The sequence below is a fragment of the Tiliqua scincoides genome, chromosome 3 (genome assembly GCF_035046505.1).
Source record: "Tiliqua scincoides isolate rTilSci1 chromosome 3, rTilSci1.hap2, whole genome shotgun sequence".
Classification (NCBI taxonomy): Eukaryota; Metazoa; Chordata; class Lepidosauria; order Squamata; family Scincidae; genus Tiliqua; species Tiliqua scincoides.
The window spans coordinates 139253908-139305869 of record NC_089823.1 but is presented as its reverse complement, the minus strand read 5'-3'; the positions used below and the strand labels follow the sequence as shown (position 1 = coordinate 139305869).

General features: G+C 45.5%; 1 long non-coding RNA gene across 2 annotated transcripts; it reads right to left on the bottom strand.

The window, feature by feature from the left end:
- Positions 1-26245: 26245 nt before the first annotated feature.
- Positions 26246-34177, bottom strand: LOC136644635 (uncharacterized). 2 transcript variants are annotated; one of them, XR_010794105.1, is made up of 3 exons: positions 34100-34177; positions 32956-33124; positions 26246-31845 (listed from the first exon to the last, which is right to left on the bottom strand). It is a non-coding gene; the product is annotated as an uncharacterized lncRNA (long non-coding RNA). The 2 variants fall into 2 exon arrangements; XR_010794104.1 differs by having other exon boundaries at positions 32956-33176; positions 34100-34173.
- Positions 34178-51962: the final 17785 nt, after the last annotated feature.

Sequence of the window (51962 nt, the reverse complement as noted above, 5' to 3'; positions counted from 1 at the left end):
TCTGCCACCTGAGCTCTCCCCAGGAACCACCGGAGAGGATGGAGAACAGATACTACAGCTGGCATTTCCAGCATCTTTCAAAATGAGCCCTTCCCCATGGACCACCACAGAGGGTGGATATCAGAGTGCCCACAGCGGCAGCAGACCACCAAAATCCTCTCTGTAAATAACAAATCTAATAAATCCCTAACAATCATCTCTACTACAAATTTAATTGTGTTTTTTTTTTGGGGGGGGGGCACTTTCCTGTGGTCCCTCATAAGCCCAATTTTTGCCTTACAGCCCAATCCTATCCAACTTTCCAGCACCTGTGCAGCCCCGGGTAAGGGAACAAATGTTCCCATACCTTAAGGAGGCCTCTGTAACTGCTGCCCCACCACAAGATGCAGTGCATGCCCCATTGGCACAGCTGCACCAGCACTGGAAAATTGGATAGGACTAGGCCCTTAGTGGTCCACAGGCTCCTAATGATTGGGAACCACTGGCCTATAGCTTTAACCATGGCACAGAATTTTGGTATAGAGGGAATTTGGACAGGTGCAGCTCAACACAGAAGGTGTTAACAAGCTGCACCTGCCAAATTTTCCTTTTCTATACCATGGTTAAAGGCATAGGCACTGTGTCCCTTTTTGGATCTCAGAACCCTACTTATAATAGCTTTGTAAAGTAATTATTATCCTCATATTACAGATGGGGACTGAGGGTCAGAGAATGACCTGCTTCATAGTGTAATCCTATGGATTCCAAAGTAAGCTCTATTGAGTACAAAATAACTTACTCTCAAATAAGTGTGTGTCAGATTGCAGCCTAAGGCCACTGGTAGTGAGTTTGTGTTGAAAGTGACATTCTACACAGAGACTTTCTAATTCATATAGATCAGTGATTCCCAAACTTTTAGCAGTGGGACCCACTTTTTAAAATTACACACTGAACCAGGAACATAGTCCTGAGCTCCTTGGGAAAAGGATGATAAATATCACTACAGTAGATGTGATTAGGCCATACAGTTGTGCTCTGATGTAGTGCAGTGATCAAGAGTTCTACTTCTCACTTCTGCCTGAACTCACTTGATGGCCTTGGGCAAACTGCTCCTTCTTAGCCTCAATTATGCTATGGAGATAGTACCTACTTTTAAAGGTCCTTATAAGAACAGCATCACATGTACTATCCTAGTCCTTTGCACACTCAGAAAGCATTCTACAAATGCTAAGCAGGGTACAACTTAAAGAGATCTTCCAAAATATTTACCCTACGTGATCAATTACTCTCTTAAAGTACTTGCTATTCTTACATGGCAGAAGTGTTTCAAGGGGCCTTTTTCCCTGGGAGCACTTAAGGGTCCACAAGCTTCCTCCACAGAAATGTATTTGTTTTATTTTTCACATTTTTATTCCACCCTTCTTCCAAGGAGCTCAGGGTGGCATACAGTTCCTTCCCTCTTTTTGCCTCAACAACTCTATGAGGTATGTTATGCTGAGAGATAGTGACAGGCTCACTAGGAAGATAGTGACAGGCTCACCCAGGAAGCTTCATAGCTGAGCAGGGAATTGAACCTGGATTTCCAGGTCTAAGTTCAACTCCCAAACCACTGCACCATCCAGACTCTCAAATGTAGATATCTACTTATGCACGGAGAACCAGATGGTTCTCCTTCCCCAGCCCATAAACAGACAGCTATAACAAGGAACAGCAACTTGTTCCCCGTCTTTCAGGACTAGAAAATTCTGTTGCTCCTTTCTCACCCTCATAGGATGGAGGAACAAAAAATGCTGTGCTCATTTGGTAGCTGCTAAGCAACCAAGCTTTATTCAGGCATCCCAGTGTTGCACCTCATGTCCTATTGCTGTACATAGTGGGTTAAGCAAGTATATTGACTCTGTGGAAATCACTGAGCTCCACTGTGTATATTTGAAACCCCATCTAGGAATGCAGCTGGCTATGGCTCCACCACTCCCCTTCATCTTTTTTCATATGCATGCATTTAGATTTTAACCAGGACCCTATCAATTTTATATTTTGAAATATGCCTTTTTAGACTAATAGGCTGTCTCCCCATTCTGTTTTATAGAGCAGATCAGACAATGGGGTTGATTTGGATCAGGAGTAAAGAAGTGGGGAAAGTTTTTTTAGCCTTTTGACACTACACCATTTTTCAGACTCAGCTTATACACAGCAGGTACTATTTTCCCTGCAGGGTCATGTCATCAGTACCTTTCATTCTGTAGGAAAATACTAGGAGAGAAAACATGAACAAAAGTGTTATACCCCTCCCCACTGTGTTCTGATGACTTAAATGTTCTGTGTAAGGGCTATGGGGGCAGGGGAGCAGGGACAAAGAGGGCTGAACACAGCCTCTTTGATGTGTTTCATAATAAATTTTCCATCTCCTTTTGGAAAAACATGCACATGCCCCTCCTTGCTCATTTCCACCTTCCCAGCCACTTCTTCAGAACAGGTGGGCCCAATAAAATGCTCAGGCATGGAAGAGATGCTTCAGTTACTAGGTTCCTCTCACACAGCCTGGTTTAAAGTACCAATGCTATGCCTTGACCATTTTGTCAGTGCACCATGAGATGTAAAAAGGTTGGGAAAAAATCACTGATCTACAACCTCTGAAAACAGGTTTAAAAGGTTGGGGAAAAAATCACTGATCTACAACCTCTGAAAACAGGTTAATAAGGTTGGGAAAAAGTCACTGATCTACAACCTCTGAAAACCAATGTAAAAAGGTTGGGGGAAAAATCACTGATCTACAACCTCTGAAAACAGGTTAATAAGGTTGGGGAAAAAATCACTGATCTACAACCTCTGAAAACAGGTTAAAAAGGTTGGGAAAAAAATCACTGATCTACAACCTCTGAACACCAATGTAAAAAGGTTGGGGGGAAAAGTCACTGATCTACAACCTCTGAACACCAATGTAAAAAGGTTGGGGGGAAAAGTCACTGATCTACAACCTCTGAACACCAATGTAAAAAGGTTGGAAAAAAATAACTGATCTACAACCTCTGAAAACACCCTTCTAGTCAAAACCATATTTGCTCAGTTGCCCCAAACTGTGTGTAACATCACAGTTGCCAGCAACATGGACTGGAGCTTCCTTAAGTTACAGTTCAGCAAGATTAATGGAGATGTAGAGTTGACAGCTAAAACTAGCCCAATTCTAAGCTGTACTAGCATAGGCAGGGCAGCTGGCCTGCACCATACCCAGCACAGGTTAGGAGGCCAGTGGTTAGGAGGACACAGAGGCCACAGGTTAGGAGGACACAAGACTCACACTTGTGTCCCCTTACCCTGAGTAATACTCAAGCTACCTCAATGGAGCCACACAGGTCTGCATCATTGAAATTGCTGGCACAGATCCAAGCAGCCCAGTGCAACACCAGGTTGCTTGGGATGGGGGTGGGGTTAGGATCTAGCCTAAGTGCCAGTCCCACTCCCCTCCTTGGCCCAGTTCACTCACTGGTCTACCCATCATCCATCCTCCCCCCACCCTGAAAAGCTCCACTTCTGCCCTCCCCAAATTGACACAAACTTGCCTTTCTAATTGACTAAGTATCTCTTGTGGGGCTCTCAGACCCAGGACAGGGGTTAGGATGCAGGAAAGACCACCTTTGCTGTCTCCAGCCATCCTCCACTGACCCCAAACACCCCCTTCCCACTCTCATGTCCCATTCACAGCATTGACCTTACCAGAATTAGCAGGCACTGCTCCAATGCCAATGGAGGACTGCTGGTGCAGACCTCTCCACAAGTAGCACTGACTTCTGTGTGCTCAAAATGCGCTTATAGTGCATGTTCGTCCACACACATGCCCATCCCACTGGGGGGAGCTGGCTTATGATTGAGCTTTATGGCTCAGAGGTTTTTCTACATAGACTACCTTTAGTGAGGGTTTCTGCTAAAGTCAGTAGTTCAACCTCCCCACAAAATGTTCTGTTCCCTCCTTGGCAATTTTTTATGTCCCTTTAAAGGTCATTCCCTTTATCAGGACAGTCCATGAAAAGTAGAAAAATGATTTTATTTACAGCATTTATATCCCACCTTTCTCCCCATTGGACTCAAGGCAACTTATAAGAGGGCAGGTATAAAAAAAAAAGTAAGAACACAGTAAAAAAAAGTAAATAGATAAAAAAAACACAGTTTACAACAACAGAGCACTTAACTCATAAAAAGAACAATAAAAGCCAGTTTTTCAAAGAGCCAAAACTGAGAAGCCAAGTCCCAGCTCATGGCCTATGACCATAAGGAGTCTGTGGTGACACAGGGTAGTGGTGTGGGGTGGTGAGGTGAAAGGGTAAGTTCTGCCTGCAGGCAGGCTCTCCCTGCTGCAGGTTTCCACAAGTCCATGAGGTTGACTGTTCTGGGGCCACAGAGTTCATTTCAGGTTGAGCAGCCCTTAAAAATAAGGGTGGCTGGCTTGCTTGCTGCCCCATGGGAAGATTCCCAGCACCTTCTCAACCTGGTGGCATGCCTGCAGGGACAGCATCCCAGCCAAAGTCTGTCTGTGGAACATGTACTGGTCCTGTGCTGTTCAAATACTGGCAACCCTCTTGATATTGCCTTGAGTCCTGCCTTGAATTGTCCAAGACATTGCAGCTCAATGGAGTTTGAGACTGAGACACTGGAATGCTCTGCATCTCCCTTGGCTGAAGATTGGGTGTGTTCACTCTCCTACAGGCATCTGCTGAGTCCCTGGGTGTTTTTGTTTCCCTGGCCCTTCTGTTTTGAAACCAAACCTGACCAGAACAAAGAGAAAAACACAAGTCAGTTCTTGAGCCTTGTATTGTTTAACTTGCCAGATTTCAATGAAGAACACTCAAGAGTGGCACCTCATGTAGATACAGCCACAGTTAATGCAGTCCTATCTACACATGTTTTGCCTTGAAGGCAATGTGGAGGATAGTCACTCCCAGGGAAGAAAAGCAGCTGCAGAGAGCTCCAAAATGGAGGAGGATGGTGGTAGAGGCCAGCGGTTAAAGCCCCTTCCTTCCACTGCCTTCAGGCCAAAGACTCCCATTTTGTCTTTTTACATAACAAACAGACATGCAGAGCCTAATAACTTGCTGGTGTTGAATCTCAGCCAGTGGTAATGTTTAGGGCTGTCCTGCAAAAGCTTTACCTGCCTGCTAATTCTTCCAGGTCCTCTGCTTGCTTTCACTCCTCAGAATGGCCCCCAGGAGGAAGGGCGGCTTACAGGGTGAGTTTGGGAGCCCTGTGGCCAGGGTGACCAGGGTGACTAGACATCCTCTTGCTTAGGACATGTCCTCTTTTTTAGCCTCCTGTCGTGGAAAGAAACCTAAATGTACTCCTTTTCCTTGTGAGCTGGTCCCTGCAGGCAGTGCGTAGCCTTTACACTTTAATAATTAATGTAATAAATTATATCTAATATAGTTCTAAATTTAATAATAAGTAATCAGTGTTTAATGAAGTCTGTATATGCATTGACATGAACGTATATGCGTTCATGCGTATACATGAAGTCCGTATATGCATTTTAAGCTTTTATTTTGTCAGGTCCTGTATTTTTCTTGATGTCCTACAGTTTGGGGTGCCTCATCCTCTTTTGCTCTTATGACATCTGTGTTAAGGTTTAAGGGGGGCTTGTAAAAAATTATAAGAGGATTGGTGTAGGTTCCCAGTCTTGTCCCAATATGAGCAGGTTGCAAGAAAACACTTCAACTACAGCAGAGTACTTTCAGCAGTTGTATTGGTCAAGGGATATCACATATAGAGTAATCATTTAACAGTCCAAGAGTCAGCACGGAGAACAGTCAGTTCCAGTATAACAAATCCTAATCAGTTCTAATAATACACAGTCAAAGGTTCAGTCCATAAGTCAGTAATATCACATACATACAGTATCCAGCCTCTTAAGTCACTAGCAGCAATCTCACAGTTACTCCATCAACTCCCCTACTGCTGCACTTGAGGCGCCTTCTGACTAACCTCATATAGTCAACTCAGCCAATCAGTATTTGGCTTGGTCACACCCAGGGTGTGCCTGTCCCAGGTGCTTGCTGATTCTGCTGAATCATCTCCCTGCACCTGCTCCCTGAACCACCATGTAAGCTGTGGTTCTGCAATACTCAGAACTCAAGCTGACAATCTGGTCACCCTGCATGTGGCACTTACAGCTCCGAGCCCCCTCTGGCTCCGCTACTGGTGTGCCTTGTCAATTGCCCAAAAAACTGATGGTTTGCCTAAACAATATTAGCACCTTGTGGCATGGGATGAAAAAGGTTGAAGATCACTCTGTTAGAAAATGTGGGGGTTTTTTTGCAGGTTTCAGATTTTTTTTTTTAAGAAATGAGAAGGGCAGAAAGCATGTTTTGTGTTTTTACTTCATAATCTGCAAAAAACTGAGCTCTATTGATAAGAATTAAAAGCTATCTCTTAGGTTGGCCTTGGGAAAGACAATGGCCCAATTCTCCAGTCTAGACATTAATGGACGCCCCAGGCAAATTTCTCAGGTTGTATCCTGGGGAGAAGGTAGGTGGAATTTAGACCACTCCTGCACTTTGGGGGAAGGCACAACTACCACAAATTTTAAGTACAATTGACCCTGTTCCTAATTCCTTATATGGAGATGGTCATATCACAAAATTACAAACCAGTTCTCCTCTCCACCCCTGCCATCTTAAGTGAGGCAGCACATCCACTGGTCCCATCATGGCTGCAGCCCTCTGCAACAGGCTTATCAGGTTTGAAAAACAAATAAGGACAGGAGGGGTTAGAAGTGTTTGTCTGCAAGACTGTCTCTTTAATTCAGGGGTGCTCAAACTTTCAACTTTAGGGCTGCTGGACCTTTAACAAGTGTATAGAAGAGAGCATTTCAGCAGGTGTAGCTTGTCATCTGTAGGATGACAAGTTGCACCTGCTGCAATGCTCTCTTCTATACACTTGTTAAAGGTCCAGCAGCCCTAAAGTTGAAAGTTTGAGCACCCCTGCTTTAATTGAACATTCAAAACAGGTTTTCTTTAGATTTTGAAGGCAAAGTTTTACTGATTGTCTCTCCCACTATCAGTTCAAGTCTACTTGAACTGTCTGCTTCAAGTCTATGTGTACTTAGAAGTAAGTTCCATTGGAGGTTAATGCATTTTAGGGCCCAGTTCCATCCAACTTTCCAGCCCTGATGCAGCCATGCTAAAGATGTGCCTGCTGCATCCTGTGACGGGAAGGAGAGGACAGTCACAAAGGCCTCCTCATGGTCAAGGAATGTTTGTTGCTTTGCCTCAGGCCTGCACTGCAGCTGCATCAGTGCAGGAAAGTTGGACAGGATTGGGCTCTTAGTCCAGGGATGCTGGACCTTTAACAAGTGTATAGAAGAGAGAATTGCAGCAGGTGTAGCTTGTCATCTGTGGGATGACAAGTTGCACCTGCTGCAATTCTCTCTTCTATGCACTTGTTAAAGGTCCAGCATCCCTAAAGTTGAAAGTTTGAGCACCCCTGCATTTAAGAATGCATAAGATTGCAGTATGGCTGGAATCTGGATCCATGCCTAAATTGGAAGGATCTAAAAGTAAACCATGGGCCCAAATTATAGTTCAAGTGTTGCTAGTTTAGTAACAAAGTGACTTCAAGGATTGTTGGGGGGGGGAAGTGTTTGTTTTATTTTATATATTTATCTAGCCCATCTCCTAGGAAATGACACTTTCCTCTAGTCTTCCAGTGGGAGCAGTGGGTCAGAGGGTAGCATAGATCTCAGTCCAGTAGTGTGCTGCCCAGTCCATCAGAGCCATGCTCTAGTCAGGCCAACGCAGTAGTGGCAAGTACAGACCAAGGCAGCCTCATGGGTGGGTGGGGACCAGTACATGGCTTTGCCCAAGCAACACTTGTGCTGCACTGCAGGGAGTGTTCAAGGACAGACAAGGTAATGATCAGAAGGTATTTTATACACTTGAGGCTGCAAGCATACTTGGCAGGAAATCCAGGTTGAGTGCAGAAAATATACCACCTACATAACCTGCCTAGTAAACTTTTAAGTGACTATAATTGATAATTATGATTTCTAAAAAGGCACCCTTGGAATCAAAACACATAAGACCACTTTCTGCATTTTTCCTCCTTGGGGGGAAAAAAGCAAAATCTGCAAAAATAAAAACGTTTATAAATACCTCTATTAACAGGATGTAGATAATTGTTTCCAGTTGTCCCTAATTGTCTTTTTGTATGCAGGCTTTTTTCAATGTATTTTAAACTTTGAAATACAGCTTTTCAAAAAAGGTGCTACAACAAATTTTGGGGACTAGGGTCCACTTCATCAGGTGCAAGAAATGTGTTTAAGAAGGGAAATGGCGCTGACTGAAAAACACACACATACACAGTTCCACCAAGTAGCCAAACTAGAGTTGCTGTGGTGAAAAAGGCAGAAGGGAGGTCCACTAAATTCCTACTAAGTGAGCTTAGGATAGCAGCTTTGAAAAGTGCTATGGGGTGGGGGGGGTCAGGGTCTTATGCTGCTGTCTGGTTTGTGGTTCAGAGGAGGGGAGCATGCCCGCAATACTTCATTGCTCCTTGAGCCTGGTAATTTAACCCAGAGTGATTCACACCTACCTCCAATCTCTACTTTGTTGGATTCTACCCCTTCTTTAACATCGATGGCCACCCACCTCCAATACAACCCTCTCTGTCCCTCCTATAGAGTTTTTAGGCTGGGATTGTGGCATCCCACCAATTCTCTGCATTCCACCAGGTTTCCATTATGCACACTAGATCAATGTTTTCCCTAGCCACCAAACATTTCCGTTCTCTAGTCTCAACACCTTTAAGCTTTCCAGTTTACATGAGATTTGGTGCAACAAGTTAACAGACCCCGTTTTGTTTACTGCAGATTAAGAGCCAAATGCTATCCAATTTGCCAGTACCAGTGCAGCTGTGCCAATGGCATGCACTGCATCTTCAAGTCATGAGTTGAAGTCATGAGTCATGAGCTTGACTCATGAGTTGAAAAACGAATTCAGTAGCCCCCCTTTTTTAAAAAAAAAGCATTTAAAAAAAGCAAAAAAATCTTTAAAAAAAAAGATTTCCCACACTGCTCAGAAATCAACTAGAAGAAATGCAAGGAAAAATTAGACATGTTGTGCATATCTTACAAACCAAATGCACAGATTCAAGGTGTGAGTTGAAAAATGAATTCAGTAGCCCCCCTTTTTTTAAAAAAAAAAGCCATGTCAATTAGGGCCACACATCAATGAAGAAGACTACCAGTCACTGAGCTGGAGTCACTTGGAGCAGCCAAGATAGCTTGATATTCAAGCCATGAATGGCCTTTGGCTTAGAACAAATCTGGCACTTGCTTAATTTAATGTGGAGTTTCTCCTTTTCTCAGTTTACCCTGGAGATGGATTTTTCCACACCTAAAGTACACTATTAAAGTGAAGTTTGCTACTAATGCAATTTTACATCAATGATACAAAAAAAAAAAAAAAACCAACCTCAACTCTCTCATGTGCTTGTATTTTGGATCAATTAAATCCTCCTTTGCAATACTGCATAAACCAATACAAATCTCAATCTCTTTTGGGCCAGACCATCATTCTTCATGGTGATATTTAAACTTCTTTCATACAATTTAACAGTCAAGGCAGTAGCTATAGACATTGGATAGTGTCCAGAGCAAACACTTCCATGAACAGACATACACCCATGCATATAAGGGCTCACCCCCTCCCAAGAACACTTTCATTCTCAGAGGGATCCAATATTTATAGAAGTGCTATTCTGCATGTTACCCAAAAATTTATAAAAGTTCCTAAATACATACATTATTAGATACAGAGGTAAAAAGTTGAGATTTCAATTGGCTTGCATTGGCATACCTTTGAATTTTCCTTAATGGTTATGTTACTCAATCATTATCAGGAAGTTGATGGTACACAAGAGTACATTTTGGCTACTCACAATCTTAAGCCATTTCTATCCAACACTACGTACATACAACTTACCTGCTGAGTAAAGAAAATATTTCTTTAAAGAAGTCTTTACTCAGTGTTTAGTTAGTCTTTGAAACTCCTTGCCACAGGATGTGCTGATGGCATCTGGCCTAGATGCCTTTCAAAGGGTATTGGGCAAATTTCTGGAGGAAAAGTTCATCACAGGTTACAAGCCATGATGGGTATGTGAAATCTCCTAATTTTTAGAAGTGGGTTACCTCAGAGTGCCAGATGCAAGGGTGCTCCCTGAGGCAGTTGGTGGGCCACTATGAGATACAGGAAGCTGGACTAGATGGATCTATGGCCTGATCCAGCAGGGCTGTTCTTATGTTCTTAACAGAGATCAAATGTGTACACCTGGGGTCTGGGCAAAATTAAACTAGCTTAGGTGATAGTATTGATCTTCTGAGGGTTTGGGTTTAAAATGAATTCTGAACTTTAAGCTTCCACCTGAAGTAGGCCTAGTAACCCTAACTTCAGAACATCAGGTAGATGTACATTCAGAGGTGCCAAGAACAACACGGGAACAGGAGATAAGGGATCATTCAACCAATATTTAACTGTTTTGTGACTAGCTGGTCGGATGACCGTTAATAAAGTATCTATCTATCTATCTATCTATCTATCTAACTGCCACTGCTTCACACCTAGGATTGCCAACTTTCCAGGATTGATGCCAATTCTTGGAAACTCCAGGCCTACCACTGAACCAATGGGAGAGCTTTTTAAAACAAAATTGCCTTATTTTTTTGTTCCCCTTTTAATGGTTACTGTAAGCCTCCTTGAGTTTGAGTGAGACTGAGTGTAGATTAAAAAAATAAAGTTAGCAACATCACCTCATGGGGCAAAACTTTTGAGGGACAGCTTCAGTCAATGAGTTGGCAACCCCAATCACATCCAACACTTGCCATCCAAAATGGCAAGCTTCACTGAGGTATTTCTTTGAGGCCATTCAAGCTTTGCATATTACTAGACAGCCAGTATCATCTTTAAGTGAAGGTCACCCAAGCCTTTTGAGACCAAGAACTGAAATTCATACAGAAGAGCAGAGCAGGGCTGTTTTCAAGTCTAATTTCACTTTGAAAACACTACCAACATTTTCTCTTGAAAGAAGTTTGAGTAAACACATGCTTAGTTTGCCACATTTGTCACTGAGGAACATAGGCCAGTTCAGCTCAGCAAATAAGATACCCCAGGCAAATCTGCTTTTAAGATCAAACATTTTTTAAGTCAGCTTGGTCACAGTCCTCAAGCTTTATTTATACAATACAATGAATATACATATATATTTATCCTTCCACCAAAAAACTACTGGCTTCCTTGCTGCCCCATGGGAGGATTCCCAGCACCTTCCCAACCTGATGGCAAGCCTGCAGGGACAGCATCCCAGCCAAAGTCTGTCTGTGGGACAGGTACTGGCCCTGTGCTCTTGCAATACTGGTAGCCCTCTTGCTATTGCAGTCCCAATACTGCCTTGAATTGTCCAAGACCTTGCAGCTCAATGGATCATTTAACAGAGTCTGAGATGGAGACACTGGAGTGCTCTGCATCTCCCTTGGCTGAAGAACAAGTGTGTTCACTCTCCTACACACATCCCTAGGTGTGGGTGACACCTGAAGTCCCAGAGGAGTGGGTTCCTGGGTGCTTTTGGTTCCCTGGCCCTTCTGTTTTGAAACCAAACCTAACCAGAACAAAAGAGAAATGGGCCTGAACACAGCCTCTTTAATGTGTTCCTTAATATATTTTCCATCTCCTTTTGGAAAAACAGGCACATGCCCCTCCTTGCTCATTTCCACCTTCCCAGTGATCCTCTAATTGTCTGATTGGACTTGGAACATTGATTTATATTTTTTGGACATAAAAATTGGAAATTAGCCCTATAAGAAGTGGCTGGATTTGATATGGACAAAAATGGCACTTGAAAGTACAAGCCAGTCCTTATTAATGGATTTCATGATGGATTTTAGAAGTGAAATGGAACAACAGGTCAGAAAATTATCTGAAGAAATGAGCCTCCCTGTTAAGCAAGCAGGACCGGATTACAAATAACAGGCAAGAAATAAAAAATGGATTCAATGCTGGGTGAAGCTGAAGAAGTGAGACAGGAGATGGAAAAAGTAACCGTCACTCAAAAAAATCAAGAATTTGAAGGAAGAAAATAGAGGAAAGGACCAGAGAATATGCTGTCCCAGGAAGAGGAAGAACTTTGGGATTAAATTCAAAAACAGAAGGAAGAAAAAGAAGGAAAGAGACAGAGGCCAAGAAATTTAAGAGATATAAGAAAAAGAAGAAATGGAAGGAGTAGTGGGAGGAGCAAGAAGGAAAGTGCCAAGAAGACAGAGAACAAAGCAAGTATCCAGACAGAAGTTAAAATGGCTGAATAGCAAGTAAAAAAAAAAATTTTTTTTAATGTAAATTTGTTAGAAATGATGAGTTTTATTAATTATATTAAATTAAAGTAGATGAAAATGGAATTTGGAACACAAGCATTGTGAAAACTAAAGTGGTATTAAGATAAATAAAAGGGTTATTTTTTAAGAGAGAAGGTATATAAAATAAATTATAGATGCCAATTTATTTTAGAGAAAATATTAAACGTGTACCTTGGGTTAACAAATAAATGTGGGATGAGTAAAGAATTGAGGGAACTTTTTATTATATGAGGTGGCTAGGTGAAGTGTAATACTATTGTAACTGGAGATATTTTTTTAGATGTGATATTAGAAACTACTAAGAATCAGATAAAAGATTCTATTTTAGATGTTAGTTTAGTGGCAAGAAGAGAGTACAAGTAAAAATTTGAAGCCTTTTTATGATTGGATAGATACGGAAAATGATATATAACATGTTATAAGAGACATTGAAGTGTGTAATACCATTGTAACTGGAGACATTTCTTTTAGATGTGATATTAGAAATTAAGAATTAGATAAGAAAGATTTTATTTTAGAGATCAGTTTAGTGGTATGAAGAGTGTATAAGTAAAAATCTGAAGCCTTTTTATGATGGCATAGATAAGGTTAGAGAAAAAGTATTGATTGTTTAGTTAAACTATTAATCAGTAGATTAATGAATATGATAATTTTTGTATTGATGAATGATTTAGTTTGAATTAATGTATGTTGTAATCGATGGCCACCACCCTTGTGTGTAACCTATGTAGTCCCAACCCTAAGTCTATCCAATTTTCCTTACCTGTATCTGTAATAAATAAAGCATTGTTTAAAAAAAAGTGTGTAACATCACAGTTGCCAGCAACAAGGACTGGAGCTTCCTTAAGTTACAGTTCAGCAAGATTAATGGAGATTTAGAGCTGACAGCTAAAACTGTACTAGCATAGGCAGGGCAGCTGGCCTGCACCATACCCAGCACAGGTTAGGAGGCCAGTGTGGTGCTACTCACACTTGTGTCCCCTTACCCTGAGTAATGCTCAAGCTACCTCAATGGAGCCACACAGGTCTGCATCATTGAAATTGCTGGCACAGATCCAAGCAGCCCTGTGCAACACAAGGTTGCTTGGGATGGGGGTGGGGTTAGGATCTAGCCTAAGTGCCAGTCCCACTCCCCTCCTGGGCCCAGTCCACTCACTGGTCTACCCATCATCCCCTCACCCTGAAAAGCTTTACTTCTGCCCTCCCCAAATTGACACAAACCTGCCTTTCTATTTGATTGAGTACCTCTTGTCCCCCTGAGCCTGAGCTCTCAGGCTCAGAACAGGGGTTAGGATGCAGGAAAGACCACCTTTGCTGTCTCCAGCCATCCTTCACTGACCCCAAACACCTCCTTCCCACTCTCATGCCCCATTCCACACTATTGGCCTTACCCAGATAAGCAGGCACTGCTCCAATGCCAGTGGAGGACTGCTGGTGCAGGCCTCTCCACTAGTAGCACTGGCCTCTGTGCGCTCAAAAAGTGCTTTAAAGCACACGTTTGTCAGCACACATGCCCATCCCGCATGTGATGGAACACAAGATCATTCCCTTTATCAAGACAGTCCATGAAAAGTAGAAAATTGATTTTATTTCCAGCATTTACATCCCACCTTTCTCCCCACTGGACTCAAGGCAACTTATAAAAAGGCAGGTATAAAATAAGTAAGAACAAAGTAAAAAAAAGTAAATTAAAAAAACACACTTTACAACAACAGAGCACTTAACAACTCATAAGAAGAACAATAAAAGCCGGTTTTTGAAAGGGCCACAGCTCATGGCCTATGACCATAAGGAGTCTGTGGTGAGGAAGGGTAGTGGTGTGGGGTGGTAAGGTGAAAGTTCTGCCTGCAGGCAGGCTCTCCGTGCTGCAGGTTTCCAGGAGTCCATGCGTGTTCTGGGGCCACAAAGTTCATCTGGGGTTGAGCAGCGCTTAAAAACGAGGGTGACTGGTTTGCTTGCTGCGCCACAGGAAGCTGCCCAGCACCTTCCCAGCCTGCAGAGACAGCACCCCAGTGAGAGTCCCAATACTGCAGATTCTGAGGTGGAAAGGCAGGAGTGCCCTGCATCTCCCCTGGCTGTTGAAGCTGATGAGTGTGTGGGTTCACTCTATCTGCGTGGTCTGAGTCCTTGCATGGTTTCGGCTCTCTTGCCCTGGCCCGTCTGTTTTGAAACCATACCTAACCAGAACAAAGGAGAGAAACACAAGTCAGTTATTGAGCCCTTTATTGTTTAACTTGCCAGATTTCAATGAAGAGCACTCCAGAGTGGCACCTCATGTAGACATAATGCAGTCCTATCTACACATGTTCTGCCAATGAGGTGTAAAGAATGAGTTGGGAGAGGATGAAGAAAGGATTCCTCTGGCCTTCAAGCTCCTCAAGCTGTCACTGGGATATTAAATGCCCTTGTTCTATAACAGAAAGACCTCAGCTTTTCTGTACATTAGGCACTGGACAACATATGCATGCGGAACAAGTTATTCCTAGTGGTTCACCCCACTCTCTACACGCAGTGCCTGTCAACCAGTGTGCCATGGCAGATGGGTGTGCTGGGAATGGTCTGCAGGTATGCCTCAGGAGTTTGTGGGAGGGTCATTTTTACCCTTCCGTTTACTCAGAAGTTGCACCTAAGCTCTGTGTAACTCCACAGTTGTCCCCTGTGTCCATGGGACTGGAGCTCACTTAGAAGTTACAGCCCAGTGAGATGAATGGAGATTGAGTTAACAGTTCCAACTCACCCAATCCTAAGGAAGAAAACAAGGCGTATTGCTTAAGTCCAGTAAGAGCCAAGCAAAGGGGGACAAAATATGTCCCTTCTAAAGTAACAGTTGAGGCTACTTAGTTCTCTCTCCAATAGGTGCAGAGTTGGCGTTTGAGAGCAGTGGGGAGGGCCAGGGAGGGGTTTCCCTAACCCAGGAGGTTGGCCTCTCCTTTTCTGGAGTGGGCAAGAGGGGCATTTTTCTCCCAGGTGTGAGCCACTTGCAGCCCCCCCCCCCGCCCAATACTACCTGTAGTTCTTCCAACCCCGCACTTACTTGTATGCGGTGCTCAGGGATGTTTGTGAGCTGGGCCAGCCTCTCCCTCATCCGGAAACCGGGGTAGGGGTGGTGCTGGAAGGTCCTTTTCAGGATGTCCAGCTGCTCCTCGGAGTAGACAGTCCTCTTCCTCCTCTCTCCTCCGCCTCGCTTGGGACGGGTCCCCTCTGCAGGAGAGACACGGAGCGCTTAGGGGACCTTGTTGGGCGCCCTGGAGAGCCTCGGGGCGGGGTGGGTGGGGAGCAGCCCCAAGGAGGGAGCCCTCCGGACCTGCCTTCGGAAAGCTCCAACCGGCTTCAAACCCCCAGGGTTGGGGTCGCCCAGGGGGCTGCTTCCCACTCGGGAGAGGGGCCCCAAGGGGGCTTAGAGCCCCACACTACGCCCGTCTACTCAGAAGGAAGCCCCGCTCTAGTCGGTAGGGCTTACTCCCGGGTAAATGTGGAGAGGGTCGCGCGGTGAAGCTCACAGCAGCTCCAAAGGTGAGCGACAGAACCGGGAATCTCCGACGCGGCCGCAAACGGGAGCTGCAGACCTTTCCCGTGGACTCCAGAACGAGGCTCTCCAGGTCGGGCTGGGCTGCAACCCTAGACACGCTTTCCTGGGAGTAAGCCCCACTGACCAGAATGGGACTTACTTCCGAGTAGACACGCACAGGAGTGGGCTCCAGGGCTGCAGTCCTGTCCTCCAAAAGAGATCAAGGAGGCTCTCTGATGCAGAGCCCAGTCCTGGGCATTTCTGCCCAGAAGTAAGCCCCATCAGAATCCATGGGCTTACTCGCAGGAAAGTGTGCCTTAGCAGCCTTTCTACTAAGTGTGACTGTAGCCTGAGTGGGAACCGCACCGCGATTCTGAGCGCGTTTCCTCGCAGAGCCTCCGCGCGTAAAGCGGGTTGCGCCTTTTCCGAGCGAGTGCGCGCAGGGAGAGGACCCCGGGCTTCGGTCTGGCGCTCGCAGCCCCTCGGAAAGCCCGGACGGGGGAGGCGGAGATGCCGGCCAAGACTTCGTTGTCGGGAGAAGCGCCAGGCACGAGAACGACCCTGCCCGGCCCTTCCCCCAGTCTCCGGCCAGGACCCCCCCCCCGCCAAGGAGCTCCCCCCCAAGTCACGGGTGTTCCCTGCCGGGCCTTTGCGGGAGACTCCGGCCCGACGGCGAAGGGATCGCCAGGAGCTTCGGAAGAAGCAACACGTCACTGCGCCCGTCGTGGTCGCAATCCTATGTCTCCTTTCCTGGGAGTGAGCCCCACTGGCTGCAATGGGCTTTACTCCCGAGTAAGGCAGTGTAGGGTCGGGTCCAAGGCACCTTCGGCTTCCTTCCCTTCCACTGAGGTCGAGATGCTCGAGACCTGCAGCAGCATCGGGGGAACCGCTGAAGAGCGCCCGGCCCCTTCCCATCCCTGACCCCAATGGACCCGCAAAGAAGACGGTCCTTACCGCTGCCGGAAGCCATGTGGGGGGGTGGGCGAGATCCGCGATTCCTCTGCAGGCTCGTTCGAGGGGGCGCAGCTGCTGTCCCCAGAGGCGCGATCCTTCTCCAGACACCCAGTGCGGGCTATTTATCAGCCCTGCACCCCTCCCCCCGCTGGGTCGCCAGGCGGGGATTGGAGCAGGACCACAAGGAGGGAGTGGTCAGTGGCGCCTGACCTGGGGAAAGCGGGTTTGATTTCAGGCGGGGGGCGGGGAGTACGGTATTCCTGACTCCTCATTGGCTCAAGACACCGTGGGCACAAGCCTAGGCACGTCTACTCAAAGTAAGCCCTATCGTGTGCAGTGGGGCTTACTCTCAGGAAAGAGTGGCTGCAATTGCAACCTGGATAGGCACTGTGTGGATCTTCCTTCTCGGAAAGCATTTCAGGCGTGGAGCCCGATCCGATTCCATTTTCCAGTGCCAGTGGTGCGTCCTTGGTGGGGAGGCCGTCACGGCGGCCTCCTCCTGGTAAGGTAGCATCTGCTCCTTGACCAGGGGCTGCACCTATGCATGACTTGATCTGTGTGAACACCAAGGTTGGTCCTCCTGTGCTACAGACACCACACTTGGTGGCATGCAGCCATCTCAGACGTGAAGCCACGTCAACCTCAAAGAGCAATGGTGATACTCCAGTACGATTCTCGAAGGCTTATGCTAACCTCCTTGCTAGGGAGGTTGCAGAAGCAGAAGCATGCCATTTTTCTACTAGGAGGCAAAGTATATCGGAGTAGTGGACCCCCCCTCCCGTTCCTCCCTGCCCACCCCAGACCCCTGCATGGTGCCCTTGCGCGTCCCTGCAACTCTCAAGGAGGCGAAAACCTGTCTTAGGCTTTAGCCAAGGCGCAGTCAGAATTGCAGCCTTAACTGTGGATCCAAAGGATCTTCTGGTTACTCTTCAGTCCTACATAATATCGTGGACCTGACAAAGTGGACAGTAGTCCAGGAAAGCTCATGATGGAATTAGCTGGATTTTAAAGATTCGTCTTCAAGGTGCTAGATGAGGAAACGTGTTTTTACTGCAACAGGGCGCAATCCTAACCAGGACTACTCAAAAGTAAGTCCTATTTTGTTCCATGGGGTTTACTCTCAGGGAAGCATGGTTAGAATTGCAGCCTCACTAGCCTGCTACTCCTTGGAAGAATAGATTGTGTGCGACAAAGAAATGGATTGGTGCTGTGTAATGTTGATATATTCCTCTCTCTACACATTTAGGAAAATCTCTTTCAGTTGCATCACCTTGAATATTCACACGCACCCCTGCTTAATTAACTAATTAATTCTTGGGGGGAAATGCTGTGCGAAAGAGTGAACAGCCCAGACAAATTTGAACTGGAGCCCTGGAGGTAAAATGCCTCTGATATCTGTGAATTGAAATAAATTCACAGCTGTGAATAATGAGATAATAATGAAATAATAATGAATAAATTCACCGCTGTGAGAATGAAATAAATGCATTCTCCGTTCAATTCTGAGTGGGCACTCCATTTAATCACGAATCTCAAATCGTCATGAAATCTTTCAAGTCATTCCTTTATGTTAAGGAAGGGATAGAATCCAGCAAAGTAGAGATTGAAGGTGGGTCCGACTCCACCGTAGAATCTCTGTGGGTTAAATTACCAGGCTTGAGCAGCGATGTAATACTGGGGGTGTGCTATCGTCCTCCAGACCAGAAATCTGATGGGGACCTTGAAATGAGGAAACAGATCAGGGAGGTGACAAGGAAGGACAGGGTTGTAATCATGGGGGACTTCAATTATCCTCATATTGACTGGGTCAATTTGTGTTCTGGTCACGATAAGGAAACCGGATTTCTTGACGTGCTAAATGACTGTGGCTTAGATCAGCTAGTCACGGAGCCCACCAGAGGACAGGTGACTCTGGATTTAATTTTGTGCGGTACGCAGGACCTGGTTAGAGATGTAAACGTTACTGAGCCATTGGGGAACAGTGATCATGCTGCGATCCGTTTTGACGTGCACGTTGGGGGAGGAATACCAGGCAAATCTCTAACAAAAACCCTTGACTTCCGACGGGCGGACTTCCCTCAAATGAGGAGGCTGGTTAGAAGGAGGCTGAAAGGGAGGGTAGAAAGAGTCCAGTCTCTCCAGAGTGCATGGAGGCTGCTTAAAACAACAGTAATAGAGGCCCAGCAGAGGTGTATACCGCAAAGAAAGAAGGGTTCCACTAAATCCAGGAGAGTGCCCGCATGGCTAACCAGCCAAGTTAGAGAGGCTGTGAAGGGCAAGGAAGCTTCCTTCCGTAAATGGAAGTCTTGCCCTAATGAAGAGAATAAAAAGGAACATAAACTGTGGCAAAAGAAATGTAAGAAGGCGATAGGGGAGGCCAAGCGAGACTATGAGGAACGCATGGCCAGCAACATTAAGGGGAATAATAAAAGCTTCTTCAAATATGTTAGAAGCAGGAAACCCGCCAGAGAAGCGGTTGGCCCTCTGGATGGTGAGGGAGGGAAAGGGGAGATAAAAGGAGACTTAGAGATGGCAGAGAAATTAAATGAGTTCTTTGCATCTGTCTTCACGGCAGAAGACCTCGGGCAGATACCGCTGCCCGAACGGCCCCTTCTGACCGAGGAGTTAAGTCAGATAGAGGTTAAAAGAGAAGATGTTTCAGACCTCATTGATAAATTAAAGATCAATAAGTCACCGGGCCCTGATGGCATACACCCAAGGGTTATTAAGGAATTGAAGAATGAAGTTGCAGATCTCTTGACTAAGGTATGCAACTTGTCCCTCAAAACGGCCACAGTGCCAGAAGATTGGAGGATAGCAAATGTCACGCCTATTTTTAAAAAGGGAAAGAGGGGGGACCCGGGAAACTATAGGCCAGTCAGCCTAACATCTATACCGGGTAAGATGGTGGAATGCCTCATCAAAGATAGGATCTCAAAACACATAGACGAACAGGCCTTGCTGAGGGAGAGTCAGCATGGCTTCTGTAAGGGTAAGTCTTGCCTCACAAACCTTATAGAATTCTTTGAAAAGGTCAACAGGCATGTGGATGCGGGAGAACCCGTGGACATTATATATCTGGACTTTCAGAAGGCGTTTGACACGGTCCCTCACCAAAGGTTACTGAAAAAACTCCACAGTCAGGGAATTAGAGGACAGGTCCTCTCCTGGATTGAGAACTGGTTGGAGGCCAGGAAGCAGAGAGTGGGTGTCAATGGGCAATTTTCACAATGGAGAGAGGTGAAAAGCGGTGTGCCCCAAGGATCTGTCCTGGGACCGGTGCTTTTCAACCTCTTCATAAATGACCTGGAGACAGGGTTGAGCAGTGAAGTGGCTAAATTTGCAGATGACACCAAACTTTTCCGAGTGGTAAAGACCAGAAGTGATTGTGAGGAGCTCCAGAAGGATCTCTCCAGACTGGCAGAATGGGCAGCAAAATGGCAGATGCGCTTCAATGTCAGTAAGTGTAAAGTCATGCACATTGGGGCAAAAAATCAAAACTTCACATATAGGCTGATGGGTTCTGAGCTGTCTGTGACAGATCAGGAGAGAGATCTTGGGGTGGTGGTGGACAGGTCGCTGAAAGTGTCGACCCAATGTGCGGCAGCAGTGAAGAAGGCCAATTCTATGCTTGGGATCATTAGGAAGGGTATTGAGAACAAAACGGTTAGTATTATAATGCCGTTGTACAAATCTATGGTAAGGCCACACCTGGAGTATTGTGTCCAGTTCTGGTCGCCGCATCTCAAAAAAGACATAGTGGAAATGGAAAAGGTGCAAAAGAGAGCGACTAAGATGATTACGGGGCTGGGGCACCTTCCTTATGAGGAAAGGCTACGGCGTTTGGGCCTCTTCAGCCTAGAAAAGAGACGCTTGAGGGGGGACATGATTGAGACATACAAAATTATGCAGGGGATGGACAGAGTGGATAGGGAGATGCTCTTTACACTCTCACATAATACCAGAACCAGGGGACATCCACTAAAATTGAGTGTTGGGCGGGTTAGGACAGACAAAAGAAAATATTTCTTTACTCAGCGCGTGGTCGGTCTGTGGAACTCCTTGCCACAGGATGTGGTGCTGGCGTCTAGCCTAGACGCCTTTAAAAGGGGATTGGACGAGTTTCTGGAGGAAAAATCCATTATGGGATACAAGCCATGATGTGTATGCGCAACCTCCTGATTTCAGAAATGGGCTATGTCAGAATGCCAGATGCAGGGGAGGGCACCAGGATGAGGTCTCTTGTTATCTGGTGTGCTCCCTGGGGCATTTGGTGGGCCGCTGTGAGATACAGGAAGCTGGACTAGATGGGCCTATGGCCTGATCCAGTGGGGCTGTTCTTATGTTCTTATGTTCTTATTCTTTTTAACAGCGAAGAAGGAATGGCCCCCAGGCTAGGTGGATCTCACCATGGCTAATAGCCCAATCATAACTGGTAATTAGCCAGTGCTGATGCAGCCATTCCGACAGGGTGTGTGCTGCCTTGGGGGAAGGGGAGTGGGCAGGCACATAGGTCTGTCTTGAGGGCAGCTAACACTTCCTGAGACCCAAGCTCTGCACACTCATTTTGTTGTAGCTGTATTATTGTATTGGCAACCTTCAGTCTCGCTTTCTGAAAGGTAGTTCTGGAACAGCGTCTAGTGTGGCTGAAGAGGCCAATTCGAGAGTGACAATCCCTTCCACACTGGGAGCAAGTGCAGTCTGTCCCTGGTCTGTCTCCCTGGCTAGGGGCCTTCCTTCTTTGCCTCTTTGCCTCAGACTGTTGGCCAAGTGTCTCTTCAAACTGGGAAAGGCCATGCTGCACAGCCTGTCTCCAAGGGGGCCCTTCAGAGGCCAGGGTTTCCCACCTGTTGAGGTCCACTCCTAAAGCCTTCAGATCCCTCTTGCAGATGTCCTTGTATCGCAGCTATGGTCTACCTGTAGGGCGCTTTCCTTGCACGAGTTCTCCATAGAGGAGATCCTTTGGGATCCGGCCATCATCCATTCTCACATGACCGAGCCAACGCAGGCGTCTCTGTTTCAGCAGTGCATACATGCTAGGGAGAGCCAAGGAAACTGGATCTGCAACTGAATAATGTACCTGCTACTCCTTGGAAGAACATATTCTTTGTGTATGTATGTGAGAGAGAAATGGCTTGAGTCCTTCACTACAACGTTTAGGAATATCTCTCAGCTATTCCACCTTGAATATTTGCACACCCCTAATTAATTCTTTAATTGTCACAGTTCTATTCCCCATCCTTCCTCCAAGAATCTTAGGGTGGTGTTCATGGTTCTGAGATGGCGCATTTGTGAAAAATGTAAATTAATTCACAGATAAGAGGCACTTAACCTCAAATTGTTTGGGGCTTTCAAAGATGGGGAGAGACAATACAACTGAGAGAATGAAATAAATGCATTTTCTGTCCATTTCTGAGTGGGCACTCCATTTAGTCACAAATCTGGATGCAAACGTGAGAGCTTCTATCTCATTGAGGAGCTGTGATTTCCATTTCTCCTTCCCTTCAAGTTTGTGAATATTTTGATTGTTGGGAGGGTGACTAGTCCTTGAGCATAAGTCCATAGAAATTTGGAGGAGGGTGGGTTTTCTCTTCTGATCCTGTTGGGGCATCCCTAAAGGAAGGGTTTACACCCAGGTTGCCAGGGATCTACCTTGGATAGATATCTGGCAACCTGGGCAGAAGGTGGTCCACATTCATGGGAGTAACTCCCTTTCAACACAATGGTACTTGCTTCTGAGGAGATATTCATGCTTGTGCATCCTATAAGACTTACAGTAACAGCACAATCCTTCTGCATGTCTACTCAGAAGTGTGTGCTAAACGGAAATGTTTTGTGTCTGCTCTGACTAAGGGCCCAATCCTATCCAATTTTTCACTGTCCCTGCAGCTGTGCCAATGGGGCATGAACTGCATCCTGTGGTGGGGAGGCAGTCACAAAGGCCTCCTCAGTGTAAGGGAATGCAGCTGTTTTCAAACTCAGGGAGGACTCCACACACCCCAGGACTGCTGCTGCAGGGACTAGTGAGTGCATCCCAGTTCCTGCAGTCCCCTTAGCAACAGGATCCCCAGATGGGTAGCTGCCTCCTCCCTGCCCCTTAAGGGGGCAGAGGCCAGGGCCTTCAGGCTAGGGCACTGCAACACCTCAGTTTGAAAACCACAGGCTTATTCCCTTATCTTGGGGCTGCACTGCATCTGCAACAGTGCTGGAAAGTTGGATAGGATTGGGCCCTAAGCCCTTCCTCAAGTTCAAACAGCAGAAAATTTGCCCCAACCATAGAGGCAAACTAAGCAACTATCTGGGGTGCCAAAATTAAGGGGGCACCTGCTTCCACTATATAAATGCATGAAGAGCGTCTGGCTTTCTGCCATACTGCACCAAGTATGCTTAGAGATGAAGGTGAACCAGGATGTGTTCCTGCAAATGGACTTTGGATCTGAATCTGGGAATGAGACCAGCTTCTCTCCTCCCCCCCCCCCCCATTTTCAGGGCTATTACCTGAGAAGAAAAGCAACAGTTTGCCTGTGTACCCCTCTTCCTGGTTTTTGGAATGCTCCATTAGGCAGAATCAGTTCAGTCCTGTTTGAAATTTTTGCTTAAAAACCACAGATTGCCATAGAACTGCTGGAACCTCAGTTGTTAGTATTTGCCCTGGGAAGGCAATTGCCATTGGCACCAACAGAGGTGTCACTTCCAGAGAAAAAAAGAAGCTGTAGGGGTCTCCCAAATGAATGTGGTCAATGGTTAAAGCCCCTTCATTCCACAGCCCTTTGCTCCAGACCAGACCCTCCTGTCTTGTCATGGAGAACCTAATTACTTGCTGGTGTTGAATCTTTACCAATTAGCCAGTGATAATGTGCTCCATTATGACCAAGCTGCCTGAGGCTGCAATCCTAATGCCCCTTTCCCGAGAGTAAGCCCCACTGAACAAAGTAGAACTTACTTCCTAGTAGACCAGGTTAGGTTTGTGCCCTTAAATGCATAAGAGCAGGTCAGGCTGGTTGCATTTGGCCATCAATGCAACCTTACCAAGCACAAGGGAGGCAACAGCGGTTGGAAGTAACTTTCAGTGGTGTAGGTGAAGTTCAGAAACACTGTGTCATATGCACCCAGCCATTCCCAGCTAAGACTATGCAGCAGGAACAACAAAGAAACTTCACATTTCTTCACCTGAGAGTTTGATTCTCCTACCGAATTTCAGTTTTGAAATTTATAATACATCATCTCAAGAAAGACCTCATTTCATCCCAAACAATTGGAGTGTTCTGTAAAGAAAACAAATCCACTTCCAAAAGAAGTAGTAAAACAGCATTTTCAACATTTCTCCCCTTGGCACCATTACTGACCATCCCTTCATTCTATTGGAAGTACCACTGGCAGTAACTGGCGATTATATCACCACCATTTACTTCTGGATTGGGAGGCCAGAGATGTGATGCAACAAACATGGATCAGGGCATCAAGAAGGGAGGGCATTTGCAATTGCCCACCAAGCATGCACTAGAGCTCTGCCTGCTGACCTGAGGCTCCTACTACTGCTGCCACATTCTGTCACTGGTCTCTCAGCTAGGCAGTGGGGGTCTGGGTGTCCTGCACATATCACTGCACTGCACTGGTAGCACTGGTTGAGAAAGACTCATGTAAAATATCCCAAATAAATATATAATTAATGTATATAAAATTTATTTGGGATGTATTTATCCCAAAAAGAAATACAATTTACATTTGAGTGCAAACCTGTGTATGTTTACTCAGAAGGAAATCTCACTGTTCAGCAAGACTTACTCCCAACTACATTTCTGTAGAGTTGTAGCCTTAATGTGATGGGTAGAGGTAGATAGAAAAGGTTTTATTTCTTCATGGATTCTGCAGGGGGTGGGGCGTGAAAAGCATCAGGATCCTGGCTATTACTTCCTGGCTCACACTCCCTTCTAGTTTGAGAACCTGCTGCAGTAGGAGATATAGTGCTGGCCGATGCACACATAAGCACATAGAGGTGTTTGAGCAGCAATTTTCAACCAGTGTGGCACAGTAGTTCGGTGTGCCATGAATGGTCAGCAGATGTACCACAGCATTTTGGGGGAGGGTCATTTGTCAGTAATGCCATTGGAGCATGTGAGCCCCCCCCTATGCTACTGCATAGTGATGCCAGAGGGGGTGGAGGTGTAAGTGCTGCATGTGGAAGCAGAATTTACAGGGCTGAACAGGGCATAAAGTGCACTAAGGCTCATCCTAACAGGTGCCTGTAATCAGGCTGAAAGTGCTGAGTCATTAAAAGCAGATGCCCTGCAATGATGTCATGTTAAACCTGATTGGTTAACCAAAGTATGAAGGTAATGGTGAAGTAGGAGGGTGTAGCTTCTGTTAGCTTCTTCTTCGCCCTGTATGGCTCTATCTGAACTGTGTTGCTCTGAGATGGGTGTGGACTTTTTACTGATGTTGGCAGCAACTGTTACCCTGCACATGCCTGATCTTGGAAGCTAAGCAGGGTCAGGCCTGGTTAGTACTTGGATGGGAGACAGCCTGGGAATCCTGGGTGCTGTAGGCTTATACCATAGTCTTTCGAGACTGAAGGTTGCCAACCATTTTACTGATGTAAATGGTGGTGGAAACTACTCTGTCTTGGTTTTCTTCACTATGAGAACCAATGAGTGGGAGTGCAACTCTTGACACTGCACAACTCTGAAGCCCACCGTGTCAGCTGCCCCTCACTCTGGGGGCCATTCCAAAGAGTGAAAGGAATGCAGAGGAGAAGGTCTTTGCATTGCTTTCCTGCTGAGTTTTGAAGCCATGTGGCACCTACAGCTCTGCTACTGCCCAAAAATGAATGGTTGGCCTTGATGATTAGCACCTTCAACATGAGATGAAAAGGTTGAAAGCTGCTTTGTTAGAAAATGGTTTCATTTTTTTTTTTTGCAGGTTTCAGATTTTTTTCTTTACAAAAATGCAGAAAGCAGTGTTATTTTATCACTGAAAAAACCCATCTCTAGGTAGAGTTGAATGCTATCTCTTAGATAGACCTTGGGAAAGACAATGGACCAGTTCTCTGGTCTAGACATTAATGGATGCCACAGGCAAGTTTCTCAGTTTGTATTCTGCTTGTAAACTTTCTCAGTTTGTGTTGTTTGGACCACTCCTGGGGTTTTGGGGAAGGCCCAGTTGCCAGTTTAGTACAACTGACCCTGTTCTTATCAGGTGAGAAGAACAGTTAAGGACAGGAGGAGACAGGGTGATCAAACACCCATTTTCCAGGACATATCTTCTGTCCCAGAAAAGAACTTGAATGTTCTCCTCTTCCCTGTGAGTGAGCCCCTGCAGGAAGTGCATAGCTTTCTTGCAATTATTACACTATATCCAACATAGTTTTAAATTTAATAATGTAATATACTTTTTAAATTAATCACATGAAATCCATATATGAGTGTTTTTAGCTTTTATTTTGTCATGTTCCACATTTTTCTTGGGTGTCCTACATTTTGGGGCACCTTGTCCTCTTTTATGGTATCTGGTCACTATACAACAGGGTGCAAGACTGTGCCTCTTTAACTGAATTTAATGAATTAGTTACAGAACAAGTCAAAACAGCCTTTCTCCACATTGAAGGCAATATTCCACTGGTATTTTATTTTGTTTCTCCCACTAAAAGTGTAACTCTAGGAATGCCTGCTTGAAAGTAAGCCCCATACTGTGGGGGGGGGGGGGGTGGACAGTCACAGAGGCCTGCTCAATGTTTTTTTTTTCCTTGCCTCAGGGTTGCATTGCAGCTGCATCAGTGCTGGCAAGTTGGATAGGACTGGGCTCTTACACTCACTTAAGAATGCCTGAGAGGACCATCTTCTGGGTGTAATGAATGGTTGTCATGGGACTGAAATTGATATGAATGGAGGGAAGATTCAGAATGTTGTTGGCATCCTTCAGTCTCGGAAGACTATGGTGTCACGCTCTGAATGGTGGTTCTGGAATAGAGTGTCCTCTCCAGTGCACGAAGCCTGGGTAAAGTAGGTATGGAGGATAGGCTGTTACCCATGCAGCAAATGCCCCCTCTCCACGTTGCTGAAATGGTCCACTGGAAAGGCAGAGGCCAATACGGTTGGTTCCAGGGGCGTCGCAGGAGTTGCCAGAACGTGACTGTGTTCAGCCATGAACTGCCTCAGGGACTCCAGCTCCGGATTTTGCCTCGAGGTTGACTCCTGAAGCCTTTTCCATAACTGGATGTAGCCCCAAGGCAGTGGAGGTTTGGGATCAGAGTTTTCCTTCTCTCAGATGAGCTGCCTTCCCAGGCTAAGGAATTCCATCTACCCGGAGGCCTTTTAGTCACCTCTTACAACAAGTACAGCCAAACTGAGGGCCTATTCTTATCCCCAGCCCCCATTCAGAATAGATAGCACCATAGACAGTAATGTGCATATCTTAGATGGCTGAAGATGTGAGGGGGTGTGATCAACAACACTTCATATGACATCTTCATATGGGAAGTTAAAAGCACATTTTAACCCAAGGTGTGGCATAGATGAATAGGGTTGATTACTGAGACACAGTGCAACTTAGGAGTAGCATTATGTTCTTATGTTCTTGGTTGAAATATCACCTCCCCCACCAATTTGCCAAGTGAACCTTAAGGAAGTCAGTATTCTTTCAGGCTGCAATCCTATACACACTTACCTGGGAGTAAGTCCCATTGAAATAAATGAGACTTCTGAGTAGACAGGCATAGGATTGTGCTGTCAATCTCAGTCCCCATCTGTAATATGGAGATAGTATTGGCTCACTTTACAGGATGATTAAGAGGATGTATATGAAATATTTTAAATGCCTAATAAAATGCCAAGTGTTGTTAACCCATTCCTGCCCAGCCCAGAGGCATACACATTTGATCCCAGTCACTTATATGCAATATTGGACAAGAATGGCTTAATGGGCAGAGAGCCTTTGAAAAATTTGATGTAGCTTTTTTGGTTTGATTTGTTTGGAATGTAACAATGGAATTGTTGGCTGGGATATGAAAAACTGAAGTTCAAATTCTTGAAGAGCCATGAAGTCACATGGGCAGCCTTGATCCAGTTGTCCTCCTCACAGTGTGGCCTACCTCAAAGGGCTGTTCTGCAGGAGTTGGCCATTCCAGCAGGACTTGACTCCTGCTCCTGCCTCCCCACCTCCTGCTCAATGTCAAACCAAAACATTAACATTGACTGCTTCCTGGCTGGAACTTCCCTACTGCCTGCCAGGTCTGAATGATGGTCCCACAAGGTCTTTCACGCTGCAAAAAAAGTAGGCAAGCATACCCAGACACAGATAAGACTCCATTCTGCACACCTTCTGGGGACCCCTTTCTGAATCAGTGGCCTCAGACTCAAGTCAGTGCCCCAGTCATCAACATGCCTAACAGGAGTGTTTTTTCAGCAAAAAACAGGAGTTTTACTCCAACTTGAGTCACCTGACTTAAGTTCTTATCCCTGCTGCTTTGCACACCACCTTCTCCCTGACAATTTAGGACATCTTTAGAGGCCTTTGGTTCTGTAGTACACTTCCAAACTTGTCAGATACAGGCTGCAATCCAAAGGGACCAGTTCAGGTCCCTCTAACTCAGTGAAACTTCTGAGTTGATGTGCATAGGATTGGGCTGAAATTGTGGTAAGCTGGTTTTCTGTTGCAGAAAACATGGTGAAAATCAGTGGCATTTTTAACTACTAGTATGGTTTTATCACATGAATGCATTCTGCATCTGATGAAATGGACTAAGCAAGCCTCAGCTGAAATTAAGCCTCAGCTGAAATTATTAGTGCCTCAAGAGTGCTGCAAGGCTCTTTCCTGATGTTTCTGTAAGCAACAGACTAACAGCTCAATCATATGCAGGTCTACTCAGTGTGTCATTGTGTTCTGTGGGGCCTACCCCCAGAAGAGTGTGCACAGGATCTCAGCCTTATTCTTCCCTTGGCCCAAACTGTGATACCCAGATCTGAAGGAAAGGTGTTGAACAACCTACTGTCTCTTAGCCTTTTGTGATGCATAAAAACCAGTTAATTACCTTCTCCTGGTCTGTCCTTTAGCAATATGCAAGTACAACTTACATATGAATGAATCCCTCATCTTAAAAGTCAGGTAATAGAATTTCTCTGTATTGTGACATTATTGTGAGAAGTCCTGCAGTGATAGGCAAATTTGCTGTGGTATTGTTTTTCCTGCTAGGAAGAAAAACTCATGTTTCTTCCTGCAGCCTGCTAGGAAGAAAAACTCATGGAGAATGACTCACTGATAACACTGAAGTAGCATTCACAGCTCAGAGCTTTTGTTCCTCAAACAGAGATGGAGCTCAAAATGAGCTCTGCTCCACTGTGTCCTGAAGGCAGTATCCTAAACTCTGTGCCAGGCCAGAAGATCCAACATGGAGTCCCTCAAATCTGAAATGGAATATCTCAAGACTGCACCAGCATAGACTTGAGAAGCCCCAATGCATGGCTTGGGGCTTCCTCTAAGGGAAGGGGACAAAAGTGATACAGGGCATTTCAACATTCACCTCTACACCACTGAGCCCAACAATACCATTTCCCAGAAGGAAAAAAAATCAAGGTAAAATGTTACATCTGTACACATTTTATCTTGCTGGATGTCAATATAATTTTCAAATAAATTGTGAGTGCACAAACATGTCCCTTTGGGTTGTGATTAATACTTTATAGAAATATTTGGAATCAAACTATTTGATAAATGAAAGTATAATGGGCACAAATGTTTCCTATAAATTGTTTGCTATTCTAGTTTTAGTTTAGAATTACCATAGATACTGGACTATAGTATGTTGTTTCTATAGTAACTTTCCTGGGCAATTCCAGCCAAAGTTCACTTTTTATTCTCCTGCAACCTGGTTCCTTTTTGCAAATGCAAACATTTGGCAGAGGTCTCTTTTTTTTCAACACCAGGATGGGATCCTCCTTCCCAGGCTACAATTCAGTGCACCATTATTTAAGAGTAAGCCATGGTGTAGGCTTCCTCATAAGGAAGCTGCTTGAGCCATTCACTAAAGAGGCTATGCCCTGTTTCCAAAACTAGATGTGATAGGGCAAAAAGGATGCCATTTTTGGAATTGGCACCCCAAATATACCCAGGAATTGCTGTAACATTTAAGGAAGCAAAATGTGTGTTGGCCTGTGTAATTAGAGATTTGTTAGAGATTTATTTATAGAGATTTGTAGGTTGCTGCTTTTGTTGCTGGCTGTGGGCAGTCCTTTTCCATCCTCTCTGGTGGTCCACAGGGAAGCATCTCCTGAGCAAGTGCTCTCCCACAAACCACCAGAGAAGGGAGAATGGACTGCCCGAAGCTGCAGCTGGCACTTCAGTGCTAGCTATGGGCAGCCCATTCTCCACCCTCTCTGGTGGTCTGTGGGGGAGCACTTGCTCACTGAGATGTTATGTGATAATTTTTTTTAGACCCCTGGTATAGTGGGTTCAGGAAGATCCAGATTCACTACTCAGCCATGAAACTTTCTGGATTGCCTTGAGCCAGTCACTCTCAGTCACACCTACCTCACAGGAATGTTGTGAGGAGGGGGAAGAACGACGTTCAGCATCCTGAGCTCATTGGAGGAAGAACAGCATAAAAATGTGAAAAATAAAAATAAATTCTTATTACAAAAGGTTACAGAACCAATTTAAAGTGAAATAGGATTAATGGCACTTTGCTTCTGAAGATAAGGGAAAAAAATATATCTGTAGGTTCCAGTACATTCCTCCTCTGCCAGTAATTAGATATTTTAAATAAAATGTTCTATCAGTGTATTCAACTTCAATATAACTAGAAAAAAATAGTTTACCAAATTTATTTGGGGTGAAACAGAACAGGTGACGGTGGTGATGGGTGACCACAACAGGGGCAGGGAGGGGTGAAACAGGGTGGGGACAGGGTAGACAGCCAGAAAAGTCTTTGGAGCCCATGTCTACCATGTGACATCAGTAGTGTCCCCAGCATCCCTAGTCGTGGTAATGTCCCTAGCATCCCACACGGGCAACAAGTCTTGAGTGGATAGGGAAACGTATGATCTTTTGGGCCCCCTCCTTCATCTCCTGGGCCCCCTTTTTGAACCTGGGCCCAGGTACAAATTACCCTCTTTACCCCCCTCTCCTAGGCCCCACTTACAGGTTGTGAACCAGTGGTTAAAATAACACACAGGCACACACATGGAAAGAACAAGGAGAGCTTATAATCAACACAAATGCTGTGGTGACTTGCAAGGGAAAAACAGGCAGGGATGCCTGTTCAACTAGAACAGGTAATGCTGGTTGCCCAATAGTAAAAAAGGTAGTGCTTGTGTCATCAGTCTCTGGGGAGGCATCAGGAAGAGTTGCCTCCAGCAGGCTGGGCTGTAATCACAGCTAGCTACCAAAAAGAAAGGCAGGACAACTGGCTAGCCAATCACAAAATAGCAGGTCACCTACATCAACAAGCTCAGTGGAAGCAGCTGGAAGAGTTGCTACTTTTCTGTTAAAATTTAAAAAAACCCATGAAGAAAGCAGGGAGGAGTCTGCACAATGGACCAGCTCTCCATAGCACCAAGAGGCTATCTTTTTTAGGAGGCCTGTGCTGAGCTCTCCCCAACTCCAAGTGGCGGAAGAAGTGAGTTATTAAAAAAACATTATTGGGGGGGGGGGGGAGAGTGTTTGTGTGTTGCAGAGACTGAGCACCTCAGCACAGAGCTTCTCCTATAATTTATGGCTTTAGTACCAAACTAGAAATAGGGAGGGGGAAAAGACATGTTTGTGCATTCAAAAAAGTTATACACATTGGCACATGAGAATCTTGTCCCATAATACACAATATTGAGACTGCATACCTGCACATAACCAACATTTCCTTCAGTGTTTCCAAGGCCACCCAGGATAATTGAATAGTGGGGGTCAAAATTCAGCACCAGCTCACAAGGGATATTCTCCAGTTCTATCCGGACATACATTCCAAGGCGGAAGCCCTCATACTGAACTCTTGTTCATCATCTTGAACTTCAACTTCAGCTCACTCATTTCGCTTAAGCAAGGGAAGAAAAGATAAATTTTTAAAAAATGGCTAATACAAAGGTCAGCACAAGATAGAAGAGTCCCAAATTAGACCTGAACAGCAATTAGATTTGCTTTTTTATTACTGTATCACCTCATTGGTGGTTCATGTTTATTTTACTATTATCTACTATCTTGATTTTCCTAGAGCAGAGCCCTACTACTACCTATACCACAATTCAGTTTTTTCAGTTTATAATTATTATAAATTATAATTATATAATTATAATAATTACTATGAACATTTATATTATATTCTAGCACGTATAAATGAGCTAGAAGCAGAAGTATATTCTTAAACTACTGTATAACACATTGGAGAATCCTGGTTTGCACTGGTGTGAACAGAACAGCACTTCTGCTCACATAAGGGAAAGGCAGCAAGATTTCCACCCACACTATTCTTGAGAGTCCTCCAACTTCAGGATCAGCTTTAGGGAGAAGACTCTGGAGGCTGCACAAAAAATGAGGGGCCATTCTACAAGCAGCATGCTGCTTGTGATTCTGTGGATTCAACCCATTGCCATAGAATTATACAGTATTTAGCACTCACAGAGCACTTTTCAGAGTGTTCCCTGCATACATTATCTTACATTCCTCATAAGAAATGGGGACAGAGACAGAGACAGCGACTAGGCTAAGGTTCCCATATAAGATGACAGAATAGGCAAAATCCAAACCAGAGCCTACTGGATTATGCAAAACGCGTGACATGGCCTAGTGTTTTCTGTCCCCTCCCCCCTCCCCCCCAAAAATACACTGGGTGAAGAAGAAAAACATGGTGCAAGACAACTGTCAGGGACTGGGGGGAGGCTTGAGCACCTTGCCCTTGCCTTGATTCCTAGCCTAATTGTGTCCCCTGTGCAGTATTATATAAAGTTTCCATGGAAGCTTTTTTTCTAATTAAGGTAGCAGGTGGAAGAGGGAGTGCAGCTGAGATCATAATATTGGGGGGACATAGTATTAAAGCCCTCCTACCCCCCCCACCAGAGTTCATTTGCTCTCCACTGTGGACTCTTTTGAAGAGGAAAAAGAAATCTTGTCTCTCAACAAAAGCCCTCTCAGAAAATAAAGTTCATACCTGAGCCTGCTTCTGCATCTCCCCTTTCAGATCAAATCAGGTGGCACCCCCCTCATCATATTCCATTTCAAACATTTCCTTCAATTTACTTTTCTTGTCCATGTGCTTCTTTTCTTCTTCTTCCTCCTCACCATCTTTGTCATCTTGCCCCTCATCATCCCTTTCTCCTCTTGGGGAAAAGAAAAACATTCCATTCAGGGCTTCCAAAAAGATGACAGCGCCTACAGTGACCAAGGTAAAGTAGTTGTCCTGTCAAGAGTTAATTTTATAACTAAAATAACAGGGCAAGTATGCATGGCTCCTGCCAGTTGTCTTTTTTCTTGTTTCAAACATACCACACTGATTCAGGCCACAGTGAACTAGAAATGATTAACCTAGGCCTGTTGGCAGCAGGCAGTATTTTACTCTACTGCAAAAAAAGGAAAGAAAAAAAAAACTGTTCCCCAAGACAATGAAATGGGATGACTGAAAAGCACCTGGATATTTGGCACTTTCCCATACAGGAAATGGAGAAAATGCTAAAATATCTGCCATATTTGCACAATGCTGAGAGGCCATCAGGAATAAGGGACCTCATGGTAATAGGATTACAGCCTAAATCTTACTGAACACAAAGAGCTTATTTCAGAGTAAAACACCATTTCTACTTATAACCCTGCAATTTTGTCTACATTGAGATTATCTGTGCAAAAAAAGTAACTTGGTGAACAGACTAAGAGAATCGATCCACAAAGACAAATCCACAGCACCTGATGGAAAAAGTAAGGAAGTTAAAAAGACATCTGAAAAAAGGGATACTCAGTCATGAGGCTTCCTGGCTGGCATTGGGCCAGTCAGCCTCACCTACCTCACAGGGTTGTTGGGAACACATAAGGTGTATGTAAGTACATAAGGAGTCTACTTCTGAGTAGACCCGCCCAGGATGGGCTCTGCACCCCTCAGCACACTTCCCAGGGAGTAAGCCTCAGTGGGGACAAGGGGGCTTCCTTCTGAGTACAGCCGCCCGGGACTGGGCTCTGGGCAGCCTCTGCAGGAGAGTCCTGGGGGGGCAGCCTGTCCTGTCCCTCCCCGTCTCCCCCTCCCTCCGCGCCGCCTGCAGCCCGGGCACGTGCGCCTCCCTCCCCACCAGCTGCGCTGCACTCACCGTCCGGGCTTCGCGTGTTCTGCCACCCAGGAGCGCTCTCGCTCGGGTCCCCCGGAGGCAGCAGCCCGGCGACTTTCGTTCCGGGGGAAGATCGAGACTGCAGCACCGAAGGCCGCGGACTGGGCGCTCTCGCGCAGGCGCAGTGCCTGTCCTGGGCTGTCCTCCCACTGGCAGAACAGAGCAGCACCTGCAGTCCTGTTCGCTGAGCAGCCAGCCCCTCTCAGGCTGCAGCCCTGTGCAGGCTTACCTGGGAGTAAGCCCCATGGACTGTCGTGGGACTTACTTCTGAGTAGACCTGCAGAGGGGGGCTCTCAGGCGTGCCTGGGAGGGAGCCCAGCCATGAAGCCCCCAGTCAGAGAATGTCAGGCTCTCTCCTGGGCCTGGCCTGTGCACTTCCTCAGAAGCAACTCCTCCTGTGCTCCCAGGAAAGTCTGCACAGGATGGTAGCCTTACTCTGGCCTGACTGCTTGGGGGGGGGGGGTCAGAAAGTGGTCCATGCAAGTCAGTGGCACATCAGGGCTCAGCACCCAATTCACAGCCCAGTCCCGTCCAAGCTTTCCTGGGAGGGAGCTCCATTGAACATGATGAGACTTCTGAGTAGACATGCATAGGATGGTGCTGTCAGGCTCTTACTGCCCTTTGGGGGGTTCCAAAAAACTCCAGGTGGTTTCATGCAAGTCAATGACTTAAGCCTATTGCGGCTGGAGGGGCTAGTCTTTGCTGGACCCTTTGAGGGGTTTTGAAGAAGGAGATTTTAGCTGGAAAGTCAAAAGCAGCCTCAGCTCCATCTGTCACCTGCAAGACCTGCAGCCCAATCCTGAGCTGCCCAGCAGTCGGGGCTGCCACTACTCTGAAAATGGCTGCTGCAACATCCTAAGCACTACTGGGTAGTGTCTGTGGCTCCTTGGGGGAAAGGGATGTTCCTCCCCTTCTCCCAGGTAAGGCACTTAGCCCCACCATGGGGCTACTCAATTATACGCAGAGCCTCCATGTCAAGCTTTGCTCCACTGGTCCTGCCTCTCTCTCTCTCCCCCCCCTGCCTCCCTCACCCCAGAACACCCCCACCTATCTCTGCATGGCTTGGAGATCTGCACAACCACTAAGCAGTGGAGTGTCATGAATATGTACAGTTTAGGCCTAGTAGCATTGCAAGGCCTGAACCAGACTAAAACAGTAACACAGAAATGGCTTACATTTCCTAGCTGCTAGGAATTTACAACTCAATGGAAGGTGATTATGTAGCACCTAGGGAGCCAGAAAGATGCCCATCAAGGATGGAATGCAGCTGTAGATCTCCAGGGGGGGGGAGGGAAGAGCTGAGAGGGCAAGTTTCCAGCCCCACTTCCGGAGGACAGGATCTTTGTTCCTTGTGAGATAGGTGGTGGGTGCACATCCTGCCCCACCAGGACCATGTGGCCTCTTAGGTAACTGAGGATCTACAAAAGAAGCTGACCCAGGTGAGAGTCAGAGAATAGTAGAGTTAGCCAGTTAGCTTTGTTGTTTTATGGTGATATGTTTCTTAGAAGTTTTTATGCCTCTAGCATTCGCTGCCTTTTGTAACTTTTTGTAACCCTAAGTACTTTATAAAGTAAAAATCTTTTTACCTTGTTGGTTCATTGTCTGTTGGGGACAAAGGTTCAGAATCCTGCCTAGCTGTTCAGCAAGCTACCAAAAAATCCTCATTGTGGACTAGTAACTTGAGGACTGAGACTTTAAGTAAAGAAAGTGCTCAGTGCCTACAAGGGATATAGTTAAGCCTAGAGGGTCTCGGTGTCCCTGGACTGAGGCTCTGGCTCTTACAGGTTGGTGGCAGTACTACCGAACAGGGATCTTTGAGGGCTCTAGGGTTCAGAACCAACAACTCTGAGCACCCAAAACCCTGGGGGAGTGAGACCAAGTGTAGGACATGGAGCACTGGTGATTCACTGATCCTAGCCTAGTGACTGCAGGCACACACTGTTTAGGATTGGGCTCTTTGTCATAATCCTTGGAATTTGGGTTATCTGGTATAAAGAGGGACAGAATGCCTATACCTTTTAACCATTGGTTAGAAAAGGGGAAAGGGAATTGGTTAGAAAAGGGAATAAAGCCAGTCTGGAATGGTTTAAAAAGCTGCATCTGCCAAAACACTATACAATGGTTAAAAGCATAGGCACTGTGTCCCCCTTTGTATCTGGTAACCCTACTTGTAATAGTCTTGTAAAGTAATTCAAGGTGGCCAATAGCCAGAGAGACACACCAGGGACAGACTACACTTGCCCAGTGTGGAAGGGATTGTTGCTCCTGAATTGGCCTTTTCAGCCATGCTAGACACTGTTCCAGAACCACTTTTCAGAGCATGATACTGTAGTCTTTGGAGACTGAAGGATGCCAATGAATGATGAATATCCTTGTATCATAGATGAGGACTGAGGCTCAGGGCCCAGTCCTATCCAACTTTCCAGCACTGATGCAACTTTGCCAATGGGGTATGCCAGTGGGAGGAGGGCAGTCATGGAGGCCTCCTCAAGATAAGGGAATCCTATGGAATCAGAAGTAAGCCACATTGAGTACAAAATGACTTACTCTCAAATAAGTGTGTAGAACAGTGGTTTTGAAACACTCAGGGAGAATTTGAACTGAAGTAAGTTCTTGGGGGTGGGTGGGGAGGGAGGCAGTGATGCAATCCCCAAGACTGCATTGTTAAGGGGCCTGCAAGGACTAGGGTGCACTCACCAGTCCCTGCAGCAGCCTGTCAGGGGTGCAGGTTGCCCTGCATGACTGTCTGCAGGGCTTCCTGCAGCTTAAAAAGTGAAAGTGAAGTAATTGCACTCCACATCCACAGCCTCAGGGGAAAGTGACCAGGGTCACAGGCTGGGGTGTTGAGATACCCCAGTTTGAAAAGCCCTGGTGTAGAAGATTGCAGCCTAAGGCCACTGGTACTGAGTCTGAGGCAGAAGTAACATTCTAAGAAAAGACATTCTAATTCATATAGATCAGTGGTTCCCATACTTTTTAGCACCAATATCCACTTTTTAAAAAGACACATTATCAGAACCTACCTATTTTTATGAGATTATAAGTATCATCATACCAGCAGCTCAAGACTCTTTTTTTTTATCCCTTTTTTTTGGGAGGGGGGGGGAGAGAAGAGACAACCTTCTGGAGCATTTATTGAGCTCCAAGTCAGCATAAAGAACAAGCCAAATCTAGGCCCAGATCTGACTCCATTTTGTAAGCTTCCTCCATTTTACAGAGAATAGCAATGCTAAGTATGAGTAGGAAATCATCTTGACTGATGAAAACAAAAAGCACTTTGCTCTTATCAGTTCCCTTCTGGCCAAGGGAATGCAGAGGGAGTAACAGTGAAGCATGGTACCAAGGACATTGCAATCATCTGAAATTTACTGCAGCTGTGAAGGTACCATTTAAAGATGACTTATAGTGACCCCATGCATTGTGTCAGGAGATGGACAGCAGGTCTCTTGATTGGATATTCAGTGCTCAAAGGGTATAAAGAGGAACCTGGGAGGTGGGTCTTTGCTTGGCGTTTTTTGCAAATCCTTGGAAGCTGTCCTCTGTGCTTTGTCCTTTTACCATGGATATGGAACTCCTGCAAACTTTGGAGGACAGGTGAAAGCAACATGTTGTTTCAACAGCTCATGCCTGTAAGTGATAGGTTCAGTATAGAGTGGGAGCTGCTAGGTTTGTTGTATTAATTACTGTCTGTGTTAAGTCTCTGTTGGGGGGTGTCTATATCTTAATGCTTGCTTTTCTTAGATGTAATTGTAACTGCTTTGTATTTCAGTAAAACCAATTAAACTATCCAGCTTGTTTATTGTAAGTACCAGAGGGAACAGGTTCCAGGTAAAACCCTGCCTTGAAGTTCTGTAATATTACTGTGTTAAATAGCCAGGCTGAGTTCTGTTACTGAGAGCTGTTAAATAACCTGTTAAACCAGTGTTCCTCAAACTGTGGGTTGGGACCCACTAGGTGGGTTGCAAGCCAATTTCAGGTGGGTCCCTATTCATGTCAATATTTTATTTTTAATATATTAGACCTGATGCTCCCATGGTATGTGACTGCATTTGGGGAACTGTTACAGACCTGTACTTTTAACAAGCTACCATGTCTATTCTTTTAAAGATGATAGTAAATGGGACTTACTCCTGTAGGTAGAATTGCAGCCTAGGATTGTTAAAAATTGTCCTGCTTGATGGTGTCACTTTAGGTAATGACATAACTTCTGGTGGGTCCTGACACATTATCATTCTAAAAAGTGGGTCCTGGGGCTAAATGTGTGAGAACCACTATGTTAAACTACTGTATGTCCAAGAAGCTGGCAGTTCCCCAGAGGCTGTTTAAGCCTGGCCCTTACCTCTTTGAGGTTGTTGTTGAAAGGGCTGTTAAGGGCTAATTCATCTTGTCTGAACATGGGCCTTAGTGCCTTTGATTGTATGGACTAAAGGGGCTTTGCATCGCTGGGGCCAGCAGCCTCTCTGTGCACCAGATAATGGGAGTTACTGCTGCCTTCAGCTCCTCTATCTACCTGGCATTTGCTTTGCTTTTGCATATGACTGCTTTTTGCAACTCTCTGGGCTTGCAAGAAGCAGGCTTTGTTTTTAAAGGGACAGCAGCCCTTCCAGCTCAATCCTCTGCATGTTTACTCAGAAGTCAGTGCCATGACAGTCAATGGCATTTACTCCCAGGAAAGCGTGGATAGGACTGCAGCCTTAGAGCCCAATCCTCCGCATGTCTACTCAGGAGTAAGTCACATTAGAGTCAATGGGGCTTACTCCCAGGAAAGCATGGAAGGGCTGCTGTCCCTTTAAAAACAAAGCCTGCTTCCAGCATGCCCAGTGAGCTGCCTGTTTGGAAGGGAGGGTTCAGTTCTGTCTTTGCCCCCTGTTTGTTTTTTTTTTTTGGGGGGGGGGTTGGAACTACCCTTTTTCTGGGTGGCTAGACTGAGCCTGGGTGGCTGGATGCGCCCCAACTGCAGGCTGCACTCAGACGCCCAGAGAGAGGACAAGGAGAGTGATGATGGGGAGGTGAGGATTTTCTCCCCCCAGTGATCATGGAGGGGGCAAAAAAGTTTGTTGCCCCAAAAAAGGCAGCCACTGGAAATCTAAAATAATGCTCTGCAAAAGTAGAAGGGGAGGTGGAGATCCGGTGTCACTCGCCAACTGCAGGAAGGTGGGAGCAAAGGGCTGAGCTAGTTGTAGCGCTGATGCTGTGTCTGGGAGGGGAGACATTTGCGAAACCCAAAGCAAATTTGCCTCGTCCTCGGGCTTCTTCCCTTCCATCCCTTCCCTTCCTCCCTCACTCCCTCAGCCTGTGTATTTTCAAGATTATTGCCTTCTCCAACATTTTCTACATTTTAAAACTTCCTCCCCCCCCCCCACTATTGTATCCCACCCCAGACAGACAGAACAAACAAGGGGGAGGGAATATCTGTAGAGAGTTGCAAGAGAGTCAGAAGCTGGAGAAGGGGGGGGAACCTGGAAATGCATGCTTCTCTGTAATATTGCATCCCAGCAGGATCAGTGTCAGGGCAGTACTACAAGGGTTACAATGTAGTCCAATCCATGCTTACTCAGGAGTTGGCCTCTATGTATTCAACTGAACTTACTCTCAAGTAAGGGTGTGTGGGATTGCAGTCCCCTCCTTTGATTGAAATTGAGCACTGGAAGTTGTTGTAGGGTATATCACATAGCAGCATTTGTACAATTGCATATATATTTCGCAGGATTTGAATACTGTGATCCAATTGCAAAACTGGGAATTATTCAAAATGTTTTGATTTCTGTTTTGTTGAGGGGGGAGCTAGGGAAGAGCAAGGAGTGATGATATTCAAGCTAGTACTATTGGGAAATAATGAGACGGAAACTCAAAACTCCTGGAGCTGAGAACTGCTGTAGTTTTGGAGGCTTTAGAAGACAGTGACACAGTGTATCTTCAAGCAGAGTCTGGGTAGCCTCTAACTCAGTGGTTCTCAAACTATGGGTCAGGTATGAATAAAGTGCGTTCAAAGTATGAATAATTTCAATTCATGTATGAATATGAGTATGAATAATTGTGTCCATAATTTGCATGCATTATAATCTTAAAATAAGGATAATTCATACAAAGTATGAATAGGTAGCAGTTCTACCAAGAAGACTTGCATGTGATCCTAAGCATGTTTATTCAGAAACCTACTGAATTCAATGCAGTTAATTCTCAAGTGTGTTCTTAAGGATGCAGTTCTAAACATACTTGGGAGTACATCCCATTGAACTCAGTGGGCTTTTGCTTCTGAATAAATATGCTTAGGGCCACACTTACGAAACAAAAAATGAACTTTCCTTGCAGCAGTTTTTGATTGAATAGCAAGACATCTTGTTTTGGAACTCCACCTTTACAACCATTTAATTAAGAATGGTTAATATTACAACCAAATATTAAGAAAATGTTCAATAAAGATCAAATATTTAAAAAGAATCCTCAAAAAGGCATCTTTCCTGATTTTGGTTAATCAGTACAATGCAAGCAATTCATTCCATCATTAACTGGTAGAGAGTCATACTTTGCTTGGGTTCTTTACCCATTTAGCTCTCCCTGCTAGAAAGCAAGAATGATTGCAGTATTGCAAAAATGAGTCTTCCTTGTAGTGTGTATTTCAAGTGGAGATTACAATCTGCAGAGTCATTTGAATTTAGGTTACTAAGAGCCCAATCCTATGCATGCCTACTCAGAAGTAAGTTCCAATATGCATAGGCAGGAGGACTTACTCTCAGGCAAGTGGGGATAGGATTGCAGCCTAAAGTTTTATGTTAACCCATTTCTGCCCAGCCCACAGGTGCACACATTTGATTCCTGTTTTGTATATGCAACAATGGGCAGAAATAGTAATATTCTACCACCTTGAACTGAGTGCATCTGGGCGTTGATATGTACTTCACTTCTGAGAGGAGAAAACAACCCAGTTTTTCAAGAGAAAAACAACCCAGGCTCCAAAGTAGAATGGTACTTTTTAAGACTTTTTTTTTTTAAAAGACACTTTTAAAAAGTGAAAACTTTAATTTCTATTTTCTGGCAGCAGCTGAGGAAGAGGAAGTCCTGGCCATTTGGTAATCTGTTGCAGGTACATGACTGGCCACACAATCCTATGCATGTCTATGCAGAGGTAAGTTCCATTGCATTCAAGTGAGCTTGCTCCCAGGAAAATGTGTATAGGGTTGCAATCTGGGTTGCAGTAATTTTAGTGAATGAGTCATATGATCTAGAAATCCCAAGATTTGTTACATTTTTATGCAGTTTGTAGAACTTGATGGATAAAAGCAGACAGAATTTTACCCCAAGGAGCTTAGAATCTAAGATTAGAATAAGCTGATACCATTTATTTATACAGGTATTTATTTACTGCCTTTCTTTGGTCCTCAGATTTCTCCTCAGACTTTAATCCAAGGCTGTTTACATAGGCAGGCTGTTCTAACCCCTATAGGGATTTTTACAATTGAATAGTTCTAGTCTTTCATAGAACTCCTCCTTCCAGCTGGATTCCTTCCCGTTCTGGCCTCTCTCTGGCCCTTCGACTCCCACGCCCCACTTGATGGCAACTCCTCTCTGCCATCTAGGGTCAGCTTATCAGTATATCAGCCTGTTGTCAGTTCTCAGTTCTCGGGTACTTCTGGTTGTTTCGAACTGGCAGCCTCAGATCTTCAGGCATACTAGGCGGCAGCCCTACCAAGTGAGCCAGACCTCCTACCATACCAACCAAATTCTGGCTTGGGAAATGGTTGCATTTCTTCTGAAGAGAGGGAGAGAAGAGAGATCCAAGTGCACCTCTGTTCACTAGCCTTGAGTCATTTTTCCATTTTTGTACATTGGTTTTAAAACCATTGCAAGTCCAAGAGTTTGGGGATTAAGTAGATCTCTAAATGAAGTTTAATAAGTTTCAAAGTAAAAAGAAGTGGTGGGAGACCAAAAATCTTTATTTAAGAAATTTACAATTGATTCTCTTCTCTGTTAGTACTCTTAATGGGAAGTGGCTATGAAGAGTGTCATGATGAGCTCCTGCATTTAAAAATTGCCCTCTTAGCTGTGAGGTTCACTAGATGACCTTGAGCCAGTTGACCTAGCCTACCTCATGGGGTTATGAGGATAAAAGGAAGAGAGAGAACCATGAACTCAGTCCTGAGCTCCTTGGAGAAAGGATGATAAATATCACTACAGCATGATTAGGCTAGATAGTTGTGCTCTGATGTAGTGATCAAGAGACTGAGCTGTGAATCACAGTTCCACTTCAGACCTCACCTCTACCATCAACTCACTTGGTGGCCTTGGGCAAGTTGCTCCTTCTTAGCCTCAGTTACTCTATGGAGATAATACCTACCTTACAAGATTGTTATAAGAAGAGCAAGGCATATTCTGTTCTGAAGTCCTTTGCACACTCAAAGTATTATACAAATGCTAAGCAGAGTATAACTTACAATGACCTTACAAAATATTTACCCTGCATTACCTACTACTCTCTTAAAGTGCCTGCTATTCTTACCTGGGGGGGAGGTGTTTAAAGGGGCCTTTCTCCCTAGGAGCACTTATGGACTCACAAGCTTCTTCCACAGAAATGTATTTGCTTTATTTTTCACATTTTTATACCACTCTTCCTCCAAGGAGCTCAGGGTGGTATAAGTAGTTCCTTCCTTCATTTTGCTTCAACAACCCTGTGAGGTAGGTTATGCAGCTGAGATATAGTGACAGAGTCAAGGTCACCTAGGAAGCTTCATGAATTTCCAGGTCAAAGTCCAACTCACAAACCACTTCCCCACCCTAAATCTCAAATGTAGGCACCTCCTTAGACACAAGGTGCTAGGTCATTCTCCTTCCACCAGCCAATAACCTTGCTTAGTCAGATATAGCAAGCAGCAGCAGCCTCTGAACAATTTATATCTCCTTGTGTTTTATTCCTGGGCAAGAGGTATGTGGTAAGGAGTTATGTTAACCCACCCACCCCTTTTTCTAATCTGCTCTGTATGTTTGGTGAAAACACATGTGATTGTCCCATGTGCAGCACTGCCTCAGTAAAACTCATTCATTCACATAAGTTCTGTCTCTAATGTATTCATTTATGTAAATTTTATTCAAATTTTAAATGTAAATTCTTCTTTCCCCAGCCCCTGACAGTGTCAAGATGATGTGGCTCACCTGCCAAAAAGTTTGGGCACCCTGGTGTAGAAGGAAGAAGGTTGGACAGATTGAGAGCAAAAGGAATGAACTTGGAGGAAAGAAAATGGACTGGCTAACTGAATAGAGGCTGCTGACACAGACTGCTGGAGCCTGGCATGTGGCTGCCATGCCAAAGAGCTACTGAGTGCTAAAGTGCTGCTGCAGCTGGAGAAGCTGGTGACTGTGGCAGGGAGGAAGGAGGACCTCTGCAGTTCAAACAGGCAAGCCACCTTGGTGGTGGGGTCCAGTGATACTTTCTGCAGAACTAGGGCCATTGTTGGGGAAAGAAGGGAGGCTAGTGTATGGTGGACATAAGCCCTCCAGAGAATGGATTTGTTGGGACAAATTGGTACCAGGAGTGGGGTGCGAGTCCAAGGCAATTGGCTTTCTAAAGGAAGTAGACTGGCATGCAACAAGAAGGCAAATAATGGACACCTGGTGAATGTGGGAGGTGATGAACCTCACCCTGAATGAAGCAAGTACCTTCACTGTATTGTGGAATGTCTGGACTGCTTGAGGGATTGGTTGGACTCTATTTAAGATTATTTATTATATGTAGGGGGCTCAGAGTACTGAGTGTGGAGGATGTTGAGATAAAGTCTCTGAGAGAGGAAAATGTGAGGGTGAATGGGCTACTTCTCATTCTGACAGAACTTAATATATGCTGAGGCCTTGGCAAATGCCCATAGAGATATCATGGTAGTGCAAAGCCTAAATGATGTGCTGGTGGGTCGCCTAGTTGAATTGAAACAGAGGTCTTGGCCAGACAAAAGGGGACGGGGTGCAGGAACAGCATCCCTTTCTGACTTTTCATGCTTGAAGTCTAGGAAGAACTGTGTTTGTGGCCAATCTGAATTACAAAGTTGGCTGGAAGAAGCTGAAGGAGGTGTTTAGCATGGCCAGTGTGGTTGTTAGTGCAGATATAATCAAAGAAAAAGATGCAAAAGTCGAGGGATTGAAGTTGTTCAGGCCCCCCCCCATGTTCAATGGACAGTTGCTGTTCGATAGACTGATGCACGTGAAGGTGGATGAACCAGCCTTATCAAAAGGAGACTACTTCTCTCCAGAGCGGCCCCAGCAGCTTTTCATGGACTTGGGCGCATTGATATGGGGCTGGGGCCAGGAGGGAGACCTATTGATGCAAACCACTTGAAGAAGGGCCTGGGGTTGGACAAACTGGGATGTGGAAGAATGGGCATAGAAGACTTGGGCTTTTGGATGAACAAAATGGGAGGAGTGGAAGATCCTTCCATGGCATGGAGATCTTGGGTTGCTTCCCTTCTGGAATGGGCTTGGCAGGATGAATGAAGTGGATCATGCAGTTGGAGGTGAATTTTAAAGAGTCTTCCCAAGAAATGAAATGGGAATGACTTGTAGTTTTGGAGGTGCCCTGGAAAGAGGAATAGGTAATGGTAGTAGGTAATAGGTAATGGTAGAGGAGCAACTCCACCCCACTACCAGGGGTATACCAATTGTTTATTTTCAGTTTTACTAATACATACAAAAATACTTGGTAATTAAGTGATTAACAGCCCAGTCCTCACTGGCCTGCAGCGTAATACAGTAGCACTGAAAGGGTTATTGCTGTATCCCACATGGGTAGAGAGGCAGCCGGAAGTCTTCACAAAGTAAGGGAACAAATGCTCCCTTACCCCATGGTGAGCCCTGGCAACCAATGTGGGTCTACTCAGAGCTGCACCAGCACAATAACTGGCGCAGGACTAAGTAGCCCCATGTGGGGCTTTTAGGCCTGGGACAGGGGTTAAGATGCAGCAGAGACCTCCTTTCCAGTCCCCAGCTCCCCTCTCAGATGGGAACCGCTGTCCTCTGACCCCAAACACCTCCTCCCTGGCATTGGCCTAACCCAAATTGGCAGGCACTGCTCCATCCCATTGGAGGCCTGCTAGTGCAGGCCTCTCCACTAGCAGCACTATCCTCTGCAGTCACAATGTGCTTTATGGCGCATATGCATCCACATACATGTCCATCCTGCTGGCAGAAGCTGGCTTAGGATTGGGCTGTAAGGCACAGAGTGTTAGGATAGACTACCTTTGGTGAGGGTTTCTGCTAAAGTTAATAGTTCATCCTCCCCACAAAATGTTCTTGATCCCCCTCTGGCTATTTATGTCTTTTAATAGGAATACCAGGGCATTCCCTTTATCAGGACAGTCCAAGAAAAGTAAGAAACATGACTATGGCATTTTTACCCTGCCTTTCTCCCAAAGGGAACTCAATGTGGCTTGCAAAAGGCCAGGTCCAAAAAAAGAAAAACACAGTTAGACCAATTGTATTCTGCCCTAAAGATTCATAAAACTTTAAAGCATTATACATTAGGAACAACTAGAAAACATCATTGAAATCCGCAGAGCAACAGCAACACCTAAGCAGTGTTCAGTACAATTAATCAATCCCTTACAAACCCACTCAGGCAAGCCATACATTTCTTTAAAACACACACACACGCGGGACTAGGCAGTAATGGGCAAACTGAATATGTTGCTCACAGGGCTTCCCCCATCTTGTATTGACAGACACCCATCCACCAACACTTCAGTGTGAAGTACTTCTGCTGTAATGTAGACATTTTGGACTTTGGACAGCAGAAGGATATCAAGTGTGATCATCAAAGCACATTCATGTACAACTTAAGCATAAACTTCAGTGCTAAAATTAGCAATTGGAGAAAAGTAGCAATCTGTACCTTGCTTTGCTGTTGGGTTTGGTAATTTTCAAACACCAGCTCCAAACTGTTTTTTAACAAGTCTGTTTTCCATGCCAAGCACACATAAGGCTGGTGTACCTGTGGGGGAAGGGGTAGAACTCAGCTTCTCCCAACTTCAGCGCAGGAACCAGCCACAGTTGTCTCCAGTTTTATGGCACATATGGGTCCACGCACATGCCTGTCCTGGTGGTGGGAGCTAGTTTAGGATTGGGCTGTAAAGCTCATCATATTTGTCAAGATAGCCTACCTTCAGTGAGGATTTCTGCTAAGCTTAAGTGTTTGTGACATCAGCTGTTCTGGGGTCAAATAGTTCATTTCAGGTTGAGCATTCAGGGAAACCATCCATAAACCTTTATTGGCATTAAACATTCAGGGAAACTGTGGCTTGCTGGCTTGGTTGCTGCCCCATGGGAAGATTCCCAGCACCTTCCCAACCAGATGTATGCCTCTAGTGACAGCATCCAAGCCAAAGTCTATCTGTGGAATAGGGACTCCTGTTCCAAAGGAGCTGCTCTGATAGTGGCAGCTACCTTCTTGCAGGTGCCAATATTGCACTGAATGATAAGAGACACTCCAGTTTCTTTCTGGAAGCGTGTAAGCATCACAGTCCAGATTGCTGCACCACTCTGCACCTCTTGCCTGGTTTTAAGGACACAGGTTATGAGTGCGCACTTTCCAGCTCCTATGTGCATGATTTTATTCATAGCATTTGTACAGAAGGGCTGGTAAAAGCACAGTAAAAAAGTAAAAACACAGTTAAAAGAATTGTACTAAAAATTTATAAAACAATTTACAGCAGAGAACTGAGAAGCCAAGTCCCAGCTCATGGCCTATGACCATAAGGAGTCTGTGGTGACACAGGGTAGTGGTGTGGTGTGGTGAAAGGGTGAGTTCTGCCTCCAGGCAGGCTCTCCCAGCTGCAGGTTTCCATGAGTCCATGAGGTTGACTGTTCTGGGGCCACAGAGTTCATTTCAGGTTGAGCAGCCCTTAAAAATGTGGGTGGCTGGCTTGCTTGCTGCCCCATGGGAAGATTCCCAGCACCTTCCCAGCCTGATGCCATGCCTGCAGGGACAGCATCCCAGCCAAAGTCTGTCTGTGGAACAGGGACTGTCCCTGTGCTGTTCAAATACTGGCAACCCTCTTGATATTGCCTTGAGTCCCAGTACTGCCTTGAATTGTCCAAGACACTGCAGCTCAACAGAGTTTGAGATGGAGGCACTGGAGTGCTCTGCATCTCCCTTGGCTGAAGAACAGGTGTGTTCACTCTCCTACTTGCATCTGCTGAGTCCCTGGGTGCTTTTGGTTCCCTAGCCCTTCTGTTTTGAAACCAAACCATTGCAGCTCAATGGATAATTTAACAGTCTGAGATGGAGACGCTGGAGTGCTCTGCATCTCCCTTGGCTGAAGGTTGGCTGAATACAAAGGTGTGTTCACTCTCTGGCTTTTACACACATCAGAGGAGTCCCTTGGGCTTTTTGGTTCCACCACGGAGCCTGCCCAGAGCCACCAAGGAGCCTGCCTCCTCCTACTCACCTCCAACCCTACCTTTGTCCTGCCAGCACCTTACTTCCCCCAGGGTGTTCCCCAGGTAAATCAGCGGGACCCTGGCACCTATAAAAGTCAGATATTCATTTAAGAGGCCAAGACACCGTTCATGGCATATGACATCCCATAAGGAGTCTGCAGTGGAACTGGGTATTGGTAAGCCACTGGTAATGTGGCTTGCTGGGTTGGTTGCTGCCCCATGGGGAGACTTACAGCACCTTCTCAACTAGATGGCATGCCTGTAGGGACAGTATCCAAGCAGAAGTTCCTGTGGAACAGGGACTGTCAGTCCTGTGCCAAAGGAGCTGCTCTGATAGTGGCAGCTACCCTCTTGCTCAGAGTCCTAATACTGTGTTGAGTAAAATAAATGATTCCAGTTTTTCTGGAAGGCTTGATGGATCATTGAATAGATTCTGTGCTGGAGCTGCTGGAGTGTTCTGCATCTCCCTTGACTGAAGAGAGGGTGTGTTCACTCTCCTTCACACATCCCTGGAGTCCCTGGGTGTTTTTTAATTGAGTAAAGATATGGGTACAGGAATGAGATGTACATTGGTTGAAGGTAGTACAAAGGGGAAAAAACTGGGAATTCGCTGAACTGTAGTTATTAGCATTTTAAATCATAAAAAACCATTAATTACTACTTTCCTCCTTTCTATAATGTCAATACTAATTTAACAAAAATTTCAGTCTAATCCAGTCTATAATTATGTACATTTATATTTACTTTCATCTATTTTGATTTTACTTAAATGACTCAATCGTTTGTCTATCCATCTGTAAAACAGATTCCATAATTGCTGTATTATTTCTATCATACCATCATTCAGTCTTTCAGTTAAGACATCCATTTATTGAATTGTCCAAGACATTGCAGCTCAATGGATAACTTAATGTCTGAGATGGAGACACTGGAGTGCAATGCATCTCCCTTGACTAATGAGTGGGTGGGTTCACTCTATCTGCAGAGTCCTTGGGTGGTTTCGGTTCTCTTGCCCGTCTGTTTTGAAACCAAACCTAACAAGAACAAAGGAGAGAAATACAAGTCTGTTATTGAGCCCTGTATTGTTTATCTTGTCAGGTAAAATAAACTCAAGAGTGGCATCTCTTGTAGGGTTGCATATTCTAGTTCTCATAGTTCAGGCGGTCATATGTGCATATATTGAAAATGTTTTGCCAATGAGGTATGAGTTATATTTGGGAGAGGATGAAAAGATAATTCTTCAGGCCTTCAAATCCCGCAAGATGTCACCAGGTTCATTAAATGCCCTTGTCCTATAACTGAATGGCCCACTTCCCAACTTTTCTGTACATTAGGCACTGGCCACCCTATGCATGTGGAACAAATTATTCCTAGTGGTTCACCCCATTATCTAGGTGCAGTGACTGTCAACCAGTGTGCCATGGCAGATGGGTGTGCTGGGAATGGTCTGCAGGTATGCCACAGGAGTTTGGGAGAGGGTCATTTATTTGTAAAACCATTGGGGGATGTGAGCCTCACACTGGCAGTGCAGTGCGCCCTATCAATTGTAAAAACACCAGTGGTGTGCCTTGACAATTTTAGTGCTTTGCCAGTGTGCCTTGAGATGAGAAAAGATTGAAAAATCGCTGATCTACAGCCAGTGAAACCCCCTTCTAATCAAAACCACGTTTACTTAGACATTGCACCTAATTCTGTGTAACTTAACAGTTGTGCCCAGTGTGAATGGGACTGGAGATCACTTAGAAGTTACAGCTCAGTGAGATGAATGGAGATTTACTTTTGAATTAACAGAACTAGGGCAATCTTAACTTGCACTGCATAGGCAGGCCAGTTGGCCTGCACCATATCCAGCACAGGTAAGGAGGTGGCTGTGTCGCAACTCAGAGTAAGGTCTCAAGTAATGCCTTGGCCACCTCAATGGCACCATACAGGTCTGCACCATTGAAATTGCTGGTGCAGATCTCAGCAGCCCAGTATAACACCAGGCTGCGTGGGAGGGGTGGACAGGATCTGACCTAACTGCCAGAGGCCAGTCCCAGTCCCCTCCTGGACACAGTCCACCCGTCCTCTGCCCCCCCCAAATGCTGTAGTTCTGCCCTATCCTGCCCTTCCCAAACTCCCACAACAGCCTCCCCAGGTTGGCATGAACATGCCTTCCTAGAGTGTTGTGGAGGCTGGATTTGGCCTCCATGGCCTGGCATGCGCCATCGCACTGGTCCAGCCAACACTCAAGAAGGCACACTTGAGACTCATAACATGTTCGCAAAACTCTGGCATAAGGGACTTAACACTGGCCAAAGAGCATGTCTTGATTCCACCCTGTGTGTTGCATTTCAATTGTGTATTTTCTGTTTTACTAATACATACCAGAATATTTGATAATTAAGTGATTTACAGCCCAATCCTAACTGGCCTGCAGCACAATACAGTAGCACTGAAAATGCTTCTGCTGTATCCCATGTAGGCAGAGAGGCAGCCTGAGGTCTCCTCAAGGTAAGGGAACATTTGTCTCCTTATCCCATGGTAAACCCCGGCAGCCTCTATGGGTCTACTCAGCCTCACCAGTTCAGTCACTGGTTGTTCTGCCAAGCTCCCTGTTCTGAGCTTTGCCTAGAGATCCTATGCCCACTTTAAGGCTAATGAGTTTCCCCAGCTAGACTATAGCTAAATCTGCCCAGCAGGAAGGAGACCAGTAGGTGGCTTGCCTATAAGTCTGCAGGGTCCTAGCTCTCCAAGCAGCAGTCCTTCCAGGTAAGCAGCAGCACCTCAGTTTTCCACTACTCAGCAGTCCATTGGATTAGTCTGTTAGTCCATAGGTTAGTGCAGAGTTTACAGTTCGTCCTACAGTCTGTCAGTCAAAGTGCCAGTTCTTTGTTAGCTTGCTAGTCTGCAAACTAGTGTGCCAGAAAATCAGTCCAATAAGTAGAGCCCTGAGTCAATCAATAAGTCCAGAAGCCAGTAGGTCGGTTTAGCCAAAAAGTCAGTCCATTATGCCAGTCAGTCTCCTTTCCCTCCTCCACTCTCACTCCACCTATAACCCCCACCCTCTCTCTGCATCAGGTGCTCTTTATATCCTGTAATGGCCTGACTGCCTCTAGTGGCTGCAGCTGTGCAGCACACCCTCTGCTCCAAGCCCAGGCCTTAACCCTTAAAGGGGCCACTGCTGACACCACATGCTATCTCCTCTACAGATCTTCTTCTATTCCAGTGCACTGGTACAGGACTAAGTAGCCCCATTGGGGGCTTTCGGGTCCAGGACAGGGGTTAGGATGCAGCAAAGACCTTCTTTGCTGTCCCCATCTCAGGTTCCAGGTCTAAACCACCCCCCTGGCCCCCCAAACACTGCCTCCTCACCCTCATGCTCCCCTCCCCTGCACTGGCCTTACCCATGGCATCACTAGGGGGTTGCAGGCCGCATTGGGTGATGTGCACAGCAGGGATGATACCACTACTCAACAATTTTTAAAACCTTGGTATTTTTGAATAGTACTATCAAGTTATATATCAATTGGTGTGTAATTTCATGCAGAATGCAATGAAACAACACATGTTAAAATATCTGTATTCTATCAAAGGTTACAGCCAAAAAACCAGCAGGTGGTGGGGCGATGGTACATCACCATGCTCACTGCCCAGTGCATTGCCCCACCTACTCCATGGGAGGAGGTCCATCGTAAGGGTGACATGCTGGCCTCCTGTACTGGGTGATGCAAGCCCTAGTAAGGCCACTGGGCCTTATCCAGGTTGGCAGGCACTGTTCCCATGCTGGCTGTGGCTGTTGCAGGCCTCTCAACTAGCAGCACTGGCCTCCATGTAGTCACAACATGCTCTATGGCACCTGTGCATCTGCAGGCATGCCCATCCTGGTGACAGGAGGTGGCTTAAGATTGGACTGTAAGCTTTTGGGGAGAAGTAATTAATGTTAAAAATATTGTGCTACAGCAACCTCTGATTTTTACTGAAATGTATGTAATCCTTAATTGTTAACCTTTATCTGGAGACTAACACCAGCCAATGGAAGTGGACTCTCTGTGCCCTCAGGTTGGCAAAAATACTGAGCTGGAAGGAAAGATCCCCACCAACATATGCCCAATGGATAAATATTTTGCATTTATCGGCATTTGAACATCGGTTATGTATGGACATATGTGAGAATATTTGGAAGCCATTCCTTGACATAATAACATAAGCCGCATGAAGTGTGTTGACATATAGATTAATTTTGGTCATGGATTTATGCGTTTCTCCCCACTCTTTAATATGCAACATAACATTATATCTGTGTAATGCTCTTTTTTGATTCACATAATAAAGCATTAAAAAAAGGATTGGACTGTAAGGCTCAGAGTGTTTGTCAAGAGACTTCCTTCAAAGAGGGTTTCTGCTGAAGTTTTGTTCATCCTTCCCCCCCCATGTTCTGTTCTCCCTC